A 72,089-nucleotide genomic window follows, 5' to 3' on the forward strand; every position below is an offset into this window, starting at 1 on the left:
AAGATTTACTTTTAAGAAAACTTACTAATTCTGTTCTGATGTTATCAGGGACATCAGATCCTACCAGTACATGCCTAACAGGATACTCAGGGTCTAAGATTACTTGACCAGTTTCCATTTTGGTTTCTGCCACATGAGTTGTCCTGACAGGGTACTGTAATTGCTAGGCGAGGGACTTACCTGCCTTGGAAGGCTTTAGTGACTCAGTATAGCATTCCTGGGCAGATTTTTGTTCACCTTTTATGGTTGCTACTCCCCATTCTGTTGGTATCTTGATGCACTGGTGATAGGTGGAGGGTATGGCCCTTACGTTGTGGATCCATGGTCTTCCTAATATGGCATTGTAGGATGACAGGCAGTCCAGGACTCCGAATCTTTCATATGAAGATACTCCTTCCACATATGTGGGCAGGTGTATTTCTCCCAATGTGTTCCTTGTTTCTCCACTGAATCCTACCAGGACATTAGATTTCTTTATGATCTGGCTTTCATCAATCTTCATTGCTTTAAGAACATCTAGCATGATCAGGTTTACTGAACTGCCTCCATCTATCAGGATTCTCATGACACGTGCAGTCCCTATTTGCATGGTGATGACCAGGCTGTCATGGTGGATGTCTGGAATGCCCTGCATATCAGTGTCGTCAAAAGTAATTTGAGGTAAATTGCTAGGTTTAAAAGGAGATTTCATTTTTGACTCCCTGGCAATTTTCTTTGCAGCTGAACTGGTCAGGCCACAAATCTCTGATCCTCCATTGATGAACTTGACTTCATAGATGGGTGGTGCAGGGGGTAAGTCACGTTGTTGCCTTTCTGTGTTCCTTCTTGTTCCATCATCTTCCTTGCTTTTTGTTGGCATCAGGTCTTTCAGGTATCCTTTCTTTAGCAGGTAAGCCATTTGGTGGTATCCTTCCTTGGGTTGGGGTTGTCTGACTTCTTTGGCCACTTGACAATGTCTCCCATATGGTCAAGTCTTTTGATCAGTCCTGCAATGTCAACAGAGAAGTTATATTCTTGGATATGAGGATGAGTATAGGAGTTACCTCGTTGTTCATATGTATAGTTGACTTCTGATCTGTCAGGTCTTGTGTAAGGAGATGGCCTGGAACTGCTTCCTCTATGGTTAGAACTTTTTCTGTTGACTGTGTCATATCCTGAGTTACTGTCAGCATTGTCTGCCTTGTAGCCTTTGTCCTCTTCCAACCTGATATAGCCTATGGCTAATGCCTGGACATCTTCAAAGGTATGACAGGGTTTCATGGTCATTGCGTCATAGAAGTCACTGTCCAGGGGTAACCCTTGCCTGAAAGCTTCAACGGCTGTTCCAACATCACATCTGGGTATTGAAACCTTTTCTTTGTTGAATCTTGTCATGTAGGATCTGATTGATTCTCCAGGCTTTTGTTTAATCCTGTATAGGTCACTGGATCTCTTTTCTAGTTCCCTGCTGCTGGCAAACTGATGATTGAAAGAATTGACCAGGTCAGCAAAGGACTTGATGCTTCTATTTGGCAGGTTTATGTACCATTGCAGGGCAGGTCCGTTCAGGGTTGTTCTAAATCCCTTACACATGCAGACTTGACGTAGTTCACTGGGAATTGATGCTGCCAGCATCCTTTGCTTGTAGTAGGCAACATGGTTTTGTGAATCTGTGGTCCCATCATAGATTCTCATTGAGGGAATCACAAATTTCTTAGGCAGGTCTATTTTTGCTATTTCATCCACAAAGGGTGAATCAGCATAGCTTTCTGGATTTGCTTCTTCAATTGGGGTAGGAACTCCTGGGATCTTCTCAAATCTTTCATGAATTTTTTGGATTTCCTGAAGCATAGCCATCATAATGGTCGTGTTAGTCTGATCTGATGAGGTTTCTTCATTTTGGAGTTCTCTTGAGTTTGTCTCTTCTCCTGCCTTGGACTTTGATGGAGTAGGAGTACCAATATTGGAGAAATCAATATTCCTTATGATTGAGGAGAATGGTGTGCCAGGCTGGACTTTCAACTTTGATCCTGAAGCTTTTTCTCCCAGTTTTATTTTTAGGCTGGATTCTGATTCTTTCAATTTTGCAACTTCTGCTTCAGCCTGGACCATTTTTTGTTTCACCTGTTCCATTTCCAACAACTGTTGTTTGGCAGCAGCCAATTGTTGCTCAACGTTATCTCCTGCCATTTTTTCTTAGTTTTTTGTGGTGTTTTGTTATGGGCTTTGATTATTTTTGAGCTAGATGCCCCACGGTGGGCGCCAATTGTTTTGACAGGGTTTTCACTGATCTAGGATATCCTGCCAGGGATTTATAAGTAGGGTGATCTAACTCAAACAACTCGCCTGACTAGTATTATTAAATGAAATAACAACTAATAAATAAAGACACAAAGATTTTATACGTGGAAAAACCCTGGGAATAAGGGAAAAAACCACGGGCACCAAGCCAGGAGTGATTGTTACTATAATTTTAGATAGCCTGACAGAGTATGGGTATATCAGGTGTGACAGGCGAATTTATAATGCTTAAGAGTATAAAAATGTAAGTTAGAATGAGAGTGTATCCAATGATCCTTCTGATTTTGTCTTCTCTTCTATTTATACTTGATTTCTCCGTTCTCCTTATGCCGTTTAGGGTTTCCTGGTAAATAGGGAATGTGCCCTATTTACCCGGAGGTGGTTGCCATCTCTTCAACCGTTGCCTTTGACTATCTTTCATATCTTTTCTTCTTTGAATTAGTCTTCCTTGTTTGTAGGGAACATATGTTAGTTGCTTAGTCTCTGCCTGTTATGCCTGTTTGTGCCTGAGTTATTTTCCTCCCAAGTTACTTAGGTTGATTATCGCCTGTCTTGTATCAACTCCTGCTTGGTGCCTATCCGTGTTGAATAAATGCCTGGTTTCAGATGTCTTTTGCTTGGAACTTGTCTTTGGCTGTTGCCTGGCCTATGTCAGGTCAGGCAGGATAATTTTGGGCCCAACAAAAACCATTTGGGGAAAAACTCCAAATTTTCGACACTTTTAGGGTTGGAAACCCTAATTTGTCGATCCAATTTGATCAAATACGGAAGATTAATGCAAAAATAATACATATACCTCGATTAGTCATGGCAAATGCAAGCTTTTGATCAAATTTTGGCGAGAAATGGTTGAAATTTGAGAGGGTATTTGATAATTTGTGTTTCGGAATTATGAAATGAATCCCGTGTTTCATCGAGTTTTTACTCAGAAAAGCCACACTCAGGAAAAGACACAGCAGGTGTTGTGCCTCTTCCAAGAGACGCAGTTCTTCCTGCGCCTCTTCCTCAGTTTCCCTCCAAAATTAATTTTCGAAGATTCGTTATAAATTCGTTATTTATGAGCCCATCTTTGGTGCGCCTCTTCCTCGATACCACATATCGTATATTTGGTCCATTTGAAGTTTATTCTTCGCCCGGACCCGCATTTCCACGCCGACTGTGAACTGTCGCAGTATTTTACAAAGACCTTGCTTGTCACAACGAGCGGATATTCTCTGACAGGTGTTTCGACACACCTTTATTATGTTCCCCCAGCGAGAGTTCCGGACAGACAATCGTCCCTCTCAACACGTGGAGATCAGTTCCCGATTATGTTCCCCCAACGAGAGTTCCGGACAGACAATTGTCCCTCTCAACACGTGGAGATCAACATCGACCCCAAGCTCTTCCGAAGTTTGTTTGAAAGCCGACCCAAGCAGATTTCTCCCAGCAGTTCCTGACTACGTCCTGCTGCCTCTTCCAATGTCGCGTTTTGTTTCCCCTTGGAGTCCGACAGAGTAAGGATTTTTAAGGAATTTCAGGTATGGTCTCTTCTTATGGCTGGCGAGCCTCCTTACGTAGTCTAATGGACTTTAAACGACTCTCCCCGATAGTCCACAGACTCTAAAATATTCCCGACGACAGGTCCTTGGTTCAGACCCCTTGAGCCGCCTTGCGTCGTCATAGTCGTCAGGTTATAATCTTCGATTGACCTGATGGCTATACTTTGACTTTCGCCTTGTCCAAGCCTCAGTCAAAGTTGGAGCTCTGTAGATAACTCATTTCTACACCTCCCGCAAACCACCCGGTGATGATTGGGCCGCATGTTAACGATTTATGACAATTCGTAAGTTTATCGTCAAGTGATCGCTTGATACCGTCGTTTCAGTACCAAAAATAAAATACCTAGATACTACTAACATAAGCTAGTGGAAGTAGGGTCGATCTCCACAGGGAGGCGGTTTACTATCTACTTGTCTATTCTATCTGTCTAATGTCACTGATGGGGGTTTTGGTTTGATTGAACTAAACTAAAGAGGCTAAGGCAAGAGAGAAAGGAATGAGAGAAATTAACAGAAGAGAAGGGTAAATCAGATAAAAGAGAGAAATATGCTAGGAATCGGTCTACCGTGGCAGCTACACTATCGGGTCAACTGAGTCGATTAAATTATTGATAAGAAGAGCGAGATCGTCACCTTTCGGTCCTTAAACCTACGATTATACCCTTTCGGTCTCTAATCGCCCTAGGGTCTCCCTAACTTAGCTTTCGCCCTAATTAGGTATCACCTATTGTAACTAAACAAGGCTTCCCTTCCAATCTTTCGATCCAGGTCGGGGGTAACTAATTAATCGGTCTCCTGCATGCATTCATTCAACCTAATCCCAAATATATTGATTAATACAATTCTTATCGCAAAACTAATCTAATCATGTCAATCCTAACATATTGCTACCACGGTTTCCCTAGTCCTAACATGTTAAAGAAATTAGCTAGACATAATTAAATAGAAAACATAAATAATAATAAAGAGAGGAAGAGAATTAAACATTAAATTAAAGAGGAAAAGGAAGAGAAATGTAGAGAAATGTTACTGAAACAAATCCGGAATTAAGGAAGAACAAAGTATCTGGAACAATGTATTCGAAATAATTAGAGAGGAGAAGCCCTCTTTTAACTGACGTCCTAACTTCCTATTTATAAGAAAATAGGATGTATTTAACCTAATGACGGAAATAAACAAGCCCGTAGGAGAATCTACTCGATCAAGTGGTTTTAAACTACTCGATCGAGCAAAATAGGACTCAAACCTCTCGATCGACTAAAAATCTTACTCGATCGAGTAAACACTAATAAGCAACTGGTCGATCGACCAACTAAAGTACTCGATCGACTGTTTATTTAAGCTAAAACCACTCGATCGAGCAGTTAAGTACTTGATCGAGTGAAAACTAACATCAGCAGCTTATAAATCTCGTTAGTTTGACCTTGACTTGTCGTTTTAGCTCCCGAAAAAGCTTCACGCATCCCAAGACAGCTATAATTCCGCTCCAAATTCACTCTTCCTCCAAATGCATGCAAAACGGACGATAAATGGCTCGGTTTCACTACTTTCTGGTTCATTCCTGCAAATAGAGGAAAACACACCAAAGTAGCATATTCGGGGCATTTCGTAGCATAAAACTACGATAATAGCATAGAAATACGTGCATAGATAGGCCTAAAAAGACTATATAAAATGCACGTATCAAATCTCCCCAAACCAAACCTTTACTCGTCCTCGAGTAAACTAAATGCAAACTAATGGAACGGAAAAGATAACTCAGAGCTAGCTACAAATGCCCACTTAAACCAATTTAATGCAAGCGAACTAACACTTATAGCAAACAGTCAAATGCAAACGAGTTGTAAGATGTTTATAATAAAGCTGAACCATCGACCTTGCAAGACCTTAATAATGGACTCTCACGGGTCACTCTTCTCTCATGAAGCAAAGGGCGAACATATATATGTAAGAGAGAAAGAAAAATAGTCGCTCACCTAGACTACGACCCACATAAACATGCATGCAACTAATATGATAGACAATTCTAGCTACCGTACACACATTCCAACCAAACAAGGTCCCACACAAATGAGGGCTTACAAAAATATGGTAAAGTGAGGCAATGGGTAAGAAAAGGCAAAACATTTATGGGAATGTGGAGGTATAGGTGATCAAGCTAGTTACTAAACAAAACCATATAACAACATCCATTTCCAACTCAATTATGAATTAAGCACAATGCCTTTCATTTGGCACAAAACTCACCAAACCGAACTGAAATTACTCCTCAATAAATGTAAATAAAGCATAGGAGCGAAAACGTCAACAATACAAACTCTTTTTTTTTCTTTTTTTTCGGTTTCTTTTCTTCACATTTTTTTCTTCTTTTTTTTCGAATTCTTTTTTTTCATTTTTCACGTCTTTTTTCATCATCCTCCCTTTCTTCTTAGATTACCAACTCCGAATCAACAGAATACGAGCCAAACTTGGCACAATGAAATATATACCGCAAAACATACACTAAACTAGCTTGACAAGGCATGCTAAATTTGGGATGTAGTTAAGGGTCAACAGGCAAATTTGGCTAATGTGGAGTTTATGGGTAAAAATGAAAGAAAGGGGAAATGTAAGCACCTCCCTGCATGTGACACCAACCACTAACCCGAATGTATGCAGGCAAAAAGCAATTGAATTTCATGTATGTGCAAATTGATGAACATGTTATGCAAGGAGTAACTACTCACAATCCTACATGAAACCGGTCGTAAATGACACCAGTTTATAAGGCTCTAATCCTTAGAATTTATAAGTAGGTTGCCAAAATTTCAGGTCAAGTCTATTCGTTCAGCTAAATTTAACACTAACTCGTAGATATGCAAAAGACAAAGCTAAAAAGATAATAGTTCAATGCAAAGCTTAAGCAAAAAGACAATTTATAGTGCAATTTCATCATTGAAATCAACCGTTCCGACTCAACCTACATGCTAAAATAAACGTGAATTTTTTGAAATTTTGAAATTTTCTAATTTTTTTATGAGATTTTTGAATTTTAATAAAAATAAACAACGATGCATACATAAATTAAATATGATAACAGAAATGCAATAAAAACAATATGCAGACACAGATATGGATGCATAACCTCCCCAAACCAAACCATACAATGCCCCCATTGTACCAAAACATGGAAAGAAAATGCAAACTAAAAGCGAAAGAGAGTAAATACGGAAAGCTTACAAGATTGCGCGAATAAGGGACCTCCCCAAACCAGCCAGCAACGTGGGAGGTCGCTAAATAGCCCAAATATCGTCACAGGAAGCAAATCCAAGTCAAAAACACTCGATAGCAGTCGAACAGTAGTCGATCGAGTGAACTGGGCGTCCCAAACTGCTCGATCGAAAGGAAATTAGGTCGATCGAGTGGTTCTCTCTTTTGCAGGTGCTCGATCAAGTAAAATAAATACTCGATCGAGAGGATTTAGCAGCAAAAGTGCTCGATCGAGTACAAAAAGTACTCGATCGAGTGATCCTCAGTGTGTTCCTGCAAAACGCAAATAAAAACAGCCCGCAAACTAACAAAACAAGCATACTGATATTGTCTATGGTACGAAGACCATTTATTACAACTGAAATGAAATAAAAATGCAAAATAAAAACTCCGGGTTGCCTCCCGGGTAGCGCTAGCTTCAGTCAGGTCCCAGCTCGACCTTCCTTTTCTTCGAGCCTCTCTAAACAGTTATAATCAAAACAGCTCAAAGCGCGGAGCATGAGATCATACATCTGCGCATGTGCTACACAAAAATGTAAGTAGCACCAAAGTGGAATAAAGAAATAGGAAATAAGAGTATATAAACATTTAAGTCTAACAAATTTCCTATGAGAGCTCCTAAATTTATCCACAAAATAGAGGAGCGTCGGAGCAATTGACAATAAATTAAGGTCCCGATTCAGATTAGCAATTTTGACATGACAAGTACGGTGAAAGACAGTTAAATTAATTAACCATCTGGGAGAGGGTATGTTATTGAAATACGAAGCATGAGTAATATGAGGCATTATATTATTCAAACAAACAATAATGGAATTATTGTTAACTACCTCCGGTTAGTCGCTCTCAACGATGGAATCATAGATAAAAGAATTTATTACCTCTTCCATGCTAGGAGCAATTACCGAGTCAGCTGCTTCTTCGTCACTCTCCTCAGTGGATTTCAGCCCGTAAATCGCAGCCTCAAGTGCATCCAACTCGGCCTTGAAAAGGGGTGATTCACCGTAACCGTTGTCATCATCAAAATCGTCATCTAGAATGAACCCAAGTGACGAATCAAAGCTCCCACTGGCCAACTCACTCGATCGAGCAGAATTATTACTCGATCGAGGACTTTCCTCCTGATTTTCACTCGATCGAGTGATTTGAACTACTCGATCGACTGGTTCTTCTGGAAATTCACTCGATCGACTATAATAAGTCACTCGATCGAGTGATTCTTCCTGTGCAGCGCTGAAATCCTCGTGTAAACTATTGAAATATGATAGGAATTCGTCATCCGAGTCATAAAATTCATCCTCAGCATTGGGCAACACGGTTTCTTCATGGGAAAAACCGCCCTCAGTAAATTATACCTCTTTTGATTGCCAACTATCCGACTCAGCAGCTAACTGAGCAATTTCAGATTCGAGCTTATCAAATCGCGCACAAGTGCGTCTATCATCATCTTGCATTTGGAATGCAAGTGTCTCCAACAAAGACTTCAGCTCCGCAATCTCTTCTTTCTGTATATCAGGAGGATCTTGTTGCGGTGGCCATTGATAGGGTGGATGTGGCGGCACAACTACAGGGGAATGGCTAACACGTCCCCAACGCTTAAACTCGTAGACCGCGTTATTTTCTGCCATACAGAGAACTACATTGTGCTCAGCAGCACCACATCTCCCGCAGTAAATCACCTGCTGTGCCATATAATGGGACATAGGTGACGGGTCAAAGGTACTCAAGCCTTCCCCTTAACGATATTTCACCTATAACTGTTTAGGTAGTACCTGTAAGGCCTATCAAAACAGCACTAAAGAAAAAGATTAGAACGGCCTCAAGGGAAAAATCCCTTGAGGCTAAAAACAGACAGAATTAAACAAATAAATAAATAATTGCCTCCCCGGCAATGGCGCCAAAATTTGATACCGTCGTTTCAGTACCAAAAATAAAATACCTAGATACTACTAACAGAAGCTAGTGGAAGTAGGGTCGATCTCCACAGGGAGGCGGTTTACTATCTACTTGTCTATTCTATCTGTCTAATGTCACTGATGGGGGTTTTGGTTTGATTGAACTAAACTAAAGAGGCTAAGGCAAGAGAGAAAGGAATGAGAGAAATTAACAGAAGAGAAGGGTAAATCAGATAAAAGAGAGAAATATGCTAGGAATCGGTCTACCGTGGCAGCTACACTATCGGGTCAACTGAGTCGATTAAATTATTGATAAGAAGAGTGAGGTCGTCACCTTTCGGTCCTTAAACCTACGATTATACCCTTTCGGTCTCTAATCGCCCTAGGGTCTCCCTAACTTAGCTTTCACCCTAATTAGGTATCACCTATTGTAATTAAGCAAGCCTTCCCTTCCAATCTTTCGATCCAGGTCGGAGGTAACTAATTAATCGGTCTCCTGCATGCATTCATTCAACCTAATCACAATTATATTGCTTAATACAATTCTTATCGCAAAACTAATCTAATCATGTCAATCCTAACATATTGCTACCACGGTTTCCCTAGTCCTAACATATTAAAGGAATTAGCTAGACATAATTAAATAGAAAACATAAATAATAATAAAGAGAGGACGAGAATTAAACATTAAATTAAAGAGGAAAAGGGAGAGAAATCTTACTGAAACAAATCCGGAATTAAGGAAGAACAAAGTATCTGGAACAATGTATTCGAAATAATCAGAGAGAGAAGCCCCCTTTTAACTGACGTCCTAACTTCCTATTTATAAGAAAATAGGATGTATTTAACCTAATGACGGAAATAAACAAGCCCGTAGGAGAATCTACTCGATCGAGTGGTTTTAAACTACTCGATCGAGCAAAATAGGACTCAAACCTCTCGATCGACTAAAAATCTTACTCGATCGAGTAAACACTAATAAGCAACTGGTCGATCGACCAACTAAAGTACTCGATCGACTGTTTATTTAAGCTAAAACCACTCGATCGAGCAGTTAAGTACTTGATCGAGTGAAAACTAACTTCAGCAGCTAATAAATCTCGTTAGTTTGACCTTGACTTGTCGTTTTAGCTCCCGAAACAGCTTCACGCATCCCAAGACAGCTATAATTCCGCTCCAAATTCACTCTTCCTCCAAATGCATGAAAAACGGACGATAAATGGCTCGGTTTCACTACTTTCTGGTTCATTCCTGCAAATAGAGCAAAACACACCAAAGTAGCATATTCGGGGCATTTCGTAACATAAAACTACGATAATAGCATAGAAATACGTGCATAGATCGGCCTAAAAAGACTATATAAAATGCACGTATCATCGCTCAAACACTTGTGTCTACCTCATAGTTGTCATCTACGCACCGATACGGTCGTTTTGACAGTAATTAGAGTATATTTGGAGTCCGGGTCAAAAACCGTCTTCATTTTCTAATAACCGTTTAAAATGCCGAGTCAGAATGTTCTGGAATGTTCCGGGTATTTGTATTCCATATTTTCCAATCTTAAAATCTTTGGTAAAATATATCCCGAAATTATCATATAAAATATTAAGGAAATAAGATTAATCCGCTATTCCATAATAGAAACACGGAAAACTTTCTTCCGCAGGAGGAAACCACTGAGGAAAAGACGCAGCAGGTTCTACGCCTCTTCCAAGAGACGCAGTGCTTGCTGCGCTTCTTCCCCAGTCCTTTTCTGCGTATTTTTAGTATCTTTTCGAGATTCACTTCCAAAGTTTCTCCGAAACCCTAATTTCCGTCGTGTGATTTGTATAAATAGAGACCTTCGGTCTCACATATTTCTCACGCGAGTGTCCGCCCTTCTCTTCTCCCTTTGCATTCTAGACCACGTTCTGACTTTTTGGCGTCTACGTGCTTGAACTTTCGACCACGTAAGCTCAGATCTTTCTGAGTACCAGCCTCGTTTTGCATGACCGACCAATTTGACCAACTCCACATCAATCAACTTTAATCAATCTTATTCGTTTTCCTCTTAGAGGGCTCTTTCGTCATACATTCGACTCGAGCATCACTAAACGTTAACTTAGTCAATCTCGTTTCGTCAAACATGTAAGTCTGAGGGTGTAAATCAATATTTTATTATTGTTCTTTATTATCGTAATCATCATTGTAAGATTTATGTCGAAAATACACTTAAAACCGATTTCTAAAACCTTGTTTCAAAACCCCTTTTTACGGATTATCAGGAGACAAACGTCGAGAAAGGACGCAGCAACTGCTGCGCCTCTTCCTGAGGCTGACGCAGTTCCTGCTTCCTTTCTTCTTCCTTCGTCTTTTGTTCGTCTTTTTGTTTTTATTTTGTTTTCAATTGTTCATATTTCTTTTGACATAATAATAATAATAATTTGAGTATGATAATTTTAACATGTTAATCATTATTAATTAATTCATTTTTCAAATTCCCGACTTAAATCTTTTATAATTCATATTTGCGGGTTTTCGTCATCAAATCAATCCGGGTTTTAGAGGTTCGATTCATTAATATTGAGTCTCTGGAATTCATCATTGATATACTTACATCTGTTATTTATCGTCATCATCATTAGTTTGTCATTAATAACCTGTTTAGTCTAATTAATTTATTTAGTTAGTTTAATTTGTAAATAATCTTTTAATCTTGTAAATAATTCGTTCTAATTAGTTATGTTCGTGTTTTTATTACTTTTATGACTCAATCACATGTAAATAATCTGTTAAGCACTTCCATCCGAGTCAAATAATATTAATCGAGCATTTAAATCACCAATGAACATTAACGATTTGCAATTTCGGCTTCACAGCCAGAACTGAACTCAGGAACAGACGCAGCGTTTGCTGCGCCTCTTCCAAGGGACGCAGCTCTGTTGCGCCTGTTCCGGGTTGAGTTCTGTCTCTGAACTCCCGTTTCTGCTTTGACCTAGTTTATTAATTACGTATTTAATTAACTATTACTCGTATTATCACCCTTAATCTGTTTGTTAATTTATTTATTCTTTCTTTTCTAAAACCATCCGTTTTAAATGTATTTTCGACATAAATCAATTAACCCGATGTAATTATTGTAATTTTCTTTATTGTATTTTTTTATTGTATTTCTTTTATCATATTGCTTGTATTCCTTCACATGTAATCAATCCTAAATTTCTACTTTGACCCAATTATATGTTAAATTACGTGTTCACCGACTTAGTTAATTCTCACATGTTAGGATTAAAATATTGGATGTTGCATTGCATGCATTTAAACCTTCAACATATCGAGTATAGATAATTTCCCTAATCATTAGTATAGGCCGCTATCGAGGCGGGCGGGATTAGGTGTTCGATCAAAAGAGCTTCCTAATACGTACCCTCACCCCTTACTCCAGATCTCTGTGAACATCCGTGTTCATTGGCATCCAGGAGAGTCATTCTAGACATAGAATGTTAAGGCTAACGAGTTCTTGGTGTTCATGTCACTACATTGTGTCTTGACATGGCACGAGGTATTCGAACGGTTTCCAATTTTCCACAATAAATTGGTGGCTACTCCACAAATGCACAAAAGCTTGCTCGCTTTTCGCCCCCGTGGGCCCGCGTCCACAAAATACACTTTCTTTAGTAGTACTATTTTAACTAACAAAGACTATTTTGTAAAATTAACTATCTATAAATACTATTAAAAGGCTACCCTAAATGTCCAATTAAGTCCACGTAGACAATGCCACGTAGATAAAAAAAGTCACGCAGACACTTGAAGCTCACGTCAGCCGCATAACCCAAATGTCACACACACATTCATACCCAATTACCCCGTCTCTTATCATCACTGTTCCTACCGACAACGACAATCCCCCTTTTTCCGCTCATTTCGTTAACCAGCATTAATTTATTATTACATGGCATTAATTTAATTCATTTATCTATAAATTAATTTAGTTCACTTATCTATAATATTAAACGATATTATCTATATTCTTAATGATTTTTATATATTAAATATATTGTTTTCCCAAATTTATGTAAACATTAGAAATTTACATCAAAATTTCATAATTTATAGTTAATATTGACATTTTAATTGAAATTTTTGTGATAAAACATGTTGTAACACCCCGGTTTATGAAGGAGCCTTTAGCAAGACATTCCCTAATAAACCGGACTGTTACCATCTCGGTTTCCCGAGGTAGTGAATAACAAATTAAACTCCAAGGCAAAATTATATAATTACTTTAACTTAATTATTACAAAACCTCTTTTACGTCAAATTACAAAGAACTAACATAAATAAAAGTGAAAGTCTTCTAGATGATGATCTAGCTACTAGGTCTTCTGATCCAGTGTCTCACGCCCACCAAGCTCCCGTCCTATCTCTTAAACCTGTCAAGTCTGCTCGCCAATATTTGGGTCATCACAGGTGTTCACGAATACACAGGGTCAACCACGAGGTTGAGTAGGGAAAACAATGAAACAACAAAAAAATATGATATGCATGCTCCTCCGTCACCTTCATCTCCATCTCAACTCATATCTCATAACCAGTCTCATAACTCATAACCCGGAACGCCCAGCCATACCGATCCCCGGTAGACTATATATATCGACCGTAGCCGATCTGCCAGCTCGCAACTGAGGACACCAGGGCAAGTCCTGCAGAACCCGCCTGGGCCTTATCACAACATCGTCATCATCACACCACATCACCACAACATCCTCCATCTCCAATGCATATGAATGCTCAAAAGAAATTAATGCAACACAATATATATATATATAAATCACTGAACTGATAAATCATAAAATCATGCCGGTTACCCGATGTTGTGATATCATACTCAATACGATCAATTCAGTCAATCACCTTCCCGTATATGAAACATAACGTAAATCAATAACCATGAATTAAGTCAACACAATTCAACAACAATGATAATAAGTCAAGTGTATTTCCCTACCTCAGTACTGCAGTCAAATGGTCGGGTGTCCAGTAATATTTCACGACAATTCGCCCTCTGAAAGATAATTAAATGATAAACAATTACTTAACTATTCCCGTTCCCAAAATAGAAGTTACTAAAAATAGAATTTCCTAAAATGGACTTTCCCGATATAGTAGCTTTTCTATTAAACCCGTCTCTGATTAATTAATTATTATTAATTATTATTTTATCTTAAATAACTCGGAACTAAAACCAAACGATAATTAAAGGATTAAACGAATTATGCGATTAAGAAAACCCGAATTAATTAATTTGAACAACTCAACAACCCGACTCAAAAACCCGACTTTAATTATTTAAATAACTCGGAAATTAAATTAATTAATTAAGAATACGACCAAATAACGAATTATAACGATTAAACTATGAAAAACCCGTTTCAAAACTAAAAACAGCCCGTCATCAACCACCGTCCCTTCACACGCACCCCCACACTCCCACGCGCCACCACTAGGCCGTGTCAGCCACCAGCCCAAACCCCCACTCTGACCCAGCCACCAACGACCACCCCCACCAGGGTCGACTCTCGCCGGCGAGTCGAACCAGCGCCGTCAATTGGCCTGATTCACCACCGTGCCTCACCACACGCCCACTGTCCTTGACTCACCACCACCGCAACAATCACCAAACCCCTGTCAAACCACCACGGTCCTGCTCGCCGTCAGCCCACGAACCCAGACGCCGTGGCACCACCGTTTCGACCTCCCCCGAGTCCACGGTGGTGCCACCCCAACCTAACCATCTAAACCGCCTGAAAAACCCCCTGCTAAAACCCGTTGCTATCCCCCTGTCGCTGCCGCCCTTCACAGCCACCATCACCACCCAAAACCTCCCTAACCACCACCACTACACTCGTCACTTACCACCCTACTCTCTTACCTTGCCAACAACCACCAGCATCCTCACCAAGACACGTACAACCCCCCCAAAAACCCGACAGAAAAGATGAAAACAGAGGAGAAAGGTTGCACTCTTACCTTTTTCCGCCACCACAACAGCCACCAGGGCCACTCACGGTCGTCGCCAACCACCCTAAGGGCTTCCTTGCTGCGCCGTCAATGCCCACGCTCTCTCTCTCTCTCTCTCTCGAATTGCGTGAAGCCTGATGTTTGATGTTGATGAAGTGAGGGAGGCGGGTTGAGGGAGTAGGGTTTGTAGGGTTAGGGTACTATTAGGGTTAGGGTTTAGGGTTAATTGGGCTGAACATATTATTGGGCCAACTCAAATAGGTTAGCTCACATTTCGAATTCCATATAAACCCGTCTCAATTAACTTACGATAGCTCAACGTAATTATCGACTCAACAATTAACCCGACTTAATTAGTAATATAAAATGTATAATAACTAATATATAATAATATCCGTTTAATTGATTATATATAAAATACGGGGTATTACAGTCTTCCCCCCTTAAAATGAACTTCGTCCCGGAGTTCGCTCCCGTACTCAAACCTCAGAAGGGGTATTGTATATCGTACATACGGACGTCACGCATTTCTAACACGGTTAACACACACTTTTGACACATCAATTAACATAACAAACACGAAATGTTACATTCTGCCCTCCTAAAAATAAACTTCGTCCCGAAGTTTAACTCGTCTTTACTTAACCCAACTAACTACGACTAATAACTACCTGAGAACACCAATGTATAACAGCTAAATATTTATCTGAGAACACCGTCATCATCCATCTAAATTCCGATCTCAGACTCAAGTAACTCAATAACCATGGTCTCACTGGACCGTAAACGTAACTCGGCACAAAGGCCCCACAACTCATAACTCAATACCAGAAGTTTAACTACACTCTCCTTTTACACCTCAACCAACTAACAGAAGTAGGAATAAAACATATAGAACTCATTTGCATAGGTACCCCACAACGAAACATCTACTTGATCAAAACTACCATCTACAAACAAGTGCAATATAAACATTAAGATTTTACAATCCTACCCGACAAGAAACATGGTTACGTCCTCGTAACCTCTTTTCAATTTTCATATACATATGCAACAAAATCATTATCAACCACATGTGACAGGAAAGAACATATGATAAAACATTGCGCATTAACATTAAGGTCGAAACAAGGTTTTATTATGGAATTAACTGATTGTCAACAAGTAACATTTATTACTAGCTCATGCTTAACTTAAAAACACAACATCAAACTAAAGAACAACAAGAAAGGAACCAAGGTTTACACGGTTTCACCACTAAACAAATTTGATGATCAATTATAGACTATGAACGAGCGAGAGCAAAATCAACAAAACAATTTAAGAACTTCTCACATTGCAAACATATCACAGAAAATAGATCTACCACTACCATCCATCACACTCACAGGATCTTATTGACATGTCCGTACAACCATTTACTCACTCACTGGTTTAGGTCACGAATTGGGTCGATGAATTTAAGCAATCAACAACATACTCATAATTCATATTTTAAATTATAAAAATTGTTTGCACGATATCAATTCTGAAAACATATTTCCCAATAAAAGTAACTACATATGATCTATGACAACAACAACATCACTTTCATATCCCACATATGTTTCACATTTTAGCAATCATATCTTTCAATTGTGTCTAGCAACCTAGTATACTCATTTTCAGCAAAACAAAAGATATCGTATAAATAACTTAGACATATACATTTGCCATCATATACTTTGTAGAACACTATGTAATACTCCGTATTTATGAGTCTTTGGGTACTCTATCGAGTAGGCCTTACTCTGTCGAGTAAGGGTGAGTTGCGTTTTAAAATAGTTTCTGACCTGTTGGGTACTCGATCGAGTAACTAGGATACTCGATCGAGTAAGGGGGCACTCGATCGAGTACCTTAGCTACTCGATCGAGTAGCTCGGTTAGCGGGTGATAATTCGACGGGTTTTGTTAATAACACGGATTAATATATAAATCTTTCCGTCACTTTCATAATACACTTTTACAAACCTAATAACATTAAAAGGGAGATTCAAGTTACGTTCTTCGCATTCATCCGTGTTGTTGACAAATCCCGGAGCTTGAGAGGTCGGATTCCATCGTTCTTTATACCTTTGTGATCCTTGCGTCGAGGGTAAGATCTACATACCAATTTTATAGTATTTCGTCAAGTTTCGTTAAACCCTAATTTTGGGATTGGGGGTTTTGTGTTAGTTTTGTGATTGTTAGTAATTATGTGATTATATGTTAGGAGGAGGATTCGTAGAAAAGGATTTGTGATACAAATTGTTGAGACCGTCTCGATTGTGTTCTTTGTTCCGGTAGGATTTCCTACTCGCATTAGTCCCATAATGGGATATTGGTTGACGTGTTGTGTTTGGTTGTTTGATATAGTAATTGTATTGTGATTGTGGTTGTGATCGTTGTCTATGGTTCGCGAGGCGTGGCCTCGGCTGAGTGGGGTCACTTGCGGGAGTGGCTTCACGCCCTAGTTTCGCCTTCTGTGGAACCCGCCACAGAAGGGATGTGCACATTAATGGACATGGTTATCGCTCACTATGTGGAGCGGGGATTTGGTGGGTACGGCTGCGGTCCCCCACTGGCAGGGCTGGTCCAGTGGACAGTCGGTGATCGAGATTGTTGGAATTGGTGTGGTTGTGTGTGTGACGGTTAAGTTTAAGTCTCTGTTTATCTTATTGTTGATATATATTGAGTTGTGTGATTAGTACTGACCCCGTTTAAATGTTTTAAAAACTGTGGTGATCCATTCGGGGGTGGTGAGCAGTTATTGAGCAGGTATGATGTGATGCGTATGGGATAGCTGGGATGAGTCATCACGTGGCAGTTAGAAGTCTTCCGATGTGTCAGACGATGTTTTATAGCTTTGATAGTTTTAGCAGTAGACCGTCTGAGGATCTTGTATTTCTTTTATCAGTTTGGTATTGCTATGTAATCACTTTAAACTTTATTTACTTTTAAAGTTGTTTCGTTATTGTCTTATGAATATCATGCCTCGGGTAACCGAGATGGTGGCGTCCTTATACCTGAGTGGTCCTGGTAAGGCACTTGGAGTATGGGGGTGTTACACACTAGCTATGATAAAAGATTAACAACTTGAACAGCTTCTCTGATTTGTACGGTTTGAATAATTAGGCAACTCGTAGGCTTAATTAAACGTAACTATAACGACTATCATTTAAACCAATGCATATCATGTGAATCATCAAAGGGTTATCCTATTATAATTGTCAACATAGTTATCATAACAATCTTTATTATAATATAATTGATAGTAACGACTCGAGAATATAGATATGCCAATTGTCGTGTTATATCAAACAGTTTCCTTTATATCACACCCATACAATTGCAAGAATCACTTTAGCATTTTATGACATTGTAATAACGAACATATTCAATAAGGAATAACAACACTGTTTATTATCATGTTATAGGTGTAGGTCCAACTGAAATAATTTAATGCGATGAAGGTAATAAATATAACTATGGGCACACAACTCATATGAAAGACATTAGAACTCAGATGCATCCTACATGTGTGAACATTTAGACATACTCATTACTACCATCCATGTGTAAACATTTTAGACATAATTATTATAATTATTCATGCGTGTATATTAGAACAATCAATTAACTTTTAACGCCATCAACTTACCAAGATATGACAATATAGTTTTATATTTATATATATATCCGACCACTATGCAAATATGATGCACACCCAGAGACATTACAACATGCCAAATGTTTATAAAGTATGCAAACAACTGGACTCGTATAAACATTTCACCCTCGATTAAGAATCAAATTAAGCTATCCAATTTTACTCATGCTATCATGCCAACAATGTTATCAACTAAGTTTTAATTTTATCACTTGTTAAGATATATAACTACTGAACATGCGTGCTACTATCGTCATATAAAGCATTATAAATTCACATTACTAAGGCTCATGAATTAATCAAACAACTGTACGAAACTCAACCTAGAACACACATTTTACAAGTCATGTTTCACGTTGTAACTTTCAAAGATCACGAATAAATAACCGTTCGATTAAAACTTGATTCATATTATTTTTATAAAACACGGAGAGTTAAAAACACAGGAGAAAAGAATTAGGTATAAAGCACAAGAATTTCATTTTTAAAGAATTTTACAACTCAGTTGGTCCAAACAAACATGTGACAGCAATTGGTCCAAAACTTGGGTCAGTTTGCAAAACCTACCGTTTAATATAGAGACATCAAGAATTTTCGTGGCTTATCAATTTGAAAACCTATGCGACTCTTTTGATCGATGGAGTTGGAATTATGCAAAAATTATTAATATCAAACATCACTGCACAGGAACTTCCTAACCACGGCTCACTAAAATATTTATTACTCCTAATCCGTATATCATATAAGCATGAAACCAACGCCAAATGAACACTAACTCACAAGGCTATCTCTCATATAATGTTCATCCATAGGCAATAGACAGAAAAGAAATGGCAGTAAGGTCAATTAAAGAATAACATCAAACTACACGAGTTTCAGCACTATGTCATTCATTTTCTATGTTCCAAACTCTTACAACCATACTATCGATACTAACTCATCCTAACTTAAATCTCACACTGTACTTACGTGAACATCTATCCCATAGAATCCCTTCGCATCTCGATCTACTCCTTACATCTAATCACGATTGCTATGACTAAAAACATGCAATTCAATAGTGTTTCTTATTACTATCACAAGACTATACTAGCATGGCTTTGGGATCATATAACCGCATATTACTAGACATAATAGTACTATCAGCACATCATTCAACATCCACCTAGGTAACTATCATCGACTCGCAATTATTTTCATGCTCACGACTACCACAACACTTCATTGATTATTAACCTGAATTCGAAAATTTATTTCTCATCTCCACAACATCATATGATCACGTTATCATTCATATAAAATACTTACCGTAGCGTTGTCCTGCAGAATGGTTAGAATATATGGATCTCAAGGTATACATCAACTCTTTTATGCAATAATCAATGTATCAATCAGTTAACACTTAGGCAACGATATAGGAATTTCATGCTCAACCTCATGCAACTTTTCTACCCTTTCTCTCATATACACTCGGGGTTTCCGGTCAAACCGAGAGGGCCGTTGGTTCGGTGTGAGGGGGCCCCTAACTCATACCTTACCTTAGTGTGCTCCTAACAGTTCTATCCCGGGGTTCATTTTATTTAGACTCTTCCTATGTTCATTGGGTTCATTGGTTTAGGCCTGAGGATCGTTCGCTCTGATACCACTTTGTAACACCCCGGTTTATGAAGGAGCCTTTAGCAAGACATTCCCTAATAAACCGGACTGTTACCATCTCGGTTTCCCGAGGTAATGAATAACAAATTAAACTCCAAGGCAAAATTATATAATTACTTTAACTTAATTATTACAAAACCTCTTTTACGTCAAATTACAAAGAACTAACATAAATAAAAGTGAAAGTCTTCTAGATGATGATCTAGCTACTAGGTCTTCTGATCCAGTGTCTCACGCCCACCAAGCTCCCGTCCTATCTCTTAAACCTGTCAAGTCTGCTCGCCAATATTTGGGTCATCACAGGTGTTCACGAATACACAGGGTCAACCACGAGGTTGAGTAGGGAAAACAATGAAACAACAAAAAAATATGATATGCATGCTCCTCCGTCACCTCCATCTCCATCTCAACTCATATCTCATAACCAGCTCATAACTCATAACCCGAACGCCCACCATACCGATCCCCGGTAGACTATATATATCGACCGTAGCCGATCTGCCAGCTCGCAGCTGAGGACACCAGGGGAAGTCCTGCAGAACCCGCCTGGGCCTTATCACAACATCGTCATCATCACACCACATCACCACAACATCCTCCATCTCCAATGCATATGAATGCTCAAAAGAAATTAATGCAACACAATATATATATATATAAATCACTGAACTGATAAATCATAAAATCATGCCGGTTACCCGATGTTGTGATATCATACTCAATACGATCAATTCAGTCAATCACCTTCCCGTATATGAAACATAACGTAAATCAATAACCATGAATTAAGTCAACACAATTCAACAACAATGATAATAGGTCAAGTGTATTTCCCTACCTCAGTACTGCAGTCAAATGGTCGGGTGTCCAGTAATATTTCACGACAATTCGCCCTCTGAAAGATAATTAAATGATAAACAATTACTTAACTATTCCCGTTCCCAAAATAGAAGTTACTAAAAATAGAATTTCCTAAAATGGACTTTCCCGATATAGTAGCTTTTCTATTAAACCCGTCTCTGATTAATTAATTATTATTAATTATTATTTTATCTTAAATAACTCGGAACTAAAACCAAAACGATAATTAAAGGATTAAACGAATTATGCGATTAAGAAAACCCGAATTAATTAATTTGAACAACTCAACAACCCGACTCAAAAACCCGACTTTAATTATTTAAATAACTCGGTAATTAAATTAATTAATTAAGAATACGACCAAATAACGAATTATAACGATTAAACTATGAAAAACCCGTTTCAAAACTAAAAACAACCCGTCATCAACCACCGTCCCTTCACACGCACCCCCACACTCCCACGCGCCACCACTAGGCCGTGTCAGCCACCAGCCCAAACCCCCACTCTGACCCAGCCACCAACGACCACCCCCACCAGGGTCGAGTCTCGCCGGCGAGTCGAACCAGCGCCGTCAATTGGCCTGATTCACCACCGTGCCTCACCACACGCCCACTGTCCTTGACTCACCACCACCGCAACAATCACCAAACCCCTGTCAAACCACCACGGTCCTGCTCGCCGTCAGCCCGCGAACCCAGATGCCGTGGCACCACCGTTTCGACCTCCCCCGAGTCCACGGTGGTGCCACCCCAACCTAACCATCTAAACCGCCTGAAAAACCCCCTGCTAAAACCCGTTGCTATCCCCCTGTCGCTACCGCCATTCACAGCCACCATCACCACCCAAAACCTCCCTAACCACCACCACTACACTCGTCACTTACCACCCTACTCCCTTACCCTGCCAACAACCACCAGCATCCTCACCAAGACACGCACAACCCCCCCCCCCCCCCCAAAAAAAACCCGACAGAAAAGATGAAAACAGAGGAGAAAGGTTGCACTCTTACCTTTTTCCGCCACCACAACAGCCACCAGGGCCACCCACGGTCGTCGCCAACCACCCTAAGGGCTTCCTTGCTGCGCCGTCAATGCCCACGCTCTCTCTCTCTCTCTCGAATTGCGTGAAGCCTGATGTTTGATGTTGATGAAGTGAGGGAGGCGGGTTGAGGGAGTAGGGTTTGTAGGGTTAGGGTACTATTAGGGTTAGGGTTTAGGGTTAATTGGGCTGAACATATTATTGGGCCAACTCAAATAGGTTAGCTCACATTTCGAATTCCATATAAACCCGTCTCAATTAACTTACGATAGCTCAACGTAATTATCGACTCAACAATTAACCCGACTTAATTAGTAATATAAAATGTATAATAACTAATATATAATAATATCCGTTTAATTGATTATATATAAAATACGGGGTATTACACATGTTAATAAAATTTATAATTTATAATTAAAATTTATTTTTTTGTAATAAAACATGTTTATAAATTAATTAAAACTCTTCATATTACTTACCACTCACCATTTTTGTTAATATTGTTTCCTATTTAATTAATTTTTTAAATTAAACATGGAAATAAATTGATTAAAACTCTTCATAATACTTAACACCCACCAAATTAATTAAAATTTTTTCCTATTTAATTAATTTTTAAAATATAATATGTTAATAAATTGATTAAACTCTTTATATTTCTTAACAATTAACACTCATAATTTTCATTAACATTTTTTCCTATTTAATTCACTCCTTGAGTTTCTCGGCAATCAATTATCTAATTAAATAATACCATAAAATAAATTAAAAATAAAATTAAAATATTGGAATTTATGGTTGTATAATGGCTATAAAACCTATAATAGTTTCTATCTATAAAATATTATTAAAAGGCTAACTTAAAAAATGTGTCATTGTAAGTTTAATTGTAACGTGACAACTTTTAATGTGACATGGTAAAAAAAAGTGATATGGATTACCAATTTAAGAAAATTAAAAAATATAAGGTAAAAATTTTTTAAAAAATATAAAGTATAAACACAAAAAAAGAAAAAAAAAAGTGTAAACCATTGATCTCCTCTCATAATTTTTTTTTATTTACCTTATTTATTTAACCATTATTTCCTTTGTTTAATGAAGTGACTTTTTAACTTTCTTTTCATCATTACTATATATACTCCGTATTTATGTACCATATTTTTTCTTTTTCTTTCATTCATAAAATTTTGAGAGAATTTATAATAGAATTTTTCATATATATAATTATTATATTTACCCTAATTTTAAATTTTATTCAAAAATATAGCACCTAAAGTATACTTAGAAAAGTAAACTAATTGTTTCGTTTTTATTTTTCTTATGTTTTGTATTAATTTGTTATTATTTTTTGTGTTTGTATTAATATTGCAGGAGAATGAATTTTCAACTTTATTCAAAAAATTGGTAGGTAAGGTATAGCTAAAGAATTAAATTAATTATTTCACTTTTTATTTTTATTAGGTTTTGAATTAATTAGAATCTTATTAGTTACTTTTTTGTGTTTATATTAATATTGCAGGAGAATGAATTTTCATCTTTATTCAAAAAATTGGTAGGTAAATTATACAATGAGAACTAAATTAATTATTTCACTTTTAATTTTTATTATGTTTTGAATTAATTAGAATTTTATTAGTTATTTTTTTGTGTGTGTTTGTATTAATATTATAGGAGGATGACATATTCACATATCAATAGCAATTCACGAGATTCGAAATAATGGCTATGGATCTTCTTTACAGATTTTTTTCTTAGTTTGGATGACTCTTTCATTTTTGTCAGTTTTTCTTTTTTCTACAATGGTGTATTAGAATTATCGAATGGTAGCAAAAAATTTTAATAAGTTGTTGACATGTTGTTGCATTATTATCCTTCACTCTTTCCTACACTTTAGTCTCCTTTGTAACACTTAGGGGGTGTTTGGTTGGGAGGTTTGGAATGAAATGGAATGGATTCTAGTCATTCTAGTGTTTGGTTGGGGTATTTTGGAATGGAGTTAGAATCCTGATGGATTCTCATTCCACACCAACCCCTTGGAATCTCATACCCACCTCCTCTCCATAGATTCAAACTCCATTCCTTCATATTTATTTTTTTAATGAACCACACATGTTTTGGAAGGTATGGAATTAGAACCCCATACTCCTATGGTTTCTCATTCCAATCCATTTCATTCTTAAGTAGTGAACCAAACGACCCCTTATGTTCTATTTTTATTTTGTCAAACAGGTTACAAATCAAATTGCTTAGCCAAATTATTAAAGTATGATGCACATGTCAATTTGATCTTATCATAGTGTTATAATATGCATAAATAGTAATTAATTAGAAACCGATTATTATTCTTCAATTTATTGTTTCTGTTGGGTTCCTTTGATTGATGATAACATGTCCATTTAATGTCTGTTCTTTTAGTTTACCTTTTCAGGTTTTATGATCAAATCAAGCTTGGATTAAGATGTGTTGAATTGTTGATCACCCAAAGTGTAGAGTCATGTGTGTCATCTAATGTACAAGTTAGGGAGTAGAGTATTTAAAAGCAATAATAACAGTCAAGACTATTGTTACCCTTACAAGTAACAATAGCCTGGACTGTCACCATGATCCGTAACACTTGAAACTCAGTTTTTCTTTTCGAAAATCCTTTTTTGTTTTTCTAAATGACTTGGATTTAAAAATGACTTTCAGATTTCTTTCTAAGTATTTGGGTTTCTAGAAAAAAGGTTTAGCTATATGTCAATTCAAATTATTTCCTCTTTGTGCCAATTTGACTCCTTCGTCTTTTGTAAAACAAGGATTGCTTTTTTGCCATTTTTGTGAAAGCTTGTCATCTTGTGACTTGTTTTCCACTCTTTGTTTTCTGAAAAAAACAAAGGCTTTGATGCGTGTATTTTATATAAGGTTTTTATCTCATTTTTACACGCATTTCTGTACTATTTACCTGGCATCTAGCTACAAATACCCCCGAATATTCTACTTTGGTTCGTTTTGTGTAAATTGCAGGAATGGATCGAAAAGAAGACAAATCAAACCCAAACTCGTCCTATTTGCATACATTTATGGAGAACAAGGACCCGGAGCTTGGAATCTAGCACCTTGGAGACGTGTGAGCTGACTTCGGAAGGTGTCATAGTGCCTAAAACGTGCCATATAGCTCGATCGACTAGTTTTCTAGTCGATCGAATGCTTTCTATCATCAAGCTCACTCGATCGAGTGGTTTATCTACTCGATCGAGCAGGCCGCAAAAGAGAGTTACTCGATCGAGTGGAATTTCTACTCGATCGAGGGGAATTTTTGATAAGTTACTCGATCGGGAGGATATTTCGTATGCTACTTATACAGTAGACTGCGTAACTCTTCCTGATACACTCTTTACTTCATCTTTTTCCACTGTTCTTTTATTTTCACTCTTCTCCTACCCTTTCCTACTCGGATTCAGATTGTAATTGGTATTAATTCTCCTTTTTATTTCTTAATCGCAATTATTATTTTAGTTCTATCTTTCTTTCATTGTTTTCATTATTGTTTATTGTCCCTTTGTTTTTACTATCAACATGCTTAATTCTCATTATTTATATGTTATCATTGTTAATTCGTTAGTAATGCGTAGCTAATTCCCTTTTGCTAAGACTAGGGAATCCATGATTATGAAGGGAGAGTAATCGAATTATTAGGTTAATGCTTGTGTAGTCATTGTTGTTAATCGCTGCATTCAATTGTATCTGTCTAATTGAGTCGACGCAGTTAGGCATTTAATTCATAGTAAGCCTTGACCTAGACCGGAAGGTTGGAAAGGGTGAGACTCGTAGCGAACATTAGGGCACCGTAGTGAGGGCGGAATCTAAGCTATTTGTGCTTTAGGGTGAATTGAGACCGAAAGGAGATATTCACTGCCCCTTTGACCACATTTGCATTGACCTGAGACCTAGATTGCTTGACCGAATGATCATGGTGAACCGACTGTCTTAGCTTCTTTTCCTTTATTTATTTAATCTTTATTCTCTGCCTTTTTCTCTTTCTTATTCTTATTAGTTTAGAGAAACCCAATTTAAACCCCCCCCATTTTGGTTACCGTGACGAACTTAGACAAAGCTGACATTTTCCCATCTCCCTGTGGAGATCGACCCGACTTCCCTAGTTATATTAGTTAGAGCCAGTTGGTTATTTTTGATAGGTATACGACTGCCCTATCAGGCTTCTTTTGGATAATTACAAACCTTCTTTTCTTCTTTTACCTTTCGAAAGAGTACCTTCTTTTGTGCACGTTTGGGGAAGAGTTAGTCTTCATCACATGTGAAGACCTTTGAATTTCAAAGCCCTAAATCACCCACCTTGCTTGCCCTCTCTATAAAAGGAGTGCCTCATCTCATATTTTCCATAAGACTTTTCTTGAGAATTTATTTAAGTTTGCAAAATTGTTTTCAAAGTTTAAAACTGTTTCATTTTTTTGCAAAGATTTCAAAAGTCTTCAAGTGTTACAATCATAACCATTGTTGCTTTAAGTACTAAACTCTCTCACTTATGAACCGTTTGATCTTGTAGAGTCGTCCATATCAATTCTTATTAAGAATCAGTCCGTGGAAACTTGATCCTTAAAACGTTCTAAGTTAGTGTGTAGAGTTTAGGCCGGAGTAGTCCTTTGACTCTTTGGCAACCGGAGTAGGTTGCGAGTTATCTTGTTCTAGGACGGAGTAGTTCTTGAACTTGTGTCACAACCGGAGTAGGTTGTTGGTCTTTTTATTGTACGGGTTTTTTAGTAGTCGGAGTAGATCACTAAAATTAATCAATAAAAAGTAGATTGGACGTAGGCACTTGAGTTCTTGCCGAACCAATTCAAAAATCTCTTGTTCGATCTTCATTTGTTCTTTATTCCGCTGCTTTTATATTGTTTAGTCTTTTTATTTGCTTAATTCTTGAGTAACAGTTCCACATACTGTCACATTCGGTCTGTAGCTTGTACTCCATACGCTGAGACGAATAGCAACAGTCAGAACCATTGTTATCTTCAGACTTTAGCAAACTTATCTTTTAATACTCGTTTAATCCTTCAATATTAATCGATGTATTCACTTATCTCCCATATTATCAAACAACTTACTTTAATTCAATAAAGTTTAAGTTGAAATTTTTTAAATAGTACCTAATTCACCCCCTCCCTCTCTTAGGTAGTTGAATCCATAAACTCTTCAGTTTCAATTTCAATGCTTTCAAGCCTTTAAATCATTTTTTTATTTTCCATCAAATATAATATTCTGTAACTCACAATATTTTTTGGATAAATATTTTTTTTAAACGATTTGTTTATATTTTTGATCGGAGTTGTCGTCGGGTCTCCCAATCAAACACATTTATAATTCTCAACAAACAACTAGTTAGTGGTAAATCGAGGTCGATCCATGGGATGGTGTGCTTTGGATTTTAAGTCTATCTATCTCAATTTATGCTAGTGTCACAATTTGTTTGGGTTTGTAGTTGTGTTCTAAACTAATGAAAGCAATAAAGTAAATAAAGGTGTAAACAAGTATTAAGAGTACTAGGATATCATGGGGTCATAGGGGATTCATGGTGTTGATCATACAAACATGTTTACAAAGTTGCAAGTAATTAATGTTGTAAAGGAACCGAGTTGGTTTATGTCTTACGGTTCATAGGAAGAGTTGGGTCCCGGAGCCGAATCGATTAGATTGGACAACACCTACAAGTCGACTTACTTTCCTTCTACTCACTTCTATGCATGGTCTAACATGACTCGAGTTGGTTTATGTCTTACAAGTCTTGTTGAATAGATAAGAGATGGGTAAAATGCAAGGATTCATAGGCTTAGCATTTCATCAAATATAACATGTGCATAAGTTGACATTACAATAAGCAAGCAAATTGATTAAGAAAACATATTAGATTAAGCATGATTCAATCTCCATGTTGGTTTTCCCTAATCTCCCACTAATCCTAGTTAAGAGACTACTCACTTATTATCATGGGTAACATGTCATTAATGGTGTCAAACATAACAACAAGTATAAACATGATAAGAGCTTAAGGAAATAAACAATAAAGAGTAAAGGGTAAAAGAATTATACTAACTTGAGATGATCCAAATAATAAAGCAAAGAATAAAAGAAGAGAACTTGATTGATTGATGAAGAGTTGTCAATTCTCCAATAATAACCCAATAATCTTCAATTACCCAATAATAATAAACTTGAACAATGATTAAGGAAAGATTAATATGTAATTTTGTGGAATGATTGAGATTAATCTACTCTAATCTACTCCTAATCTAATCTAAGAAAGCTTGATTTAATCTAAGGAAACTTGGTTCTAAAATAAGGGAGCTTAATATTTTTGATTATTACAAATGGGGTATTTATAGTAGTGGATCATTAGGTTAAGTAAGGGTAGATTAGTAAATAGCATTACTAAGTGAAAAGTTGAGGAAGTGCTCCTCTCCAAGGAGATGCTCATCTCCGTTTTGGTGGTCTTCATAGAATATGCTCGTCCCGAGCGGCTTGGCTGAGGGACGGTCTGCACTGGAGAGGAATCCGAGCGGATTGGGTCGTGGGACGCTCGGACTGTAGCAGGGGGAGACGAGCGGATCAAGCACGGGACGCTCGGATCTTAAGGCAGTGTTCTTCTTCATTCTTGTCTGCCAAACAATCCGAGCGTCTTGAAGGGGAGACGCTCGTCTTGCAGGAGACGAGCGGATTGGGTCTCGGGACGCTCGTCCAGCAGGAGACTAGCGAATTGGGTCTCGGGACGCTCGTCCTGGCGGACAGTTTCTCTATTTGAGCTCGGATTGTAAAACGGACGTCATTTTATCATCCGGACTCCTATTGGAGTGATTCAAAAGTCTAGATCACTTGATTTTTTGACGCCGTTTCATCTAGCATACTTTCAGAGCCAAAGAAGCAACTCTCGGTTTGGTTCCGAGCAATTTCTTCTTGTAATGCCTTCCTTCTCGTCATCCTTACTTTTAACCTTATGATCCTTCTATATACTCTTTATTCCTACATCCTTGGTCATCATTCTTGCCTCCTCTTCATACTTAGTCCATCAAATATCGTCAACAAGCTTTCAAATACGCACGAAAGACGGGAATTTCCGCCTTATTATCTCCTTTCCTATAAAACATATAAAATGCACTAGAAAAGCAAAATAGAAAGCATTTGACGGATAAAATGGTCATGAAATGATATAATAGTATGCAAAATAGGTTCAATCAGGGACTAAATGTGCGCAAATAATATTCACAACAATTTTATTTTCTCCTGAATTAGGAAAGGCTAATATTTCGTATGAAGTATAATATTATTGTTTTGATTATAATTTTTGATGAATGATCGAATATGAAGAAGCTATGTTTAGAATCGTATATGCATAAATCTCTATTTATTGCGTGATTCCGAAAAATGTGTAATTAGTTTTGCTCATCTTATACTAATAATAATAATTATTAGAGTTCACCTATAAAGTTTTGTTCCTTACTTTACTCTCTTACTTTTTGTCCCAAATCTAATCTTATATATATTACGGAGTATATTATTATAGCACAAAATGTGATATTTTAAATATATGTAACCTTTCCTTGGAATTATTTGGAATAGTTGTTAAAGTTGCTCACATAAAAGTTCACGACCGTTGCTTTACAAGATAAACATAGGGTCAAGTGCTTTAAAATGCACCAAAACAACAATAAAAACAGTATCTTTATTCAAACAATAAAGAGGCAAAATGCAATGTTTGTTGGTGAAAAAAACCATTCATATTCTATAATCTTTAAGCCAGTCAAATCAATGGTTAAATAATAAAGAGACAATTGAATAATCACTAATTAAAGAGACAATTGAAGAACCATTAATTAAACAGACAATTAAAAAAACATTAGCAACTCAAACGAGAAAATTGAGAGTCATTGATTTTCTTTCTATAAAATCTCATCAAAATACCAATTCATATTGTCTTATTTGATACCACGTTGTCCAAACCAACATTACCCGTCCTTACAAAAGTCATTTTTTTTCTCTCTGTAATTTAGAGTATTTTATTGGAATTTTGTGTCTCCTTTTTCCTTTTCTTTCTGTTCGTGTATTTATATTTAATAGTCTTAATTGGAGGTGCCAATTCAATTAATTAACTTGATAATTTAATTAACGATGTTATTGTAGGAGACTAGGAGATATGTATATGTTAATGCGATCCTAAAATGGATGTGCTTTGAATCTTCGCGTAATTATTTTGCATACCTAATAGGAAATATTTTTACGAGACTAACATAATTATCCATATTGTACGAGTTTTAGGATTTTGACGGGAGTATTTATTTAAATTCTATATCTATATGTGTACTTACTATAAGTGAAGTAATAAGAAGGTCATATTTTTGTAGAGAAAGAAAGGATAATGAATGAAAAGTAATCACGCTATATATTTCGAAGTTAGGAGGTTTTTAACTGCATATGTAGTAGAAAATAAATTTCAATGCAATTTGTTCATATATGGAAGAGTGAGTTCTTTTAATGTTTTGTTTTATTGGTAGAAACTTGTACTCATATTTTTAAATCCTTTGAAAACAAGGGACGACAATGGAGCGCAAATTCATGTTCCAATACTTCTATGGCGTCAAGATTATCCACAAAACCATAAGTACCCGAAAATTCAATTTGACGGATTGTTTCCTTGCTTCAAAACAACCAATCTATTCGCATTTTGGTTTGCATATCATCCAGAATCAAAAATTTGGAGTGTATTAAACTTTTGTTTTAAAATACCGCTCCCTCAGTCGTGTTCATTTATTTATCATTTTTTTTATTATTATTTGTGAGTGGTTTTTTAATTAAAATTAAACAAATGATTGAGAGAGGGGGACTACTCCATATAAGTCATTAACAAATTAAACACTTAAACACAGTCAATTATTAACGATCCCGTGATTTCCACGGGATCCAAAACTAGTTTACTATTTAATAGGGATTGTTGTATCAAATAAACCTTTATATTGATGTATCCTTCCTTTGTTCCATTGAGTTCTTTACATTTACTTTTAGCACAAGATTTTATAGCGCAAGACTGCAAGTTCAGCTCACTTTCGAGTCTGGGTCAGTTTTGCAAGTTCAGGGGAGGCACGGTCTTGATTAATTTCGAGATTAACTTTTTTTTTTCTCAAATAAAAATACAATTCAATGAGCCAAAATATGAGAACTAATGAGACTAGTATTGGTGCCCGGCCTTGTCGGGCTACCTTTATTTAGCATTAAAATTTATTTTCAATTAAATAAAACTATTTTAAAGTTGTTAACTCATAAATATATCATTAATATATTTTTCTATGACATATCTTAAAATTACGATTAAATAAATTATGAGACTAATTCACTACTCTCGTTATTAATAATTTACTTAAATCGATTGGTTAGTTAATTGCTCATATATATTTTCTTTTGTTATTAGTATTGTTACTTTTATTACATTCGTTATTACCACTGCTACTTTCACTACTCCCGCCGTAATTATTGTTACTTTCACTAATGCCGCATTAATATTGATAATTTACTAGTCATGTTGTTACTTCTATTACTTTCACTACTCCCTCTCGCTGCTAATATTGTGCTTTGACTATTGAAATGAGTGATTACTATCATACTACATATATCCCATGTTTCTACAATTTTTTTCACTAGGTTTGGTGACCGGCTACGCCTTGGCTACCTTTATTTACCATTTAAGTTTTATTTTCTATGAAATATGATTAGCTAAATTTGGTTAACACGTACATTTTTACAATTTATATCTTGATATTATGTTTAGATATAAAATTAATCAATAAATTATAAGACATGTTCACCACTACTGTTGTTAATATTATTACTATCACTACATCTCGTGTTAATACTATTACGTTCACCACTTTTTCGGCTATGTTGTTTCTTTAACTACTCCTACTATTTTTACGGCTAACCCGTTAGTTTTGTTAAACTCTAAATATTTAAATAAATTGATATTTTCCTAAAATTGAATTAGTAGTTAATTTTTCATACTCTCTCCATTGGTCATACGGTTACTTTTGTTACATGTGTTCTGACTACTATTACTTTCACTTCTCCCGTCGTCATTATTTTTTCTTTCACTACTCCAACATTTATTATTGTTAAATTCACTACCCCGTTACTGCTAGTATGACTTTCACTACTCCCGTTGCTGTTATTGTTGCTTTTACTACTCACATGCGTGGTTACTATCATATTATTATCTAGTTGTATTAGACTTAGTTATATATTTAAATAAATATGAAATATTAGTTTAGAATATTATTTAAGAGAGATCATTATTATTTGTGTAAGTTAAATAATTAACATCTTTATACTAATTAATACCTAAGTGGGGCTGTTTATATTAAGGAAACTCACCATATTCTGGTGTTCTCTAAATTTATATTTCAACCAAAACTATATAATATTGGGTTAATTGATGAGCATAATAATCCAACCTATTACTCACCTTCTCAAAATAATCCAAACTATTGATTATCCCATAATAATCTCATTTATACCATCATTTATCTTTTATTATCCTAAGTGAAGGGCAAACTGTTTAGCAGGTCACTCTATCATTTAAGTCATTAAGAACTTTACTCTTCAGTTTACCCCCTTCATTTTACCTAACATACCTTCTACATCTCCTACAATTTTCACCTCTTTTAATTTATCTTTTTCATCGCCATTTATCTCCCATTGTTGATCAACACTAAGTTGCAAGATGATACAACTGACAATGATTTTCTTGATCCAACTTTCGCGTCTTGGCTTTAATCCAATAATTGAAAATCAACAATAATTTTATTACAACAAAATCGCATGAAATTGAAAACAACTTTTGAGGTTGCTAAACAAGGACTCAATTTAAAGAGAAAAGACACGGGAGAGCATTTAACAATTGAAATTCGATGCCACTGCTTGAATGTGACATACTGTTGGAATGATTAATCTCATTAGTTAATATATTCATATATGTGACATTTAATTTAGTCATAAAATTAAATCTAGATCTTATGCATGCAAACTAAAAACAAGATAGAGAAGAAACCGTCACTTCTTACATTGAGGTTTCGGATTTTTGGGCACCAACAAGATCTCCTTCTTGTTAGTTCTTGAGCTTTCTAACAATAGATGAACAAGGTTCAAATTAGAACCTCTCCCAAAAGCATATACCCAAGGAATACCCTTAATAACCAATATTATTATGAACTAGTAATAATATTAGTCTTACTTAAAATTGACACAAAGATAGATTTGTTGGCCCTTGAAAATTTTGGCCAAGAGGAATAATTTTATGAGGTTTCTTTCTCTAAGTTTATTTCACAAATTGTAGAGAATGGTAGTATTTTTCTCACACTAGAAAAATAGTAGAATAGTCGAATGAATAATATGAAAATGAGAACAATTCACATCATTTAGGGGGAAGGGGGAACCGGTTTTTAGGAGGGAGGAAAGAGGGTGCCAATGCATGCACATTTGCTTTTTAGGTTGTTCTATTCAAGGTGTAGGCATGCAACCCTATCATGTAGAGGTTAATCATGATGTCTTCCACTAAACAACTTAATTAAGGCACACTAACCCTTATCCCTCCATTTTCGGTCACCCATATAACATGGTGGTCCATTTTATTTTTGTCATTTGTCAAATGTGACATATGTGACATGTTACAAGACATGTTATATTATAATGCATTTTTAACATATTAAAAATCATCATATAAATTAAATATGTCACATACAAAAATAATTAGTACTTCACAATTACTTGTACCAAAATGGGTCATACAATTATAAACTACAACAACTTGTATTTATAATAAATTATTCATTCTGTTTCAATTGTTTCGTAAACAATATTTTAATCTAAGTAATAAAACAATTCGATTACTTAGACCGTATCTAATTTAATTGAATTACAATAAGACACGTTAACTTCACTCACAAAATCATCCATCAATTTTAAGCAATTTAATTAACTCGTATCGTCATACGATAAATTAAATAATCAATTAAGAGTATTTCCCTATAGGTATGACCTAAGGGGATCAACTGATCACCACCGTCGCACGACAGTAATGTCAAACTCTAGTCAGCCAATCATTACCGATATGTGTGGACCAGTTGACTGTGAAATATTACATCCCACATGTATTCTTAAAATGAGATTTAAACATGTGATCATTATGATCAATAGTTGTGATCGCATTATTGTCGGAGGACACTTATTCCAACACATACGACATAAGGGAGCACAGTATAGAACAATTGAGATGGTTTTGCGTTTCGAGTGTCATGTCGAGGTTGTTGTGCAAGTGATGCGGCCTGTTTCTAGGCTTGCTTGGGCTAAGTTGCAGAGGAGAAACGCTTGGTGGCGGTTGTATGAATTGGATCAGTGGGTTTTGGGTTTATTGCAATGACTATTATGGTGTTAAGGGCGGAGGTGCATGTGTGCGAGTCGAGTTCGAGCCATGGTGTTGAATGGCGTTGCTACTGTTGTTGGAGATTGAATGGAAAAGATGAGGGTATAGGCTCGGTTGATATTGTTGGCCTGAAGTGATTAAATGGTAAATGAAAATGAGTGTTAATTATTTTGCCAAAAAAAAAAAAGATGGAAGAGGAGAGTGTAAAGAAGTATTAGGTTAAAGCTTAATGAATATTATTAAACAAGACAGAGGTATAAATACAAGTTCTAGATTACTAGGGTTAGATGTGAATGAGATAACTAAAAGCTTACAAAAGATAATTAGTTATACACAAAATATTAACATAATTTACGTAATCTTATCATGCCCCCGGGACGACCAATCGGAAAGTTCGGTCTTGGAAATAATCATTTGCAAACGAGCTCGTGCAAGAGGCTTGGCTAAGACATCCGCGAGTTGATCATCATTTGGCACAGTAGTATCTCGCAAGGTCCCGGATTGCACCTTCTCACGTATAAAATGAAAGTCAAGGGCTAGGTGCTTCATTCTAGAGTGGAATACTGGTTTCGCAGAGGAATAATGTGATATCACTGGAATATGTAAAATCTGAGAGGAATATTGCGGATCCTCTCACGAAAGACCTTTGCATAAAATTAAGTGCTAGAGTCAACACAAGGAATGATTATAGCCTATTGGGAGTGAATTGTGATGGGAATCCCCAACTTAGGGTTGATTAAATTCAATGGGTCAAACGAAGTCACGAGGATCTCATATGTTGAAGTCACGAGGATCTAATATTGTAATATTATTACCATTCATTTTTACAATAAAAACGTGATGTAGTATTTTTTTCATACGTTTAAGTCACGGGGATCTTATATTCGCTATCATGAATCTACTTCTGATGTTTGCCAAACAGTGCCTTAAACATCCTATCAGTAGAGAGAACGTAACCTTAGGGTGAGTGTGGCTACCAGTGCGCTACAATCTAGGAACTCAAGTTCATCTCTTCATCCTATTCCCATGGATTCATCAGGTACGCTTCTGCTATTTCGGTATACCAATTCATTTAGTACGAAGTTATGGACTCATAAAGGATTTAATTCTAACATAATGTCCCTGATGGCGGCCACTTTAGTTTCGGGATCAAGTCGCTAGCATTTTTCTTTTTAATTGAAATACATGCTTTATTTGATACCATGGTCACGTCGTATACCACAATAACTTTTTGTTAACCAAATACATTATGAGTTCCGACTACTGATTTATGCCTCAAATTCTTCCTCTGTTACCGTAAACTGGAATATGCTATAGCATATTATCCTAAAATAATGGTCAAAGTTTACAATATAAAAACAAACCCTTTTGTTAATTGTTGTCCTTTGATTTTCCGACAAAGACTAAGGAAAAAGAAGAGTGAAAAATAATTTGAAATACGTTGACATGGCCCACTTATGTGAAGGGGAACACTGAAGTCATACAATAAGGGGGTACAATGACAAATGCCAATGGAAAAAATACAACAATATATATAATATTCGTAAAGCCCAAAGCAAGAAGTTCGCGTTTAGAATCCGTCAACTCATCAGTTTATTTCTTCAGAAAACAGGGTAACAGGGAGTTTACCTACTCACTGAGCTCTTCATCATCGCTAAGATCGAGCACAGTGGGATATATTATGGCCTCAAACTTCATGCTTCCTTCATCAATCTGCTTCCTCTTGATCTTGAGAACCGACTTCACGAGAGAGGTATCACACCAGTGTGCTTCAATGCCCATTAGATATATCATGTTTCCGAATTCTTCAGGAATTTTATGAAGCGACTTGCATCGGCGGACAACTAATCGCTCTAGCTTAGGAAAGTTATCATCTGATGCTTCCCATTCTTTAATATTAAGCCCCTCCATTCTCAGGTATTTCAGATTATTGAAGGTAGCTGTTGTGCTCCACTGTTCCCCTTCAAAGGCTCTCAACAGTAACTTGAGGATCTCAAGCCGAGGCAGCATATCAGCAATCTTTTCTATATCCAACCAGGGTAACTGAAATCCAGAAAGTGTCAGTTTGTACAGGTTCGAGGGAAAGCTAAGCTTGCCACAAAATGGATCCAAGCTTTGATAGAACACTCTCAAAGATTCAAGGTGACAAAGGCGATCAAGAATAGACAAGTCGAATGACTTTTCCAATATTATGCATTTTAGCTTTTGAAGATTTGGCAACCTCACAATTATCTGCTCAGCAATGCTCCCTGAAAGAACTGGGGTAGAGAAGCTTTGAAGACTACTTAATGAGTTGTCGTTACTCGGATCCACACTAATTATTGCACGTTTATCCACCAGGAGATCTTTTAATTTGCTCAGACTGAAAACTGTGTGCGGAACCTCAACTTCACCGTCAGTTCCTCTCACAATGAGCGTTTCAAGGTTCAAGAGATGACTAATTGATGATGGGATACTTTTCATCGAACCCCTTACGGACAAGTACCTCAACAATGTGAGTTCTCCAACACTTGCAGAAAAGTTTTCGTCCATTTCATGTTTTTCCAAATCCAGCAAAGTAAGTGATTTGAAATTCTCAAACACAAACGTGAAGTTTTGAGTTGGATCATGTTCCCTTAAAGAGCAAATCAAGGAACGCGGTTTTAGCAGTGTTAATCCATCAAATTTAAATTGCATGCACTGATCGCTAATTGAGCGAAAGCATACGCGACCACGCTGCTGACAACTCGCAGGTTCATCCCACCTGGAATGTAAAACACATGAGCAATGCAAGACTATGAACAGTTTAAAGCATGTACATGTATGAGAGGTTAACAGTTCTTTTCATTTTGTCATAGCCATGGATGAGCTAATTAATATCAATCTCATATCGAGGATAAACTATAATTCATGTCAGACTGTCGGTACATATCAAGATCGTACCGGCTTTGTTATTGTTGAAGCGAAATTTCCCAAAAGTAGCTATTGTGTTTTTCCTGTCCAGTTTACTCTGGTTCCAATGACATTCAGAGTGTGGCTGCTAAGGTAACTTGGAGAGACATTGATAACACTCTATAATACGAAGTACGGTATTTTAACTGCCATTTTGTCTCTTATTCGATCTAATTAATAAGTTGAGTTAGCTTATTTTATTCGTTTTACCGTTAAAAAACACATTAGCCGTTTAGTTTTAAATAATGTTCATTTATATTAGTTGCTAGGATTTTGGTACTGCTTCCGTCTTTTCATCATGTAAGTACCTAGTGGAACAAATAACGAGTGAGAAAAGCGGGTCACGACGAGAACATGCCCGGACAGCGTTTCAAATTCGGATAATTTGAGTTGCTTGGTTGGGCCCTTATCACGTCGTCCTTGTTTTATATGGCTACTGTTTCTATCCTTCTGTTTGGGCCTTGTTTTCATCGAATGAAAGGGAAAGTCCCCTCTTAGTCCACCTGGTTTTACATGTTCCACAAAAAAATGGTATCTGGATCGTGTTAAATATCGTCGACACTTTTAGTAATTATCGTCGACAATTAACACATCTTTTCAATATTGCCCCCCATTAACTCTCCTCTCTCTCTCTCTCTAATCTTTCTAAAACAAAAAAGACGGGTTTTTTGTGAAAAAATCGTAATTTAATTTACGAACTTTTCGTTTAAAACGGTTTTAAACATATCGACTAATGACGGTAACAACGATCAAGTTAGTAACGATGTTCAAGAGATATGTTTACGTTTCAAGTTAATGATTTGACGAATGGATTATAGTAGAACGAATTAGCGATTATCGATCCCCACACCCAAAACTAATTTAAGACAAAAAATAATTTTTTTTAACAAAAACATGTCGAAAAATGGCCTGGATGAAGAAATTTTCCGTCCAGACCCAGGCCCGGACGAAAAAAGGGAGAAAAACATAAACAAAAAAACTTAAAAAAAAAATATTTTCGTCCGGGACGGCCGATTTTTTTTTCGTCTAGACGAAAAAAGTTTCCGTCTGGACCGAAAATTTTTTTGTCTGGACGAAAAATTTCTTCGTCTGGACCTACATCTGGATGAAAATGTTTTTCGTCCGGAAAAAAAAAATTATTTTTGGCGCGGTAATCGATAATTGCTAATCCGTTCTAACAATAACGATTTTATTCTAGACCACCTAAATCTACTAACTAATTACAAATTTTTAAATAGGAAATTTTTCTCCATTTTACAAAGAAAATTAACAATCTACTGATCATAATCTGCCAATTACCAAACACTCAAATTAATTCGGCTAATTATAATATGTTAGTCAAACCTTCTGATAAAATCTGTCATTTATAATCTGTTTTTACAATCTGCTTTTGCTGAAATTAATCCGCGGTTTACCAAACAGAGCAAAATTGTTTAACGAATGTGATAAGACCTCTCTATTTGAAGCCCAACCCAAAATATCTAATTATTTTTTTTGAAGAAAATACCATGCACCCAGGAGTATGGTGCATAGTACTCCCTTTTCTTAATTTTTTTTCTTATAATAAATAAATTATAAATTTAATAAATTAGAAAATAATAAAAAATATATTATTATTCATAATTTTTATTCCTCTACAAATAGAGATCATATTTGATATATTTTGTTATTAGTTTTATTTTTCCTCACATATTCACATAACATAATTGACATATTCATATCATATCACATAATTTTTTTTCCTTAAATTATTTTGTATTATGCGGTTTTGATATGAAATTAAACGTTCATGATTATTGTTCAATATATTTGAACAAATAAAGTCATATTCATTAAACTATAAATGTCATATTCACTAAAGTGAAAGTGAATATAATAGAACCATAGGATGAATATCACACCACATAATACATATTCATCAAACTACATTGTCATATTCACTAAACTAAAAGTGAATATGATAGTGTCCTATTGTGAATATCGCACTTTAAAGCACATATTCATTAAACAATATTATCATATTCACTAAACTTAAAATGAATATAATAGTGTCATATCGTGAATGTAACACTACGTAACACTTAAACTGAATATGACCGTGGTAACTTTTCTTAAAAGTGGAAGTTAATTTTTTGTTTTAAAATTTTAAAAGAAAAAAAGAAAAAAAGAAAATAAAAAGGAGGAAGTTGAGGATGAGTGGGGAGTGAGGGGGTTGGAGCCTGAAGGGAGTTCGTAATACCGTACACATGGGTGTAGGATATAAGAATTGCCATTTTCTCTCTCTCTCTCTTCTCCCTCACCCATCCTCACTATCTATTTTTTTTTTCTTCGTACTTGCTTCTTATACTCATTTATCAAAGGATTATGTACTACGTGCTTCTTAGAAGATTTTATTATACCCATTTTCATTACATACTACTGGTTCGTGCTAAATTGACACTTCATAGGATATAAAGTAAGTAACTTTTTCCTTTTCTTAATTGTATTTTAGTTTTCAGTAATACAATTTCGGTAATTATTACCTTTCTCGGGTATTCAACGATATTTTAAGAGTTTTGGGTGATATTGTTTATTTAGCTAAATATTCGGGTCGATATCATGGTTTGTCAAATTGTGTGTCTTTGTGTACTATTTCGTGTCATGAACATTTTGTTATATGCATTGGTTGTCATTCAATTTTGTTAGATTGAGGCTCAATCATTTTAACTTTTTTCTATTTTTTTTAACTTGGATTTAAATTAAAACTTTGCTTTTAAGGAAATAACTTGGGATTTTGACTTAAAAACTTAGGTTTTAAGTTACCCTTTTGTCAAAAGCTAACTAGCTCAAATGAAAGAGCATGTGTAATGCACAAGGTGTGGGTTCGAATCCCCCGTTGGCTACGTGATATTTGGTGTTTGGCATCAACAATGAACGCCTATATCATCATCAATTTTAATTTGTTTTTAGAAATAATGGTGTTTACTCAGTTACTTTTAGTTGAGAAATCAATTATAGGTTTAAGCTAAGTTTGTGTTGAAAACCCTTGATTTTAGCTTGAAAGGTTATAGTATTGGGAATCGGGTCACCATATTTAAGTTTAATTGTCAACCTAGGTTGATACGGAGAGGGAGAACCAAGAGAGGGCACCCCTAGTCTATTGTTTGAAATAAACCTCCGGGAGAAGACGAGGAATGACCCGGAAACCGACGTGGGCTTAATGACCTTAGTCAATACTAGGCTACCTTAGAATATGTGTTTTCTTGTGGTTGGGTATTAAACTTGGGATACCGACCTTCGAACCCGAGAGGGGGTTAGTCAGGATAGCTAGTGTTTTATTATGAGCATGGGAGGGAGTTAGTAGGCGAATTAGAGGCATTTTCCACTTTACATGCCACCTTAATGACCAATTAACTGGATTATGATAGTAAATGAACATGTCGGAGGTGGGATCAGACCCTAGGCATTTCTTTATTATTTAGATCTTTATTTCATTACTTGTTAAACTCCGCCTGTGAGTGTTTTCGGGCATTCGCAGCCGGTCCCAAGCCCGGATAAAGGAGGAGGGTTGCGGTAGGTCTGTGGCAGCCAGCATAAAAACTTAGTCACATTCTATGGACATGAATCGGAATTTGAACATCGTTGGGGCGTCTCCTCAGAAGCGACGCGCTGCACTTCTTAGACCCGGGTGTAGTGACAAGTATGTGAGGGTTGCTAGGTCGTCGCCCGGAAGCGACGCGCCATCTTTACATCTGGGGGTGGTGTCAAATAGGCAAGGGTGCGCTACATCTTCTAGACCCGGGTGTAGTGAAAAATATGCAAGGGTTGTTAGGTCGTCGCCCAAAAGCGGCGCGCCACCTCGAAGTATGGGTGTGGTGTCAAATAGGTTTGGATCTAGGAAGCATGGTCAAGAGCGGGTAAAGAAATCAGGACATGACTTTAGGAAGGGTAGTAGGTTACGGTTTGGTACTTGGAATGTTGGCTCTTTGACAGGGAGATTAGCTGAGGTAGGGGAGGTTATGAAAAGGAGGAGAGTGCATATAATGTGTCTACAAGAGACAAAGTGGGTCGGAGATAAAGCAAGGGTGATAGCGCCTTGGGGTTATAAGCTTTGGTACACGGGTAAAGACAAAAGTCGTAATGGAGTGGGTATTGTCATTGATAAAGATTACATTGATGATGTGGTAGAAGTATCGAGAAAGAGTGATAGGATTATGAGTATTAAGCTTGTAGTCGAGGATGAGGTGGTGACGGTTATAAGTGCTTACGCACCTCAAGTAGGTTTGGATGCTTCTTTTCGACGAGCCTTCTGGGAAGATTTGGAAGAGGTTGTAGAACGAGTCCCTATTGGAGAGAAATTGATCATTGGTGGTGACCTCAATGGGCATGTGGGTACTAGTCGAGTTGGCTTTGAGAACATTCATGGGGGTTTTGGGTTCGGGGAGAGAAATGAAGCAGGAAGTGACATATTGGATTTTGCTTTGGCATATGACTGGGTATAATGAACACTTGGTTCGAGAAAAGACATTCTCATTTGGTGACTTATAGAAGTGGAGGTAATGCTAGTCAAATTGACTTCCTTTTGGTAAGGAATGTGTGGAGGAAAGAGTACACCGATTGCAAGGTCATACCCGGGGAAAGTGCCGCAACACAACATAGACTAGTGGTTCTTGATTTTCGGGGTAAGAGAGACTTGAGGAAGAGAAAGATAATCGGTGAGGCACGGATCAAGTGGTGGAAGCTACAAGGGGGAAACCAACAAGCGTTTTTGGATAAGGTTGGAAGTAGCGATATTTGGTCGGATTGCGAGGAGAAAGATATTGATGCAACGTGGGATAAATTGGAGCATGTTGTAAAGGATTTGGCGAGGGAGGTTTTAGGGGAATCTAAAGGGAATAGACCATCAAGTAAGGACACATCTTGGTGGAACGATGTGGTGAGACAAGCGATAAAGACTAAACGTGAATGCTATAAGGTTCTGGGGAAATGCATGAGTGATGAGAACTTGGAAAAGTACAAGGAGGCTAGACGAGCCGCTAAAAAGGCCGTACGGGATGCGAGAGCAAAAGTTAACCAAGAAGTGTTTGCCAGGTTGGACAGGAGGGAAGGAGAGAAGGATATCTATAAACTGGCTCGCATAAGAGATCGAAAGACGAGAGATATTGGGAGAGTTAGGTGCGTGAAAGATATGGACGACAAGGTTCTGGTTCAGGATAACGAGATAAAGGCTAGATGGAGTTCTTACTTTGATAATTTATTCAATGGACATCAGGAACAAGGTTTTGGGGATGTAGAGGTAACACCAAGCATGGTTAATCGGGAATTTGTGTGTAGAATACAAAAGAGTGAAGTTAGAAAGGCGTTAAGGAAGATGGGGTCAAAGAAAGCAGAGGGACCGGATGGTATACCCATAGAAGTTTGGAGGTGCTTCGGGGAGAAATGGATTGAATGGGTAACTATGCTCTTCAACAAGATTTGGAGGAGCAACAAGATGCCATCGGCTTGGAGGAAAAGCACTCTTGTCCCTTTGTACAAGAACAAAGGTGATGTCCAAGAGTGTTCCAATTATCGGGGAATTAAACTTATGAGTCATACAATGAAGTTATGGGAGCGGGTAATCGAGCAAAGGCTTAGGAGATATGTAGACATCTCGGAAAACCAATTTGGATTTATGCCCGGGAGATCGACTATGGATACGATTTTTATCATGAGACAGTTGATGGAATACCATCGGGACAAGAAGAAGGATTTGCATATGGTTTTTATTGACTTGGAAAAGGCATATGATAGGGTACCAAGAGAAGTACTTTGGTGGGCTTTGGCGAGAAAGGGTGTGTCGCGAAAATATATTGACCTCATAAAGGACATGTATGAGGGGGCTAGTGCAAGTGTCCGCACTAATGTTGGGAGAACGGAAGAATTTCCTATTACCATCGGGGTGCATCAAGGTTCCGCACTTAGTCCTTTTCTCTTTGCTATAGTTATGGATGAGTTGACAAGGGATATTCAGGACGACATCCCTTGGTGTATGATGTTTGCTGATGATATTGTGTTGATTGATGAGACAAAAGAGGGGTGGAGAGAAAGTTGGAATTGTGGAGGCAGACTTTAGAGACTCGTGGGTTCAGCCGAGCAGAGTAAGTAAGACCGAGTATTTGAGGTGTCAATTCACTAAGGTGGCGGGGTTGAGATCGACAGAGGCGGGGAGTATTATTTTCGATGGGAATGTTGTTGAGGGTTCGGATTTCTTCAGATATCTAGGATTTATTATTCAAAAAGATGGGGAGTTAGACGGAGATGTGGCTCACAGAATTAAAGCGGGATGGTTGAAATGGAAGAGTGCTTCAGGGTTTCTTTGCGATAAAGATATGCCCCAAAGATTAAAGGGAAAATTTTATCGCACGGCAATTAGGCCTGCCTACTTTTACGACTCCGAGTGTTGGGCCGTGAAACATTGTCACATTCAAAAGATGAGTGTGGCGGAGATGCGCATGTTGAGGTGGATGTGCGGACATACAAGGAAAGATCGGTTAAGGAATGAGGTGATTAGGGAAAAGGTAAAAGTGGCGCCAATAGAGGACAAGATGATGGAAAACCGACTAAGATGGTTTGGCCATGTGAGAAGGAGACCTATGGACGCACCTTTTGATTAGGAGGCGAGACTTGGAGAACAGAAAAGGTCCCTAGAGGCAGAGGAAGACCGAGACAGACATGGTTGAGAGTGATAGAGCACGATATGAGAGTTCTGGGGCTTGAGGAGAGTATGGCGACGGAGAGGGCACAATGGAGGGAAAGGATACATGTGGATTTTTAGTATTTGATGTTTTTTTGACAGATTTAGTGTTTTTTTATTTATTTAATTTAAAGAAATTAATTTATTTATTTTTCTCTCCTTTATTACACACTTTTCCAACAACCACTTTCTTATAGATTTTACCTGATTCACTCCGGATCCTTAACTCTATTTCGGTTTTTAAAAATCGTTTTAACCTTTTCTCTCGATTTAAATTTTAAGTTTTTATAAAAGAAAGACGGAATTCGATTTTAAAACCCCTAAGTTCACCTTAACTTTCCATTACATTTTCGTTCTCCCTTTTGTTTTTTTTATCTTCCCTTTTTATTCGCATTTTGAGGCGTGCGTTCACCCATGGACGGTTCGAAAGGATGATTCATGTCAGCCGACCCCAAATCATTTTGGGATTAAGGCTCTGATGTTGTTGTTGTTGTATTTCATTACTTGTTAATTTACTTAGTTTAGTAGTCTTAGTTTATTTAGTTTAGTTGTTTAGTTTAATATTAATCACATTCTTGATTTGTGTAGCTTACTTCTAATTTGAGACAAAACTAGTACTCATTCAAACTTGATCCCCTAGTGGTTCGACCTCGACTACCCTACTACATTAGTTAGAGAATAAATTGTTTGATTGGGGGAGTACGACAAACCCCACTATCAAGACATGTAAAGTTATTAAAACGAGGGAATAACTAACTCATACCTGTTCAATGTGAAAAGGAACTTCTCTGCTTTTGCTTTTTGTATGCAAAAATCTAGCAGCAAATCGTGGATCCTGCAGGTCTGAATTCGATGATCAGAACCTGTTTTTGCAACCATTAGCAAACTTCTGTCCACTAGGTCGCACAAGTACTTCTCTGCAGCGCTTTCCAAACTTTCCTGCACATATGAAGTCTCTACGAATCTTTCTGCAAGCCATAGTTGTATCAGTTTCGACCTAGGGATTTCTTTACCTTTACAGAATGCTGCGCAATATAGAAAGCATTGTTTCATGCCAACTGATAGATGTCTATAACTTAGTTCTAGCGTACTAGAACCACCAGTTAAGAGGTGATCATCCAGGCTCCGTTCAATTTCCTTCCATCCATCTTCCGTCTCATTTTTATTTTTAAGAACTCCAGCTATCATAACAATTGAAAGTGGCAGCCCTCCACATTTCTCTGCGATTCTTTTCCCAATTTCACCTAATTTTTTAGGATAACTCCTTGTGCCAAATACTTTCTTCTGCAATAGATGCCAACTTTTGTTTGGAGTTAGGAGGTTGAGTTTTATAACATTTCTATCACCACAAATTTTCTCTCCGACGATGTTGGACCTGCTTGTTATTAGTATTTTACCTCCATTGCCGCTGGTTGGAAAACATTTGCAAAGAGCATCCCAAGCATCAACATCCCATACATCATCTAAGACTATGAGATAGTTCCTTTTTTGACTTAGAAACTGCTTCAAGAGTGTAACTAAATCTTCGTCCTTCATAGCGTTGATTTCAAATCTAGGTCGCTCGCTAATCTGACCTATGATATTTTGGAGAAGCTCTTTCCTTAGAAAGTCCTGACCAACATAACACCAAGCATGAGCATGGAAAGACTTGGCACAATCTTTATATAGACTCATGGCTAAGGTTGTCTTGCCTAAACCAGGCATACCAACTATCGATATTTTCTCCAAACTCGTTGACCCTGTGGTAAGTTGCACCCCTAGTCTATCTTCCTCCTCAAAGCAGTCTTCAACGTTGGAATCTTCTGTTGTGTGGCCTTTTTCCATATGGTTTACAGTGCGAGCACCTGAGCCCTCAACTTCAGTCTTGGATGTGTCCCTGCTAGAAATTTTCGACAGATTTTCTTTGATAAGCTTAACCTCCTCTGAGACATAAAAAGCTCGTAATTTATTATACCATGTAGGAAACTCCTCAAATGTGTCTATCATATTGTTCACTTTGCGGCCCAGTTTCGTAAACTGAGTCCATAGCAGATTAACATCCTCTGGTGTGTCGTGCCTCATTGTATAAGGTCGAAGAAAAGAAAAGAAAATAGATAAATCATCATGGAGTACTCCAATTTGATCACGATTATAAGTATCACTTTCCTTAAACTCTGTCAGGTTCACTTGCATATCAAAGAACTCTAATTCAAACATGGGCAGCTCCATGCATGGAAACTTGATGTATTCGTCATGAGCGTGTCTGAGCGATGCGTTGAATCCGTCGACTCCTTCCTTCAGACTAGAGTGAGCATCATATTTCATTTCCCTGAAAAATAAGATGTAACTGTGTGCCGCTTCGATGACCTCAACCTCAACATCTTCAACAACATCAACGACTCCCTTTGGCTTGAAAATTTTCAAAAGATTTATCTCAAGGGAGTAAACTAACTTTACAAATAGGTTGTCATCTTCCGCTGTGACAATAGATCTGCGAAGCTCATGCATTAGCTCATGAGCTTTAGGCATCTGGACTAAATATTTGATCAAGTCGACTAATAGATCACTGGGGTGCGGCATCTTTGCTGTAATGTCTTTGAAGATGTCAAGAGAAAGAGTAATAAATTCTTTTTTACTCTTCAGTTTTCTTAAGCAGAGTGACCAGAGTCGCATCCAAGCGTCACAGGAGATTAGTTGAATTTGGTGATACTTATCTTGGAGATTCATACTTACTTGCAACATATTTCGGGTATCCTTAATAAATGTGTGGAGTAAGCTGAGATCCCTCACATATCTGGCAGCTGGAGTATCACGTATCACAATCTCCTCCAGAATCAGCTTCGCACATCTAAAGAAATCGTCAATACAACTGGGAGTTATATTATATTTCATGTATATCTTCCCGGCAACATCTCTAATGTCATCAATCTTCTGTTTGGTTTCTACACTACTATACCTGTCGAAATCTGAAATTACATGACTCGCCTCATCAGCCAAGGTATATATATCTCTTGCAATGGCATAGGATATGCCACTCTCCACAAATATTTTAGTCCATGTAGGACTAAGTGCACATCGAATAGCATCCATTTGATCTCTAATGCGTTCAAGGTCTGAATCCATCCGGCGAGGACAAAAACGCAGTAGTTTGATAAGATTGTATTGCAGATCATCAGTGAGGGATACAAGACTCTCATACCCAGGTCCACATCGGTACATTTTGAGGAGTCTTCCTTTTCTAATGTCCTGCCAGTGACTTACATAATTTGCTATTTCCTCCGCCAATGTAGAAATGTCGCTTGTCTCGTCTACGCTGGTCAATGGCAATAGCTTAAAGATGCGCATAGCTCTCTGGGCATAATTTTTCATACGCCTAGGCATATCATGTGTCAGTTGGCTAATTTCCCACGTCTCTAAGTTCCAATTTCCCATCGACTTGTAAAAACATAGTAAGAGTCCAAGTCCTTGTTTAATGGTTATAAACTTATCGGACATAGAAAGAGTTACTTCCTCAACATGCTGAACAGATTCCAGACTTTCCAGGACTCCCTCTACGCATTTCACCCAGTCATTCCGACATGAGTAATAGTAATCGGCCATGTGCCAGAGACACTCATCTTCTTCACATGAGGACCCGTTGCTACAGTCCACTTTTTGCAACCAATAATCAATGAACTCATTCCCATCCTTGAAATCTTCTAGTTGTCTAAGAGAGTATGTCTCCCCAAGACGCGAATCCCAATATGGTATGATGTACATCAACCCATGCCTGACCGACGCAATTCTACTTTCGAGATCTTGCGTTGAAGATCCACAAAATCTCTCGACATCTGTTTCTATTTTGTCCAAATCGTGCAATATTCTCCTGTATAAGCTCATTTTCCCTTATTCTATTGTCAGGCAGCATCAGATACTACATCCAGGCATACCACCTGCGTGTGGATAAGAAAACATAATTACCTATCATACAGATAAATGTGTAAACTTTTGTCCCGTTTAATTTGTCAAAATATATAGTTTCATATTTTATTTGTACAAAACTGTAGTTTTAATTGTATATTATGAATGAATCAAGTTTGCATGCATCATCTTCTAGTTAATCAACTCAATGCATGTTCACTCATACAGTACTTTGTGTATTTCGATTGATTTTGGATGAGTAATAGGACGCATCCCAGATCATTTATCGGCTTTGACAGTTTGACCCAAATATGATATCACAATCTAAGGACTTCTGGACGAAATGTCTTATTGGATATTTTGTCGATTATAGACTGATAAATGCAGGGAGAACATCTCAACTCATCTCCGATCCGATAGCTGGGGTTTAAAGGGGCAAGTGAATATTTCTCATATGCAGGACATATATGTTTTCATTGATCCAATCCTCTTGATCATCGAGTTATCTTGGATAAGAGTGTGGCCTCATTTGATGGGGGTTTAATGGTTTTTAAAAATTGGGAACCTAACTTTGATAAAATTTCATTATTTTCAAAGTCATAATGTGCAAAGTTAGAGCCTCTGTGTGGAATAGTGTAGGAGATTAGCTTCTTAAATTGGACAAGCCTTATGTCGAGGATAAATGGGGAAGCTACTTGAATCTCATTGATATTCCATATAAAGAGCCAAAGTTTACGTAGCGCAACAATCGTGATGTTAATGAGGTAGTTTTTGAAAGACTTGACACGGCCTAACTCCATGGGATTGGAAATCAATTTATCCGGATTCAGGGGTCTTTCATTATCCTATCCAGATCTCCGATCATGCTCCTATTTTGTTCCAAAGTGATCTTACTTTATTAAGAAAGGCAAACCGTACCTGGAATTTTGAATATGAAGTGTATGAACATTATTCAATCTGAATGGAAAAAGTCCCTTGCTGGCTCGTGCTCTTACAGATTAATGAGAAAGTTAGCTCGTTCTCATTCAGCAATGAAAAAATGGTCGTTAAATAAGAGGAAAGAATGGTCTTCTAAATGGTCTGATCTTGATGATGCTCTTGAAGAAGGAATGCAAAGTGTTCTGCATGAAGGTGAACTTAGCCATTATTCTCAAACGCGGCTAAAAGCTACGGAATTTGCTAAAAATTCTGCATTATAGTGGAAGCAACGTGCTAAGATAAAATGGGCTATTGATGTTGATACGTGCTCAAAATATTTTTTCAATTGGGTCAAAGGCCGTGCTGGGAGTACATTTCCGGAATCAACACCTCGGATGGAAGTTGGAGATTTGACGGAAGTGAGATCTCTATTACATTTCTGAAATATCCCCTATTTACTAAATGAATAGGAATTCTCACATTTTTCCCTCCAAAAAGCATCTTTTTAAATAAGGAAGGTAACTACAATTATGTGCGTTTACTAAAAAAGGAAACTAATAATTACATTTTTATTACATTAAATTATTATCTTTTAATTAAAATTAATTTTTCATCAAATTATATTATTTTCACTTCTAACTCCAAACTATAATATCTTAATTAAAATATAAATAAAATTTATATAAAACTATAAATTGCTAAATCTTTTATTGATACTATTATTTAAAAATGACTTAATACATGTTACATACAAAATAAAACTGAGTTCACTGTTATTACTTTGGTGGCAAAAAAAATTTGAGATGACTAAAAAATTGATTTCATTAGCTTTGTGGGTAAAAAATATTTTGTTTTAAAATACATTTCAGCGAAAAAAAAAAATCCCTTGATTAATTGTCAACAAAGCAAAATACAGTAATGAGAAATATGGACAATTAATGAAATATTACTATTTTATAAGTTAACTATTTACTAAATGAATAGGAATTCTCACATTTTTCCCTCCAAAAAGCATCTTTTTAAATAAGGAAGGTAACTACAATTATGTGCGTTTACTAAAAAAGGAAACTAATAATTACATTTTTATTACATTAAATTATTATCTTTTAATTAAAATTAATTTTTCATCAAATTATATTATTTTCACTTCTAACTCCAAACTATAATATCTTAATTAAAATATAAATAAAATTTATATAAAACTATAAATTGCTAAATCTTTTATTGATACTATTATTTAAAAATGACTTAATACATGTTACATACAAAATAAAACTGAGTTCACTGTTATTACTTTGGTGGCAAAAAAAATTTGAGATGACTAAAAAATTGATTTCATTAGCTTTGTGGGTAAAAAATATTTTGTTTTAAAATACATTTCAGCGAAAAAAAAAATCCCTTGATTAATTGTCAACAAAGCAAAATACAGTAATGAGAAATATGGACAATTAATGAAATATTACTATTTTATAAGTTAATTATTTATAAAAAAAAATACCATATATACCGTGCATTTATTGCACGGGGTCTAAACTAGTTTCTCTAATCTTTAGCAAGTGTATCATAATGTGGAAAACTACACTGATAAAAGCTCAATTAAATTTTAATTTTAACATCAATTTTTTTTAATATAAATCAAAAATTATATAAGCTAGATTTAGTGTGTGTTTGGCCTAGTTTAAAAAAGTGTTTTTGGACTTAAAAACACTTTTTGGCCAAACACATCATTTTCTAAAAGTTAAACAAAAATTCTCAAAAGCTAAAAATCCATAATTTTGCCCATAGAAATAGAAGCAGCTATTTGTTGTTTCTGCTTTTGAAAAACACTTTTGAAAAATTAAGCTTGAAAAACAAAAACTCATTTTTGAGAATCAAGGTCAAACATGCTCTTAGATTTGTTATGGTTATGGTTATACAATGCTCTTGTACACCAGGTTATATAGTAGTATTTGTGGTGTTTGGCCTATTTTTTTAAGGTGCTGTTTGGCCAAGATTTACAAGTGCTTTTACAACTGAAAAAATAGAAAGTAGACCAAACACTATAAATTAGGTGATGTTTGGCCTTGCTTATGGAAAATGACTTTTCCTTTTCAAAAAGAGTTTATTCACAAGTTACTTTTCGGAAAAGTTTTAGTTGTTTGGCCATACTTTTGTAAAAGCGGTTTCTCACAAAATTTATTTGTTTGGCCTAACTACTTTAGGGGGTGTTTGGCCAAACTTTTTAAGTGCTTTTCTAATTATAAAAGTAGAAGTTGGGCCAAACACTATAATTTAGGGAGATAAAAAACTACTTTTGAAAAGTCAGAAGTTTATAAAAAGCTACTAGAAACAGAAGCACCAAATTGATGCTTCTGCTTCTACTTCTCCCAAAAACTCTTAGAATTATGGAAACTAAAACAAAAAAGCAGTAGTAGGCCAAACACATCAATTTGTTAAGAAACTACTTTTACAAAAGTTAGGTCAAACAACCGCAACTTTTTCAAAAAGTAGTTTATGAAAAAACTCATTTTAGAAAGTAAAAGCTATTTCACATAAACTAGGCCAAACAGCACCTTAATACAATTTCTGTTTGCTTATTTGGTTATATATGTAAAAAGTAGAAGTAGAAGTAGTAAATATCTACTTCTCCTTTTGGGGGTGAATAAACATTTTTTGACTTCTCAAAAGTACTTTTAACACTCTCTAAGGTGCTGTTTGGCCAAGATTTATAAGTGCTTTTACAACTGGAAAAATAGAAACTAGGCCAAACATTATAAATTAGATGGATGTAAAACTACTTTTGAAAAGTTAAAACTTTAAAAAAAGTCACTAAAAGCACAAGTAGCAAATATCTACTTCTACTTCTACTTCTCACAATTTCTATTAGATAGGCAATTGTTTTGGTTTTTTTATTGTTTGTACTCTATAACTATAATATTTTTCACTCTGTTATTGCCTTTTTTTTAATCGGCTGCTTCTAACTGTAAGTTCTTTACTCCGTATATTGATTATGATTTGTCTTATGCTATTTTTAAAATATAAGCTCAATATTAATTATATAAAAAGGAAAAATAATTTACGGTTTGAAATGAAAACAGTATATGACAACCTTTTGAATAATGTATAAGACCGTCTTTCGGGGTGAGACGATCCTTTATATGTAAAAATTGAATATTTGACTTATAAAAGTAATATCTCATAGTATAAGATTATAAGACGGTCATATTTTATAATTATTTTTTCTTTGGCTAAGTACGTAGTAATTGTTTTGTAGTAGTTCAAGTACCCACTAATATAAATGCTTAATGCTTTTGTTTATAGTTTGAATAATTGATTATATTTGTAGGCGAGTTTCATCATCTTGCAACATAATAAGTTGATATTGCAACTTTCTAATCGAGGAGCATCGGCTATGAATGAATATCATGATTATGAGTATTACACAGTATAAAATTGCGGTTGTAACTATGACATTACATAATTTTTATTAGAATAAATGCGCTTAAAGGTGAAAAGTTTGACAAGTGTGGCGCAGACCCAAATTATATGCTCGTAGTAAACAAAAAAAAAATCAAAAAAGTCGAATAAAAATAATTAGGCCAAACACATCAAATTTGGAAAAACTATTTTTACAAAAGTTAGGCCAAACAATCACAACTTTTTGAAGAAGTAGTTTGTGGAAAAACTCATTTTAAAAACTAAAAACTCTTTTAAGTAAACTTGGCCAAACAACACCTAATTTACCATGTTTGGCCAAGCTACTAATTTTTCAATTACAAAAGCACTTTTTAAGCTTGGCCAAACAGCACCTTAGATGGGTGTAAAACTACTTTTGAAAAGTTAATTTAAAAAAAAGCATTAAAAGCAGAAGCAGCAAATACCTACTTCTACCGGCAAATACCTACTTCTACTGGCAATTGTTTTGTTTTTTTATTGTTTGTACTCTATAATTATAATATTTTTCACTCTACTTTTGTACTCTATAATACCTATTTTTTGTCACGTGGGCATTGATTACCTATTTTTTGTCATGTGGGCATTGATTATTGCTATCATGCTATGTACTCCGTATATTGCTTATGATTTGTCTTATGGTATATTTTTTAAATATAAGCTCAATATTAATTGTATAAAAAGGAAAAATAATTTACGGTTTGAGATGGAAAGAGTATGAGACGATCCTTTCAATAATGTATCAGGCCGTCTTTGAGTGTGAGACGATTCTTTATATGTAAAAATAATGTTTGACTTATAAGAGTAATATCTCATAGTATAAGATTATAAGACGGTCTTATTTTATAACTATTTTTTCTTTGGCTAAGTACATAGTAATTGTTTTGTAGTTCAAGTACCCACCAATATAAATGCTTAATGCTTCTGCTTATAGTTTGACTAATTGATTATATTTGTAGATGAATTTCATCATCTTGCAACATAATAAGTTGATATTGCAACTTTCTAATCGAGGAGATAACATCGGCTATGAATATCATGATTATGAGTATTACACAGTATAAAATTGCGGTTGCGGTTGTAACTATGATATTACATAATTTTTATTAGAAAAAATGCGCTTAAAGGTGAAAAGTTTGACAAGTGTGACGCAGACCCAAATTATATAGTAAACAAAAAAATCGAATAAAAGTAATTAGGCCAAATACATCAAATTTGGAAAACTATTTTTACAAAAGTTAGGCCAAACAATCACGACTTTCTCAAGAAGTAGTTTGTGGAAAAACTCATTTTAAAAAGTAAAAACTCTTTTAGGTAAACTTGGTCAAACAACACCTAAAAGTGTTTTTGGACTTGTACTTTTTTGCCAAACATATCATTATTTATAAGTTAAAAAAAATCTCAAAAGCTAAAAAGCTAAAAACCCAACTTTTTACCATAAAAATAGAAACACCAAGTTGGTGACTCTAGCTTTTTATAACCTAAAAACCCAACTTTTTACCCATAAAATTAAAAATAGAAGCACGAAGTTGGTACTTTTAGCTTTTGAAAATCACTTTTAGAAAATTAGAACATGTTTGGCCTAACTTGTTGAAAATGAGTTTTTGTTTTTCAAGTTTAATTTTCTAAAAGTGTTTTTCAAAAGCAAAGCACCAAATTGTTGTTTCTATTTTTATGGGAAAAAAAGATGATTTTTTTGCTTTTGAGAATTTTTTTTATCTTTTAAATAATGATGTGTTTAGCCAAAAAAGTGTTTTAAAGTCCAAAAACACTTTTAAAAGACAGGCCAAACACCCACACACACACACACTAAGCTCAAAGACAAAAACTCATTTTTACCATGTTTGGCCTAACTTGTTGAAAATGAGTTTTGTTTTTCAAGTTTAATTTTCTAAAAGTGTTTTTTAAAAGCAAAACACCAAATTGTTACTTCTATTTTTAAGGGCAAAAAGATGGTTTTATGGCTTTTGAGAATTTTTTTTTTTTAACTTTTAAATAATGATGTGTTTGACCAAAAAATATTTTGAAGTCCAAAAACACTTTTAAAAGTCAGGTCAAATACAAATCAAGTTAGGCCAAAACATGCCCTTAATTGATTCTGGGAAAATCTAATTCTCAATTACAATAATTAAACTAAATAAATTGAAAATCGGAGAGAGGGAGTGAATCATTGAGAAGTGTAAATTGCATTGTGATAATTAAACCAAGTACATATTACTTCACTATTTCATTGATCATTCACAAGAAGCGGAGAAGGGGATTAATTGTTTTGCTTGTAAATTGTTAAACACAAATTCTCATTTTAGACGGACACTATTCGTCTAAAACTGTAGATAGGTAGTGTCCCTCTCATAATGTAAGAGTGGATAGTACAAGTGGTGGGAAATAGATACCTCCACTTGCCCTCCCACTTGCATTTTGTGAGAGGGTCATTATCCGTCTACAGCTTTAGACGGATATTGTCCATCTACAATGAGACGGATTGATAGTTAAATTGTTAATGTTTAGATGAAAGCGGACAACTGAGAAGTGTCGTGGAAAGGAAGGCAATTAAAGAACCCTTCAAATTTGATTAGGTTGATTAAAAGAGGGGTAATCAGCAGGTTCCAAAAGCAAGCAGATTGTGTATAACAAATTACACTAAAATTTGGGAGAGACGGTCTATCACTAAATTATTGAGAGACCAATCTTTCGTACCCTTTTATTTGTATTTCGTATCATTTTTATTGTTGATCGTGACATAGTAATTTCGTACCTATTTACATAATAAATGTGCCAATTTTATCCTTACTCATAATTTGTACCTATTTTATTATTTTTAGTACCACTTTTTCTTAAAATTGTACAATGGTCTCTCAATAAAGCTTATTAAGAGACCGTCTCTCAGGAGACCTACTCAACAAATTATATTAGCGGGGTTGACAAAAATATATAGTTAGCAGAATTTGTTAATGTGTTTGGTAATCATCAGTTCCAGATTAGCAGATTGTTTATTTTTTATGTAAGATGACTAAATATAGACATGAATTAATTATCGGTAACTATCATAAGATATTTTCTCAAGGATAAAAATGTCAATTTTAATATTCTCTAATCTACTGATTGAATAAGCTGGTAGGAGGAGCATATTGGCTCTTTTTGGTACTCAGTAGATTATGGCCCTGTTTGGTAGTCAGTAGATTATTATTAGTAGAAGCAGATTGGTTAAGCAGATTATAAATGATAGATTGGTTTGACAGGTTTGACTAGTATATGTCAATTAACAGATTTAGTAGAAATGTTTGGTAATGAGCAGATTTAAGTTAATAGATTGTTGTATGTATATGTAAATGATGGACAGATTCATTATTAGCAATCTATTCAACTGAATATGCTGGAGACTGTTTTAATATGCTATTTACCAAACACATAAAATAGTATATTGGTGAGTCAAACATGCTAATAACCTTGAATATGCTGAAAATTTATCAATCCGTTGTTTACCAAACACCCATTATAATTTAATAATTAGCAGAAGCAAATTGGTCAAGCAATTACAAATGACAAATTTGATTAGCATGTTTGACTAGTATATTACAATTAGCAGATTTAGTAGAAGTGTTTGGTAATTAGTGGGTTTAGGTTAATAGATTGTTGTATACATGTGTAATTATAGAGAGATTCATTTTTTACAATCTACTAAAATGAATATGATGTGGGAGTAGCATATTGGAAAACAGTTCGATCTACTGTTTCAATATGTCATTTACCAAACACGTAATTTAGTAAATTGTTGAGTCAACATGCTAATAGCCTTGAATATGCTAAAATTTCATCAAGCTACGGTTTACCAAACACCCTCATTATAAAATAGCAGATTACACCTAAATCTACTATTTCAATATGTTGTCTACCAAATACCCCAAACACCATATTAACCGCTTAAACATGCTAAAATGACTCAATATGCTAAAAACTTCTCAATCTACTGTTTACCAAACAGCCCTATGTGATACAAGTATAAAATTACGACGTAATTTATTTTCATAGTACGTTTTTTACTCATCCGAGTACATTTTTCATAATACTTTCCATTAGGGATGGCAATGGGTCGGGTTGGATCGGGTTTTGCAAGATCCAAACCCGATCCACTTACTTATTGGATCACAAATCCATATCCATACCTGATCCATATCCAAAATTTTAAAATCCATACCCGGTCCATTATATTTTTTTCAAACCCATACTCGCTCTAAATCCATACCCAATCCACTACATAATCCAAAACCCAATCCAAAACTTGATTTGACTACATAAAAATTTAATCTTATATAAGAAAATTTAAATTTCAAGGTTAATAAAGCCTAAATTTTCAAAAATATCCAATTGGATCGGGTTCGGGTATGAATGGATCGGGTTTGGATTTGGTTTGGGTTTTTCAATAGTGGATATGGATATGGGTTTTTAAACAGTGGATCGGGGATGGGTTTTTAAAAGGTGGGTTTGGATCGAATATTTTCCTTCGGTTCGATTCAGGTTCGGTTCGGTTTATGCCATAATTGCCATCCCTACTTTCCATTACTTACCCTCAGCTAAAAACAAAACAATAAACCAAGAGCAAAACAATAAACCAAGAGCAAATCATCTCGACGAAATACCCTCTTAAATTTATCAAATTTCTAAATTCTAATTCAATTATACAACAATATTTGATTTGTTAATCGGAAATTAATCATGAAATCAATGTTGCCTTCCATTTTCTTTTGTATTTCGTTTCCTTTGTCAAGGTTTGGGGGTTTATACATATTAGGGTTTGGTTTCTTTTATCAAGATCCATCTCGTGGTGCATAAATTATGCAAATTATTTGCTCAATTAACTACACTGGTCACGTAATTTTTGTCTGTTTGTGATATTGAATGTTACGTCCCTTCTTTCGAATAAGTGCTGAGCGAGTGAAGACTAAGAATGCGTAAAATTCAGTTGTGTGGGAGAGAAGGGCTGCTGGTTGAGGAAGGGCGGTGAGTCCCTGGTGGTTGGCGAGGCGATTGCCAGAAGGTGGGGGTCGGTGGGTGATGAATGCAATATACACTCTACCGTCTTTCTTTTCTACTTTTTCTTGCGTAGTATTTTTTTAGAGTGGAAATGAGAGGGGCAATTTGGTCAAAAGTGTACTGCGAAAATCAACACCGTAAAATTATCACTTGCTTATATTTTGATTCTAACCCAACCTAGAACCAATATTCTCCAAATCCAAAGTCAACTTCACCCACACTCTAGCCGAACCTGTTATTAGCCATCTTGTGACCCGCCCACCCGACCTGTTAACAGATCTGGCAAAGAATAATATACTCCCTCTGTCCCGGTCCTTTGTTGTCCTTTGGTTTTGGCACAAAGACCAAGGAAAGAGGAGAGTCAATTACTAAATGACAAAATGACATGTGGATGAAATTGAGTGTGAATGACCAAATTGTTTATCAAATGCAATCCTAAAATAGAAAGGAGAACAATTGACTCAGACACCCTAAAATGGAAAAGAACAACAAATGACCGAGACCGGGACAGAGTGAGTATTGGAGAAAGGGGCCGGCACCACGGAAAATAATTCCCGGATCCACCGTTCCGAACAGTCAAACCCGATACCAATAGTAGCGTTATGTCATTTTCCAATACAGGAAACATGCCATGGGGATGACGTGTTCCCTTTTTGAAACACGCTATTCTAACCCGTTTTTTAATAATATTCGTTTAAGGACTAATTAAACCGTATATAATGTTTTTTTTTTTTAATACAGCTGGGAATAAAAAGGTTGAAAGTTGTTCATCCTATTTTAGAAACAAACGTTCCGATAATGTAGATTGTAGATAAAAACACAATTGAAAAACAAGAATTTGCAGAGGGTAGTGGATGGATGCGGCTAACCTGAAAAAGATACGGAACCTTGAGCGGATCAAGAACTTGGTATCCAATTTGAAGTACCAAATTTCGCATTCAGAGTATAAATCCTACACATTAAAAAGAGAACCAAATATGAAGGTGCTTGTAATGGAAAAACTTTATAAAAGCGAAATACAATATGAAATACCTGAGGACTACTCTTGAGGATCCAAAAGATGTAAGGTGATTGTAATAATGGAGGAATAGAGGAAACCATTGTTGGGAGTATTATAGTCATCCAACTTTAATTTGCTGAGGATTAATTATTAAAATAAGACTTTCAATTGCAAATATATGATTTAACAATTACGACCTGACTTTCGAGATTCAGATTAGGCGTTGACTTCAGATCCCACGTTATAACATTACTTGTTCAGTGGAGCCGTGGAGGTGCTGAGGTAGAGGTGGCAGTGGCACATAATTCAATCGGGTATTCTATGACACATCTTTTCAAGTTTACTACTCCCTCCTATTTCAGATAATCGTCTTATTGTCCATTTCTGTCTAGTCGGGTAACTGTCATATTGTCTATTTTTGGTAAGTGTTGTGTGGTCCAAATTCAATTCAATTTCCCTCTATTCACATAACTGTCCCATTGTCCGTTTTGTGTGGTCTAAACTCACTTTCTTAATTCTTGTGTCATTTTCACAATGGGACGGTTATGTAGAATAGGACGGAGTATATAGTTCGTTTTAGGACTAATTTCCAGCAACTTATTCGGATTTGAGTTATTTTGTATCGGGTTATTTTTTAGTATTGAGTCGTTTTGTATAGGTTTTACTTTCAGTTTAATGTTACACACTTTATTTAGTACTCCGTACTATTTTAAATAAGGGATTGTCTGGTATGAGAGTAATTATTAAGAAAGTAATGAGAGCTAAAATAAGAAGAAATGGGAGGAGATTGGTGGCTACTGGCTAGTAGTTGTTGTAGAGTGTGAAAATAGGAGGTGAAAGAGGAATTATTACCTCCAAAGGAGGTAATGCATTATTTGGGGGAGTAACAATTACTCCCTTAATGGAGGGATTTTACACTATATTTCCTCATTTCTACCTTCAACCCTTATCCATTCCCTCCATTTTCCGGTTCATTTTAGCTTTATTACTCTTTTAATAATTACTTTCATCTCAAGAAATACTATTTTGCAAATTTGATTATTTACTCTGTAATAGGGACTGTTATATAAAATGAAACTTTATTTAGATTTATATAATACTCTATATTAATACTCCCTCCTAGTCTTTATTTTCTTCCCTTTGTTTGTGGGCACGAGTATTAAGGCAAGGAATAAAATAAGAGTAAAAGTGTTGGATGGGGTTTGGCGATAGGATAGAGGTATGAATAATTAGGAGTTAAATAAGGAATTGTGGGGCCAAAACATTAAGGAAAGTAATAAAATATGAGTAAAAGAGTTGAGTGGGGTTTGGTGATAGGTCATATGAGAGAGGGATGGATAAAATAAGAGTAAAAGTTTCCAAAATAAGAAAGGGAAAAAAAACCTGAATAATCTGTTTAAGGAAAATAGGGAAGAAAAGAAAATAGTGAATAAGAGGGAGTATGATTTAGTCGAGAAAAAGAAACATACATCGGATGTACTACATCCAACTTTTTTATTTTTTGAGCATATATGTATTTTTTTTGAGCTTATTGCCTAAAACTTTATTTGTTTTTGAGCATATGTATATTTCTTTGAGCATATTAAAATTTATAAGTTAGATTTTAATATTTTTTCCGTCAAAACTCAAATTTAACTAAACTATTATGTATTGTTTTTGAGTTTATTGTAATTTTTTAGAGCTTAATTTTTAAATGAATAAACTCAGAAACTTTATAGTGAAACTCAAAAACTTTAAAATAAAACTCAAAAACTTGATTAGAATACTCAAAAACTATAGAATTGGAGGTAATACATTAGATGTATAATCCTCTTACTGTGATTTAGTCTTGTGATTTCGGATCATTTTGTGTCCTATCAAGGCATTTCGGATCAAGTTAATTACAAGCCGGGTCGTTCCTGGCCGGCTCAACATTGGTATTTGGGTCGGGTTAATTCTGATTTTGGGTAATATTTGGGTAAGCAAGTTTAGCTCATTTTCGAGTCTCGGGTCACGTTATTTGAATCGGGTCGGTTTTGCAAGATTAGAGAAGAGAAGGCACGGTCTCCATCAATTCTTTACATGTATTTTTTTGGATGTGTCTACTAATCTCATCCTTGTGCATTTTGAAAGTGAATATTCTGTTGATTACATTTCATTCGCTTCATCCTGGGAATATATGAGTGACGGTCGGGTGAGTTATGGTTGAAGGTGAAAATATTCTATAAATGCAAATGATACAAGAGTAAATGAAAAAGCATTTGAAAATTGTATATTGCGATAAAACAATGGTCGAAATTTACAAAACAAAAACATAATTCAATCCGAAAATAATTTGAAAACCTGTTTACATGATCTACTTATGTGAAAGGGAAGCACTGAAGTCATACAATAAGCACTTACAACAATATATAATGCTCGTAAACCAGAATCGCACCAAGTTCCTGCTTGGAATCCTTCAACTCATCAGCTTGATTGTCATGTTTGTTTCTTTAATGTTACTGATTCCTTCAGAAAACGGGGTACCAGGGAGTTACCTACTCACTGAGTTCTTCATCATCGCTAAGGTCGAGCACAGGGGGATATATTATGGCCTCGAACTTCATGTTACCTCCATCAATCTGATCCCTCTTGATCTTTAGAACCGACTTCCCGAGAGAGGCATCACACCAGTGTGCTTCAATGCCCATTAAAACTGCCATGTTTCCAATTTCTTCTGGAAGTTTATGAAGCGACTTGCATCGGCGGACAACTAATCGCTCTAAACTTGGAAAGTTATCATCTGATGCTTCCCATTCTTTAATATTAAGCCCCTCCATTCTCAAGTATTTCAGATTTTCGAAGGTCGCGGCTGTGCTCCATTGTTCCCCTTCAAAGGCTCTCAACAGTAACTTGAGGATCTCAAGCCGAGGCAGCATAACAGTAATCTTTTCTATGTCCAACCAGGGTAACTGAAATCCTGATAGCGTCAGTTTGTACAGGTTTGAGGGAAATTTAAGCTTGCCAACAAATGGATTTAGACTTTGATAGAAAACTCTCAAAGTGTAACACCCCCTCATACCAAGGTACCTTACCAGGACTACCCCAGCATGAAAGGTTGTTACCATCTCGGTTGCCCGAGGTTAGTATATATCAAAAGCAACAGTCCAAACACATTTATTAATGTACGGTAGTTATAAAAGTTACATAGTCTCCAAAATCTAATAAACGAATTATCCAAAAGGCAACAACTACCAAAACAATAACTAAGGCTCGTGATGGTGTCATCTAATCCAGCGTGGTGACTCTCCCATGACTGCCCCAAGCTCAGTAAATGTATCACCTGTCACAATCTGCTCACCATCCCCGAATGGATCACCGCAAGTTTTACAAAACAACAACACGGGATCAGTACTACTCAATCAATATAAGACAACAAACATTACCACCAGCTGATCATCGATCTCACACGATGAATGACTACACCGAAGTGTGTAGCCCTGCCAGATTACCCATCGCAACAGGTAATCCTCGCCGCCAGTGGGTGACCGCAACCCATCCCCACCTAGTCCAGTTCATCAACGAGCGACTAACAATCCCTGTCCCTTAATGTGCACATCCCCTCCCGTGACGGGTTCCACGGAGGGCGAACTAGGGTGTGAAGCCACTCCCGCAAGTGACTCCACCACAATCACACACCGCATCACAGCTATCACAATATCATAACTGTCACAACATAACCACACCAACACCAACACTGTCACCACAACACCCATCCTCCGATGGTCAGCAGATAACAACAATTATACACAGTACAATCACAACATCTCAAATTAATTAAACAGAACTGAGTAGGGAAACCCTACCTTAGTAATCAACAGCAGTACGGAAACCGAACAATCAGAAAGGCTCATCTATGAAGTCTTCTCCTATACAATAACCATATAACACAATCACACATTGCACAATTCCCCCTTTTCCCCAAATTCCATATATACAGTAACCCTAAAAGAACATAAATGACATGGGAAATGAACTTACCAACAGTAGGATGAGAGATTACGTGCAAGGATTACGACAATTGCACACACAAAGAGATTAGAGAATGATTGGGGAGTGATTAGAGAGATCGTAGAATGATTAGGGTTGAAATGACGTTTTAGAAACTGACTTTGAATATAAAACAACCCCAAACACTCCCGCATCAAACCGCTGAAATATTACTCGCCAGACCTGATACTCGGTCGAGTATAGGCATACTCGGCCGAGTATCCTCTACTCGGTCGAGTATTCATCATACTCGGCCGAGTATTCCTCGGCAGAACCCAAACAAACTACACCCTTGAAACTACTCGGTCGAGTAGGCTCTACTCGGTCGAGTACTTAGCTTATAAAAATCCGTAGTATTACAATCTTCCCCCCTTAAAAAGAACTTCGTCCCCGAAGTTCCAACCCAACCTATAAAACATGGACACCTAACACCAGCTCCACTAACCACACTTACTAGATAACATATCCTCTCGATATTGACTCCATAATATTATCGAATAACCACAAAATAATGTTGCCAATCTTGTCTCACGTCCATAACACTCAATAGCACTCAATACCAAGACAATCCACAAAAGAAGATCAACCATCAAAACGAAATATTACATTCTACCACCCTTAAAAGGAACTTCGTCCTCGAAGTTTACTCACACTCATCAACATCATCATCCAGCTGCCAAAACTCTCGAACTCATAAATATCATCATCCACTTTTATCAACACTATCGAAAAAAATTCTCACACTCCTAAACATCGAACTACTACAAGCACAGCCATGGCCTTTTAACACTATCAACCACTATATGCACCCATCCATTCCTTATGCTACACCAACACTCTACGTCCAATAATATTACGACATGCACAACCCTCAAACGCTCTTTGCCGCATCCTACTCCTCTTAAGACACATGTTACGTCCTCGTAACTCACTAATACTAGATCCTTAGCTATACCTCTCATTATCTTCATCACCACCACATGTGAAAGATACCCGCCTATAATCTAAACACTTACTATTCCTATATCCAAGGCTCTCTTACTTAAACAATTCTCATACCTCAACTCATTCTGCACTCCATCTAACCAATACCACACAATCCTGATCATAACAAACACTCTAACTCTTCCACATTACCGCAATACGACATACCTCTCTATATAAACTATATAAAACTCTTATCGCCAAAAGCATAACTCACGATCCACACTTGTTACGTACACTCACACTAGATCCTCAAGTTCCTTTCTTTCATTACCGCAAGACTCATACATAACTTAACACGACACTAAATACCCAACACCCTACACTCACTGTCTCAACAAAAGATTATGAACCACCTGCATATATCAGATCATTACCATGTCTACCAAAGCCTCATCTAGAACAAGATAAAAATTACTGTAACAACCTATCACAACTGTGTCCCATCAACAGAATATCACTATACCATGATAACAACGAAAACATATACAACTCTATTTCATATCATACTCTACCCTCATTCCCAAACTGAAACTGGTAAGAAACATCAACAAACAAAACAACAGTCTACATGTCTAACCGAAACTCACAAGAACAACAACAACAAAACAACAATCTGTGCATAACTGGTCTGTACTTTCGAAACTCAAATCATAACCACCCCGTATACTCCACCACAACCGGTGACGGCATCGCAACACCGCCACCAACAGCCGCACCGCAGCGCGAAAATGCCCGCATCACAACATTTACACATATCATAGACCCGTAATCACATCCAACTAGTCAATCCTGATCACGTAAGTTACCACTTGACAATGAATATCTCTTATCCGGACTTAACTCAGGTGCCCTTCCTAACATATCTTCTCTTACACACAATTATCACCCCTCCGACAAATGTAGCCATAACATCAGTACCCAACTTCCAGCGAACACCTCGTATATCCACATCTTATACTTCCTCACAACCAAACATACTAACCACCTCCACAAAATCAACCTCATAAGAACAACTAACTTCCCCAAAGTAACATCATCCTCAGCCACTAGTGACACTACTATGACACCAACATCCTTCATGTGACTACTCTCTTACTATCACTTCTTAATATAACAATCTGTTTCCTCTCTTTGGTTATCATCCCAAATACGAACATCCAATCCATCAACAAAACATATCTCAACATTATTCCCAAGTCTATCCTTTATCATATCGCTACCTAACTCTCCACCAAAATCTCAGATCTTACAACACTCCACAAGCTTCTTATTCCCTTAATACCTCGAAAGTCACGGCTAACACGTCGTCCTGCTCTCCTATATAACCATTAACTCACACCCTCTAGTGGGGATATCATACATTTCACAATTTCCTACCTTCATGCTCCTTAACTCCGGTCAACGTTCTCTCAACTTACTTCCATCCCTCTTTCCCTCCTTTTACTCAATAATGCCAAATAATAAATCATCTCCTTTCTCTTTCTACCTAACTCTTTAGTCATTTGTTTATTTTTCATAGCTCCACAACTCTAATTCCATCAATTCATATCAATATCTTATCATTCTTCTATCATTTATCATCTCTCATCTTGCTTCACACTCACCCTTGTCACCATCAAATCCACGCACTAACAATTACTCTTAAATTAGTCGTATCTCCCTTTCGCATCTCTAGAAACCAAAATTCACTTCATACCGTTTGTCCAAAGAATTACACAATAGGCTCACCCCTTGATATTCCAACTTCCCAAACTTAGCCACTATCTACAAATCCACATCGCGATATAACTTCCTTTAAGTTCACTATATACCTCTCTTTCCTATCTTCTTACAACAACCTTCCATTACATATATCCTTAAGCAACTCTATCCTAGCTGTCTTCCTCCATAAATCCTTACACATCCAAATATGCCACTATTCATATCCCTTATCTCAATCTTTCATTCTCATGCTTCTTTACACTTACATCACCCTTGCCAATATACACTTACTTTTATACTACTCAACACACGACTATATCACTCATCATATCTCACAAAACATGCTCTTTACCTCGATTAGCTCATCATTCTTCCCTTTTCTTTTTCCACTATCCTTCACAACCACATTAACACATGTCTTCCTTACCCAACACATGTCCCTCATAGTCCATCATTCTCCATGTCATAACTTCCGGTAACTTACGTATCAAGACCGTCTCACATATAAAAGAATGCGTTAAGACTCAAAACATACATGTGTATATACCCTACGACTCAAAACAATGTAAAAACATAGCCACCGGCTCAAAACAAAAGTAAGAACATAGCCACCGACTCAAAAAAAAAGTAAGAACATAGCCACCAACTCAAAGTGGCCGCCCAATGAGGTACTCGGTCGAGTACATAACATACTAGGTCGAGTACAAGGTACTCGGTCGAGTAACTATATTACTCGGTCGAGTTTTCGACTCCAGAAGCAAACTCAATTGTCGTAGAAGGATTACTCGGTCGAGTATTGGGAATACTCGGCCGAGTAGACCTTACTCGGTCGAGTATGAGACTACTCGGCCGAGTTCACGACTCCGGACGCTAAACAGTATTATCACAGAGATATTACTCGGCCGAATATGGAATACTCGGTCGAGTATAAAAGATACTCGACCGAGTAGGGACTACTCGGTCGAGTATCGGCGCAATTCTCAGCACCGTCCAGTTTTCGTAAAACAGTCATATCTCACTCGTTACTTGGTCATTCTGGGCGTGTGACCTATCGTTGGAATCGTAAGAGGACAAGCTATCACCTCAACTTGGAATCACAGCAATATCATTTCTATAACTCGACTTATGACAGTTTTAAGACAACCCTTCCAAAAATCGGTTTGTATACAAATCAAAATTCCTTAACAAAACAACTTAAACATGCATAAAACAAATAATAACGACCCAATACTTCTAAAACCCAGTACAGAGGTGAACTTTTATCATACCCACATGAAAATTAAACACGAAATTCATATGCATAGACGCATGACCTTAATCACATGCTACTACCAACAACCAAACATTAACTGTTCCGAGTGTAATTCCGGAGCAGGATTATGACCACTTGAGCTTGTTGAATGATGTCGTTGCTCGTCTCTTCCTTTCACTCTCTCCTGTAAAGATGAACAAATTGAGGGCTCGGCTTGGTACCGAGCGTACTCACTCCGACGCTCAAGTCGGTAAACTTAGAGGGATAAGTTGTATGTTAACTTGGCAAAATATATTGTAGAGAGATAAGGGAGTTTATACCAGATTTTCCAGTTAGTTTTTGGATCGTTTTCTCAATGAGAGATGATGAGTATTTATAGACTTTCACCTTTTGTCACGTAGTGGCCAAGTGGTCGTAGCAGGTGGAAAGACCGTTTTACCCTCGGCCGAGACACCCATGACAGGCCGGCGGGCCTGGTTGACTCCATGCCGAGGGGACTGGATGTGAGTACGCGGATATGCCTCTCGGCCGGCTAGTTGCCGAGCCGAGACCCAAGTGACAGGCCGACAGGCTTTGTCGGCTAGGCTGTCAATATGTTGACTTGCTGTCTTTTAGCTTTGACCTTGCTCAATATGTTGACTCGGTCAGCGGGTGCAGAATATGCCCCATCAATTTGCCCCCAGCGTAGTCTATGCCGTGGTATGGACCTTCGATGTGTGTTTAGCGTATTCTGCGCATGTCGAACTTTTTCCTTGGCTTGGTTCTGTCAGGCCGTACCATATCCCCCCTCCACATGGTTGTGTAATGGACATCGAATGTGGAAAAGGAAATGGCGCTGGCCGAGACCAAGGTTGAGAGAGCCGTGTGCTTTTGATTGCCCCCGGCCGGTGCTGCCAAGCTTTGTTGATCAGCTGGCCGTTAGCAAGTAGATACCAAGGAGCGTGTCAAAGAAGATTTGTCACTGTATGTCAATTGACATTCCGTGGTTGCATGCTTGACACGTGGCCTGGTGCTGATTGGTGGACGCTTCATGGGCTTTGCTCTGATTGGTCCATTGAATGGGTTTTGCTCTATAAATAGAGCAGTATGCCCCTCATTTTGACCTGCAAACTTCTTTTTCTCAAAAATTTTCTTCTCTCTTGTTTTCGAAGCGTTTTCTCTTTCTAACTTTCGAAGCGTTACTCGGCGTAACACTTTCTTTCAAGGTAAACAAACAAATTCTTCCTCAACTTTTATTTGTTAATTAATTGTTGCCACCATGTCTTCTGCTGATGCTCTGCCTAGTACCTCAACTCCCGGGGGCGAACCGTCGCATCCCGATGAACAGGAGCCACTGGTTGTCACTCCGATAGGGTTTGGGGGTCGCAAGTCGCCTTCTCCTGAAATTGATGAGAAATTTTTGGAGGATTTTGATGATGACGATGATGAAAAGACCCATTATGATGCAGAGAGGCCGCATCTCTTGTGGCACGGCGAAGCCTGCTCGATTAAACCCGATCGTGTTTGGACGAACAAGTTCGCAAGTGTCTCCGGGCCTGAACTTTTTGAAGACCATTACTCCTTCGACAGGGGGTATAGAATTATTATCCCTGAGGGTGAACAGGCGGTCTGTTTCCCTCCCGAAGGCTGTATCGGCGTGTATATCAGACATCTGGAGTATAGGCTCTGATTTCCTCTTAATGAACACGTCGCGGCCATAATCAAAGCCATGAATGTCGCCGTGGCACAACTGCATCCGTTGGCCATTAGGACGATTATTGGCTTCGTATGGCTTTGTCTTTTTAAAGGGGAGGCCCCAACGGTGAACCTTTTCCGCCGGCTCCACCATCTTTGGCAGACTACCCTAGGCGGCACGGGGTGGTACAGCGTGCAGACCGAGCCGGGTTATGTGACCGTCTCCAAGCTGACATCTTGTAAAGACTGGAAGGGGCGGTGGGTATATGTCGAGGTTCCGGAGGACTATTCACTGCCCCGGTCCTTCTAGCGCCGCGTCAATTTGTGGTGTGAGAGTCAGGGGGAGCATGAAAGATATGTCTCCCGTAATAAGATTAAGATGGACGCCAAGAAGGTCTATCTTAAGGACGACGAAGTGCGGGCAATGAGCCTGTTCGAGGCTGAGAGGGATGGCACGCCGAAGGGATGGATGCCTCCGACGCAGATCGTCCTTCAAGACGAGCCGCTTTGTCACGTCGGCCTCATACCGGCCCTCGGCCAGGGTGAGTGGGGTCGGTATGAGGCCCACCTTTGCTTTTTATGCTTCTGTATTTGAGCCTTGGTTTACTTCCTTTGCTTAACTGTTGACTTTGTTTCTTGCAGATCGATTTGGCCGGGATCTGTCTGTCTCCATCCTAAACAAGTTGGGACTTGACCAGGATGGGAGAGTTGTTGAGCTGCACCCTAAGGCCGCGCCGCGTGATCGCAGACAGGCCCCTCACGAACTCATGGAGCAGGCGTTGAAGGCGATGGATGTGGGGGCGACTCAAGCGGAGATTGGCGGTAACGTGCCGCGCCGGAGACTAAAAACAACGTCTACGGCGGCTACGACGTCAACTCCAACTCAATCTCCAATCCCCGCAGTCCAAAAGGATAAGGTGGTCGTCAATGTTGACGAGGACGTCACCGTTCTGGAGGGTCCTCCTCCTTCAAATAAGAGGAAGGAAACAACGCCTGTTGCTGCTGTTACCGAGGCAGGGAAAGAGAAGGGGTCAGCCGGCCCTCTGTCCAAGAAGGCTAAGACTGGTACGGATCTAACCCATGGCTCGGATTTAGCAGGTTCTTTAGGCATTCCTGATGACAGGCTTTCTGATATGTCAATGAATGTTGACATGGACGCTTTGTCTGGGTTTTTTATAGATCAGCCGTCGCCAACTGTTGTTCTCACTGAACGGCAATTGGAGAAGCAGCCTGTGCAGACGGGCGATAAAAATGTCACCGCCGACTCCTCATCCGAGAAGGTTTCCCCCGTTCAGCTCAGGGCGGACGGCATAAGGTTGGCCAAGAGGCTGGTGAAGTGGGCTGAACTAGCCGGCACTCATCTTATCGAGCAAGAGAAGCTCGTGGCTCAAACTGCCCCTACGCTTGAACGGCTTAGGCTTGAGCTTGCCGCTGCTAAGAAGGAGGCCGAGAGGATGAAGAAGGACTTCTTGGCCACCATGAAGGACTTCCTCGCTGAGCGAAAGCTTAAGGAGGACGCCGAGAAGGTGGTCCTGGCCGAGAGATCCAAGGTTGAGGCTGCGTTGGCTGATGCCGCTAAGCTGCGGGAGGAGAGAAACAAATTTGAGGGCGGCTATAAGGCCATGGTTGAGCAGAGGGAAAGATGGAAGTCCCTGCATTCGACCGAGGCGAAGGAGCACAAGGGCACAAAGGCTATCCTTGCTCAGAGGGAGAAGGATATTGAGATGCTGAAAACCGTCATCATCCCTGACATGTGTGCCCTGTGCACGGACCAAGTCAAGATGCTACCAGGGATGCGATTAAAGAGCTCCTTCCTGAAGGCATCTTCCCGTGGCAAGATTTTGACAGGCTTCTGGATGAGAAGGCGGCTGCTGCGGAGGCCAAGGCCGCGGCCGAGGCGAAGGCGGCGAAGGCTGCTCAGGAAGCTGCGGCCAAGGCGGCCCAGGATGATAAGGTGAAGGAGGCCAGAGAGGAGGCTGAGAGGGCAAAGGCAAGTGAAGCCGCCAAGCCGTCCTCCGGGCCGCCCACCGTTGGTGATGTTGCTCTGCTGCCGTGGCGGGCGAGCAACAAGCATAGGGAGACGGGCGGTCGTCACCTGATTCACCCGGCCCTTCGGACAGCTTCAGCTGTTCGGGGGCCAACTATTGAGCCTTTCCTCCCTGCCATCCTTTTGGGGCTTCATGTCTTAATGTTGTAATCTTTTGTTGTTCCTTCTTTTTTGTTAAACTTTGGTAGGTTGTGTTTAGGCTATCCCTATGGGGACGGCCGTCGACTTTGTTTTGCCTCACTTGTAAAAATTTTTAATAAAGTTTGTTTATTTGCCTTCGGCTTGGCCGAGGCTTTGATCTCATCCTCCGTTCAGTTGTCTTCTTACGTTTTTAAACATATTGAGCGCTTTTTCGTTTTTACCTTTGGCTTGGCCGAGGCAGTTAGATTGCGTATCTCAACTGTACTTAAACGTTTTTAGTATATTGGTCGTGTCCTTTGCTGCACCTGAACAGGCCGAGGTAGCAAGGTTCACGTTTCCCAATCTGCTTAGCAACATGTTGGCATGTCAGTCGCTTCCTCCTCCACTCCCGGCTTTGGCCGAGGCGGTCAGATTTGCGCTTCCCAACTGCTGTTGTAAACATGTTAGCATATCGGTCGTTTCCCCGTCACTCCGGCTTTGGCCGAGGCAATCGGTTACGGCTCGACCGCATTCGTATCTATAGACATATTGATCGCTTCCTCTCGCCACTCCCGGATTGGCCGAGGCGATCGATTGCGTTTCTCAACTGTACTTATACGTTCTTAAGCATGTTGGTCGCTTTCGCGAGTATCAACTGCATTTGTAGTGACTGCCCGGCTTTGGCCGTGGCGTCTACTAGTGACTGCCCGACTTTGGCCATGGCGTCTACTTTGGTACGACTACGGAGGGGACAAGCATTTCGATGGAAAACTTGGATCACTCTTCATAAGATATAATCACGCGTTGGGGTGCCCACAACGGTCTCGGACACCTCCGCCGCTATACGAAATACTTCCTAAGGTTGTCCGTGTTCCAGTGGCTCATTAGAGGCACACCCTCCATGTCTGTCAGCCGGTATGTCCCCAGCCTCATTTCTTCAACCACCCTGTAGGGTCCTTCCCAGTTGGCCGTCATTTTACCATGAATGTTTCCTTTGTTTTTTGCGGCCGACTTTCTCAGGACTAGATCTCCTACTCTTAAGTCCCTTTTGTGGACCCTACGGTTGTATGCTATTCTCATTCGGTTTTGATATACTGCCAAGTTGAGCCGTGCCGTATCTCGACTTTCTTCTACCAGGTCTAGGGAGGCTCTCAGGCCTTCCTCATTTTCGACTGGGTCAAAGGTTTGCGTTCTGAATGTCGGCACCGCTGCTTCAATTGGCAGGACGGCCTCAGACCCATAGACTAGGTGGAATGGACTGTACCCTGTTGCTTCCTTTTCCGTGGTTCGAAGTGACCACAGGACGCCGGGTAGTTCATCAGCCCATCTTCCCTTTCGATCTTCAACCTTCTTCTTCAACCCGTTCAGTATTGTTTTATTAGCTGCCTCCGCTTGCCCGTTGCTCTGAGGGTGGCAGACGGAGGAGCATGCAAATTTGATACCGAGCTCTTCCAACCAATTCATTACCATGTCGCTCCAAAACTCTCGGCCGTGGTCAAATACAATGACTTGGGGTAACCCAAAACGAGTTATGATGTTCTCCCAAATCACCTTTCTTACGGCCGCCGTGGTCTTGGCAGTGTACAAATGACCCTCGACCCATTTGGTGAAGTAGTCAACGGCGACGATCAGGTACTTCCTTCCTCCGGAGGCCGTCGGAAATGGTCCTAATAAATCCATCCCCCACTGTGCAAATGGTAGGGGACTAAGTACTGGCTGCAGGTCTCGG

The 72,089-nt window shown here is 37.6% G+C and overlaps 1 protein-coding gene across 2 annotated transcripts; it reads right to left on the reverse strand.

Moving 5' to 3' along the window:
* Nucleotides 1-36,088: 36,088 nt before the first annotated feature.
* Nucleotides 36,089-58,902, reverse strand: LOC141611339 (putative late blight resistance protein homolog R1B-23). 2 transcript variants are annotated; one of them, XM_074429859.1, is made up of 5 exons: nucleotides 58,604-58,902; nucleotides 58,441-58,523; nucleotides 49,109-49,311; nucleotides 45,075-48,222; nucleotides 36,089-37,411 (listed from the first exon to the last, which is right to left on the reverse strand). In XM_074429859.1, exons 4-5 carry the CDS (start codon nucleotides 48,167-48,169, stop codon nucleotides 36,298-36,300), a joined length of 4,209 nt encoding a protein of 1,402 aa, XP_074285960.1. In that variant the 5' UTR covers nucleotides 48,170-48,222; nucleotides 49,109-49,311; nucleotides 58,441-58,523; nucleotides 58,604-58,902; the 3' UTR covers nucleotides 36,089-36,297. The 2 variants fall into 2 exon arrangements, with proteins under 2 accessions (XP_074285960.1, XP_074285959.1); XM_074429858.1 differs by lacking the exon at nucleotides 49,109-49,311.
* Between the last annotated feature and the right edge of the window lie 13,187 nt (nucleotides 58,903-72,089).

This window comes from Silene latifolia, chromosome 11 (assembly GCF_048544455.1).
Source record: "Silene latifolia isolate original U9 population chromosome 11, ASM4854445v1, whole genome shotgun sequence".
In the NCBI taxonomy this organism is placed as follows: Eukaryota; Viridiplantae; Streptophyta; class Magnoliopsida; order Caryophyllales; family Caryophyllaceae; genus Silene; species Silene latifolia.

Bases quoted from the DNA above. Each gene is read 5' to 3' on its own strand.
- LOC141611339 (XM_074429858.1), bottom strand. From the start codon at position 48,169: ATGAGCTTATACAGGAGAATATTGCACGATTTGGACAAAATAGAAACA. The intron at 37,412-45,074 runs GTATGAGTTAGT...TTTACATTCCAG, and splicing joins TTCCTTTTCACATTGAACAG to GTGGGATGAACCTGCGAGTT.